Below are 72,089 nucleotides of genomic sequence, written 5' to 3'. Positions count from 1 at the left end.
CAAATATTAACAGTTGTTGTATGTCTGGACATGTTACCTCAATTTTTTTTTTCCACGCGGTGTCTAAACCAAATAATTTCACATTAACACCGCATTTATGTCTCAGTGTAGGCTACTTTAGTGCACTGTCCGTAGAATCAGATTTTAGAATTAATAGACTTTCTGTAAGGAAATATACATTTATGTTTTGTTAGTTAAATTATTTCAGATACAGTGACAAATTGTAATTTAATGAATTATTTGTCATCGTTTGTGAGCTACCTGAAACTCCTTGACTGCTATAAATTACTAACAGCTATATAAAAATTATTTAAACTGATCAGTGGATCCATTCATGATTTGTCTGAAGTTTTTTTTGACAGGCGACTGTATGATTGAATTGACCAATGAAATCGGCTGTGGGGCAGGGTTTGCGCTTAGTTGTTCCCAAATTAAAAATGCAATAGGCTACATGTTGTCTAACATTAGTTTAGCAAATATAGTATATTTTTCTATATCATAGAGTATTTTTATATATCAAACATAGAAAAGTACTAATATAGAATAGCCTGGACTTTGTGTGACCCAGGAGGGGGCATATGAGGTTACTGGACTTTGTGTGACACAGAAGAGAGCATATGAGGTTACTAAAAGTGCTGATGCTGCAAAAAACCTCACAGCGCACTCAGCTGTAACAGAAATAATAATGCTAAACACAGCTGAAGATAAAGATTCAGCTGTGACAGAAATAATGATGCTATGAATCTTGGGAAACACAGCTGAAGATAAAGATGAAAACAACTAGTGGTCAAAGTGACCGTATTATGCTCAGATTGTCATGTTTTTATACTACTTTAATTAAAAATTTTTTTTTTTTTTTTTTTTTTTTAAATAGACCAAAGCCAGGTGTCCACCATTAAAAAGAAATCAAAGGCTTTGTGAGATAATGGTGGCGAACGGTATCCATGACAACCAAAAAATAATGAAGGGGTGTACACATGAGTTAATAACAGACAAGAAACTGTATAAAAGATGAGGGCTGGACCAAGGAATTCAGATCTCAGCTGACATCTTGGGTTTGTTGGTTTTGCTCAATAAACTCTAACCTTTGACACCTGAAACTCCTGACTCCGAGAGCTTTCTTACAGAGAAGGAAAGAAAAGGCATCTTACGCTCTACAACATATTTGGCGCATAACGTGGGGCTGGGAAAGGGGCCGAGAGAGCACTGCTGTGGGTTCGCTGACACGGACTACAAAAAATTACTGGCGCCAAAAAATGTAGGTAAGCGATTTTGCTTAAAAGGTGTTTTGTGTTGTCTGTTGTAAGTTTGACCTTGGCAGTGATAACTCAATGAGCCTCACCAGTCTCTAACTTAATTGAATGATTAATTGGATAAAATAGAGAACTGGGTTCCAGGTTTTAAAACTATGCATGCAAATGTAAATATGACTTGTAAATAAGTTGAAGTGCACCCAAAACTTAGCGGGTACCGCTCTCAGGGGGGCGCCAGCGTAGAAGGGGAGCCTGCATAGGTAGAGGTCCCTGAGCTGGTAAAGAAGTGGTGAGCGCACAATTTGGTGATGGCACTGCTTGCACCCCTGGGAGGGCTGAATGGGCAAGTTTTGAAAATCCTACGGATACTGCATTCTCAATAGGGGAATGGACTGCATTGGTAGGTCTCCCAAGAGGGGAGTATTGAAATCCTACGGATACCGCATTCTCAGTTGGGGAATGGGCTGCACTGGTAGGTCTCCCAAGAGGGGAGTATTAAAATCCTGCAGATACCGCAAGGTGCAGTGACACCAGTAAATGATAAGGAGCCCACAAGGATGGTTAGCCTTTGACCTGGCTGAGACAGGGAGCCCACATTGATGGTTGGCCTTGTTCTCATAATAGCACTGCATTTTGGGCTGAATTGGCAGACACGCAGGAGGCGTGGTCACGCAAGAGGTGTATAGTGATATTTAAGACATCTGATATTTAAAAGTATGTGTTGAATAGTGTAAACATGTATATGTTGAATAAGTTGATGTAAATACATATATTGGTTGTGTGATGTGTTAAGTTGTGTACAAAGTAATTGCATTGCTGTTGTATGTTGGTTGTGTTGGATGAGATGTTTATGTTAATTGTATTGTGCTTGCTTATGCTGACTGCAATATGTTATGTTGTGTGTGTGTGAAATCAGGCTGTGAGTGTGTGGATGAGTGTGCTGATGTATGTCTATATAATTGTTTTTCTCATAAGAACTGTACTGTAAAGCAACAGAGACATGAGGTTTAATATTCAATGGTTCTAAAATGAATGAGGAAATTATGAATAGATGTCAAAAACGTATTTAAAGCACTAAAATGTTTGAGACACTGGCTTTGTTGCTTGTCTGAACACCGTTCAAGCTGTAGTTAGAGTGATTTGGATAAGAAACAAAATTGTTGACAAAGACATAATTAATAATAAGAGAAGCCTCTGTTTCTCTCTCTCTCTCTCTCTCTCACACACACACACACACACACACACACAGTGAGAGTGAAGACCGCAGGGCTGATTGTGTGAGTGCAGGGAACCATGAATGAACAGACAGAGAGAGCGAGAGAGGGAGGGCTGGTGACTGAGAGCAGACGGAGTGAGAAAGGGAGGGCTAGGTGAGCAGGCGGAGAAAAAAGAGAAGCCTTTTCTTTCTCATCTCTGTTTTCCTCCTCAAACAGAAATCCGAATGTGGAGGCAGGCCGTTACTGAATTTGAAAGGAGACTAATCGAAAAAAGAAAAGAAATAGAATTAGAAAGATTATTAATAGAAACATGGGGAATTAGTAATCATTTTTGGAGAGAATCATTAATAAAGAAACAAAATAAAAATAAGAAAAGCACCTGTTTCTCTCTTCCACAGTGGGAGTAAATGAGTACAGGATTGAGAGTGTGTGGCTGAGGGAAGGAGAGCGAAAGGAGGGGCTGAAGTCATAGTTGTGTTTTATAATTTTATTGTATTTTTTGAGAGCTCTGTGTTTATAAAGGCTTTATGTTTGTAAAAAGTGTGAAAGATTCCATGTTTGTGAACATTTTTGTATTTGTGTCTGAAAGTGTGTGTGAAGTGACTGTGAAGTGCTACTGTTTGTAAAAGTGTGAATGAAAGCAGAAAGTTAACTCTTAGCTGGCTGGATAAGATTCAGCCTTGGGCTGTTCTTTTCATGCCATGAAAGAAGCATAATATAAGATTAACTAAACTGAGAAAGAGCAAGTCTGTGCTTAGAGTTAAGGTTCGTATCACATTATCTGGACAAATATTAAAGTTTTGAGTCCAGTGTATTACTTTAAACTAAAGTCAACTAAATAATTGGATTTAAAAAAAGTTGTATTGAAGATAAGTGTAGTTACATTACAATAAGGTATAATTCTGGCAAACACTCCAGTGGAAATACTAACATCTAGAAATCCACTGTGTAAAGAATTGATTGATAAAATCTCAAAGAAATGGGAAAGAGGGTGAAAAAAAAGGTGAAACTAAGAAAAAATTTCCAAAACCAAATTCTATTTTGTAACTTGAGTATGAGAAGCAAACCTTAAATGTGAAAACTTCACATTCATGTGTCTGTTTTACATTCTTACATTTTGAACAATATTAAATTAAACACTTTAAAGTCTTGATATATAACTATAAGAACCCATGAATATATGTTTTGTTTTTGATTTTCTATGTGTTTGAATATGTCTGGAGAACAAATTTACATGTGAGTTGCCGCTTTATCGGTGTAGACTTGATCAACCAACAAAACTAAGATAGGTAGCGTTTATTATTTTGTTAGGGACTGTCTGATGGAGAGATTGAGTGAGCGGGAGTGGTTATACCCCATATTCTGTAAGGATGGCGCGCAAATGATAGTCTGCAGAAAACTCGTCTCTCTTGGTGTCTCCACTCAGACAGGGGCACCCTGAATTTAGAAAAGATAAGATAGCAGATTCTTTTAGTTAAGTTTAGATATTTTTTTAGATAATGAGGAAGAGCTAAGCAACGTTGTAAACAGTTTTGCTCAGATGCTCTAATATCTAATAAAGTAGAAGTTTTCTTCTTTTGAAAGTGCATATAATGGAAAATGTTATTTATGCTAGAAGTTCTGATTTTAAGAATTAAGAAATATCTTTGATGTATTTGATTGTAAAAAATAATTGATAATGCTAAGGAAAAATTGGTAGGTGGTGGCAGGTGAAACCCAAGGAGAGACATTAAGATTAAATTGAACATCATAACTTCCTCAATTATGAATGTTAATAACTTTTCATGAGTCTATTCTGTGTGTGTCTTTGATATTAACTATGTTTTACTCTTTCTTTTGTCATCATTATGTGTATGTTGTTTCACTAACTCATTCTGGAACTAGTCTCTCACCATTGCAGATGGCTGGGCCAGATGATTTATTGAAGATACTAATACTGCAGGTGAAAATCCGTAGAAAAGAAGACTGAAAATGATGTGGGCTATTATCTGATTGGTCTTCCTGCTCTCATTACTGCTGGTAATCATTACTGATTTGCCATTTTTAATATGGACTAAAATTTCTCTGGAGTTGATTTCAGTCTTATATGACTAACCAGATTGCCATCAATGGATTCAATGCCCATGTCTAAATTGATCTGAGGGTCTAAATTTAAATCCAGCATCTAATCACTGATTTATTAATTTGAAGAATAATTATTACAAACTTGATGGCAAAGTCAGAGTTACCTATTGGACTGGTTACTCCCCCAAATTTTCCAGAGAGTATCCTTACTTTAAAAACCAAAAAGGTTAGTGGGTGCTACAAAGAAGGATTGAGTGTCTTTTTCTATTACTACTATTTTTATTTGCCATAGTTAATCCATGAAATTATCACATTAGAGGCATACAGTTTCTGCACTGTGAATTTTGGTTCTGCTATTTAACTGAAAAATTTGTTAAGAAATGCTGATAAGTATAAGAGAGTAATAACTGAAAATTCTTATTGTTAAATGATGCTGAAACATTAAGACATAAAAAATAAGAGACATGAGAAATTAAAAAGGCTAGTGTATTTTGCTGATCAATTATTTCAAGACACAAGAAAAGAGAGTTGTTTGAATTTTCATTGTGCCTCTTTACTACTTCATCCTGTTTAAACTTTTACTTAATTTTCTGTTAGTTTAAAAACTTGTTTAATGTTATTTTATTAAGATAGAATGGAAGTTCCTTCTCCCGAGAGAGTTAGGAAAGGGAGAAAGTAAACATAAGAGAGTTATTATTACTATTTTCACTGTTGAAGTATAACTTAAATATATTATTGTGAGATACTAAAATGAAAAAAGAAGGAATAGTTGTAATGAGATTAGAAACAGCTTGAGGGAGTGGGATGTACCCCTCCTAATTTTTCCACCGCCCATCTCTCACTCTCACTCTCAGGCTAAGTTTGATAAGTGTCTGCTTGAAACAGAAACACAAGAGCAGATTTTAAAGGCACATCTCTAAGTTGTTTTATTTTATTTTGATTTTATTTTATATGGGAAATTATGTGATTTGGCAATAATGTTAGTGTGGCAGTGGGGGCATGGTCAAGCATCTCTCCGGAGAGAGAGAAAGCGGTAAGGGTGCTTGCACCTGAACTAGATTATGTCTAACACCTGTCTCTAATTACAGTGAGCACGGGGAGAGCGGCATAAAAGAGCCACACCGCCAGCAGACAGAGAGAGAGACTGGCACAAGGAAGGCCATGGTGCTACAGAAGCTATTGTGATAATTGTGTTATGAAGTTAAAGTGTTTAAGTAAATATTTGCCTGTGAAGCTGTTGAGTTTGTGAAACTGTAAGCATCAAGGTAGACAAATTAAACGCCTACCTGAACCGGGAAACCTCGCTTCTCGCCTCCTCCTTTCCACTGAAAAGTGTTACACTGGTGCCAAAACCCGGGAAAATTTTGGTTGAAGATGGACGGAAGTCACCCCGTGGAGTCCTCCCAGTTAGCTGAGACCCTCCAAGCCCTTGCTGGCCTACATCGGAACCACCAGCAAACCCTGCTTGAGCTCCGGCAAGATCAAGATCGCCGGTTTGTGGAGCTCCTGCGCGCTCAAGCAGAGGACCGGCAGGCGATCCGGAGCCTCCTCAGCCAGGAGGCGTCCCCAGCCGCGACCCCGGACACTCACACGCCGTTGCCCCCGCCTGCGTTACAGAAGATGGGGATGGTAGACGACCCCGAGGCATTCCTGGATTTGTTTGAGCGTACCGCCGAGATCTGGGGCTGGCCGCTCGGCCAGTGGGCAGCCTGACTTATTCCGCTGTTGTCCGGGGAAGCCCAGCTTAACAACTGCCAGTGACGAGCCTCCTGGCTTACGGTGACTTGAAGAAAGCCATCCTACAACGGGTTGGTCGGAGTCCGGAAGAGAATTGTCAGCTCTTCCGGAGCCTGAAGCTGGAGAACTCTGACCACCCGTTTGCCTTCGCCCAACGACTCCGCGATGCCTGCCGAAGATGGTTGCTAGCAGGGGACAGCGGCGTTGACGGGATCATCGACCAGGTGGTACTGGAGCAATTAATACATCGACTACCAAAAGTGATGACGGAGTGGGTCCAGTGCCACCGTCCGGCATCACTGGAGGAAGCCGTCCGGCTTGCGGAGGACCATATGGCGGCGATCCCGAGGGCGGAAGAGCCCTCCTACTCTCTCTCCCCTCCCCCTGTGTTTTCCCCAGTCTCATCCCCCTCCCCTCTCCCCTCTCGTTCTGCTCTCTCCCCAGGGCCCGTTCCTGCCCCACACAGGTGAAGAGGACTTCAGCCACCGAGACCAGCTCCCCGGGCGTGGGAGGCAACACTCCCCCCTACCCCGATGCCCCGCTGCTCTCCCCCTCAGGTGGGGGCGCCCGCTGATGCAAGTGCGGGCGTAGCGCCTGGGCCAGCCTGCTGGAGGTGCGGGGACCCGGGCCACTTCCGGGATCAGTGCCACCTGATGGAGCTGGGGACGGTGGTGCGGGTCTCCGACCTCCCGCAGGCTGCCCCCGACCAGGCCGGAGCGTACCGGATACCGGTAAGTGTCAAGGGAGGTACTCACCAAGTGTTGGTGGACACCGGGTGTAATCAAACCACTATCCACCAACGCTTGGTTCAACCCGAGGCTTTGGGCACAGCTAAAACGGTAAGGGTGAAGTGTGTACACAGGGATATTCACAAGTATCCGGTGGTGACTCTGACGATTAAATTCCAGGGGAAAAAGCATAGAGTGGAGGCCGTGGTTAGCTCCCGCCTCACCCATCCACTGATTTTGGGGACGGATTGGCCTGACTTTAGAGATTTATTGAAGGGAATTTGTGCAGATGGGTCCTGTACTAAATTAGGGAGATGTGCAATGTGCGATGCTCTGGCAGGGGAGGCAGAGCCGGGGACGTCCTCGACAGCTCCACGTCCTAATGACGAGAGAGAGGGAGAGGCTACAGCCCCTCCCCTTCTCAGGGAATTCCCTGAGGGAGATTTCCCTTTGGAGCAGTTGTGAGACGAAACCCACGGGATGTGACACGGGATGCTCAGACTAAAGAAGATACAACCCAACTTTTGATACCACGGAGCCGTCAGGAAATGGTATTCCAGGCGGCTCATTATAATCCCATGGCAGGTCACTTAGGAGAAAGGAAAACACTGAACCATCTAATAGCCCGCTTCTATTGGCCGGGCATTGGTGGCGATGTCCGCAGGTGGTGTGCGACATGCCGCGAATGTCAGCTGGTTAACCCACCGGCCACACCAAAAGCGCCATTGCTCCCTCTTCCGTTGATCGAGGTCCCCTTTGAAAGAATTGGAATGGACCTCGTCGGGCCATTAGAAAGGTCAGCATGCGGACATTGCTTTGTATTGGTCCTAGTGGACTATGCAACGCGATATCCGGAAGCAGTGCCTCTTCGCAACATCTCAGCATGCAGTGTTGCGGAGGCACTCTTCAAAATAATCTCCCGGGTGGGGATTCCGAAAGAAATCCTCACCGATCAAGGCACAACGTTTATGTCACGGACACTACATGAGCTGTTTGAATTATTGAGCATTAAATCGATTCGCACCAGCGTGTACCATCCTCAAACGGATGGCCTGGTGGAATGATTTAATAAAACCCTCAAAAACATGATTCATAAGTTCGTGCATGACGATGCTAGGAATTGGGATAAATGGCTCGACCCCCTGTTATTCGCAGTACGAGAGGTTCCGCAAGCCTCCACTGGCTTCTCCCCATTTGAGCTGCTGTATGGGCGACGCCCACGTGGTGTGCTTGATGTATTGCGAGAGGCCTTGGTTGGAGGGACCTTCAAACAGTAAGAATGAAATTCAATACGTTCTTGATCTTCGAGCCAAACTCCACACTTTGGGACAACTAACACAGGAGAATTTGCTCAAGAATGACAGCGCCGACTGTATGACAGGGGAACTCAGCTAAGGGAATTTGCACTGGGAGATAAAGTGCTTGTATTACTTCCCACATCGAGCTCTAAATTACTCGCCAAGTGGCAAGGGCCCTTTGAGGTCACACAACGAGTGGGAGATCTCGGTCATGAGGTTAAACGAACCGATAGAGGGGGCACACGTCAAATATACCACCTCAACCCCCTGAAATTGTAGAGGGAGGCGGTCCCGGTGATGTTGGCTTCGGTAGTTCCAGAGAAGGCAGAGCTCGGTCCGGAGGTGAATTCAAAACATAAACAGTTCACCCCGGTCACTTGCGGAGACCACCTCTCACCGAGTCAACTCGCGGAGGTTGCCAGGTTGCAACAGGAATTTGCGGATGTGTTCTCCCCTCTACCGGGTCGTACGAACCTCATTCACCACCACATCGAGACCAAGCCGGGGGTCGTAGTACGTAGCCGCCCCTACCGATTACCAGAACGCAAAAAAAAAAATCGTTCAGGAAGAATTGGACACAATGATCGATATGGGGGTAATAAAAAAATCCCAGAGTGATTGGTCCAGCCCAGTTGTTCTAGTGCCTAAGAGCGACGGGTCTGTACGGTTCTGTGTGGATTATAGGAAAGTCAATGCGGTGTCTAAATTTGATGCGTATCCAATGCCTCGCATTGATGAGTTGCTCGATCGGTTGGGCACTGCTCGATTTTATTCGATATTGGATTTGACGAAGGGTTATTGGAAGATCCCCTTGACACCAATTTCCTATGAAAAAAACGCCTTCTCCACACCATTTGGATTACACCAGTTTGTGACACTTCCGTTCGGTTTGTTTGGGGACCCGCCTATGTTTCAGTGTCTCGTGGACCGAATTCTCAGACCACATTCAGCCTACGCCGCTGCCTATTTAGATGACATCATCATTTACAGCAATGATTGGCAGCAGCACATGCAGCATCTGAGGGCTGTTCTGAGATCGCTGCGCCGAGCGGGACTCACAGCAAACCCAAAGAAGTGCGTGATTGGGCGGGTGGAGGTACGGTATCTGGGGTTTCACTTGGGCCACGGGGCAGGTGCGTCCCCAAATTGATAAGACAGCAGCGATTGTGACCTGCCCGAGGCCCAAGACCAAAAAGGGGGTGAGACAGTTCCTGGGGCTGGCTGGCTATTATAGAAGGTTCGTACCTAACTATTCGGACATCACCAGCCCGCTGACTGATCTCACTAAAAGGGAGCTCCAGACCCAGTCCAGTGGACGGAGCAGTGTCAGCAGGCGTTCATGCAAGTTAAAGCCGCACTTTGCGGGGGGCCGCTTTTACATTCACCTGATTTCTCTCTCCCTTTTGTTTTACAGACAGATGCATCAGACAGAGGGCTGGGGGCCATACTCTCACAGGTGGTGGAGGGGGAGGAGTGCCCAGTGGAAAAGGAGTGTCTTGCCATCAAGTAGGCGGTCCTCACTCTCCGATACTACCTGTTGGGGTGGGCCTTCACCCTCTGTTCCGATCACGCCCCGCTCCAATGTCTCCACCGCATGAAAGACACCAACGCGCGGATCACCCGTTGGTATCTAGCTCTTCAGCCGTTTTAAGTTCAAGGTGGTCCACAGACCGGGAGCGCGGATGGCTGTCGCCGACTTCCTTTCCAGAAATGGGGGGGGGGGGGGAGTGGTAGGCAGGCCGGATGCCTCCCCAGTCTGAGTCGGGCGGTGGGGATATATGGCAGCGGGCGCGTGGTCAAACGTCTCTCCGGAGAGAGAGAAAGCGGTAAGGGCGCTTGCACCTGAACTAGATTATGTCTAACACCTGTCTCTAATTACAGTGAGCATGGGGAGAGCGGCATAAAAGAGCCACACCGCCAGCAGACAGAGGGAGAGACCGGCACAAGGAAGGCCACGGTGCTACAGAAGCTATTGTGATGATAGTGTTATGAAGTTGAAGTGTTTAAGTAAATATTTGCCTGTGAAGCTGTTGAGTTTGTGAAACTGTAAGCATCAAGGTGGACAAATTAAATGCCTACCTGAACCAGGAAACCTCGCTTCTCGCCGCCTCCTTTCCACTGAAAAGTGTTACAGTTAGATACAGTGATATGAAGGAGAGGTTCAAACAGCTTTCCTTATTATGATTAAAGATTTTATATTTTCAGAGGGCAATCTAAAGTTAAGGGTTTATACTAAAGATAAGAGATTCAGTTCAAAGTTGATCTGACACACTTAATGTAGGTTCAAAACAATCTAGAGACTATTATTGAATTAAGGTGATGTTTTTAAATTAAGCTTCCTAGAAGCTTTACAGAGACTACCTTTTGTTTTGTTTGCTAAAGTAGCAGAAATACAACCTGAATGAAAATTAATGATCTGTAAATGAGTTCAATTTTAGCATTCTTTTACCTTTATTTGGACAATTTTAATAGATTGTTGAATTTTGAATAATGCTTTTTGAATTTAACCATGTTTTGAATTGTCTCCATATTTAATCAGTTGTAAATGGTTCCATTGGCTGTGACGGTTCTCTGGTGATACTCCCTGAAACAAAAGAAAATATCTGTTTACTGATACCAAATTATTAAGGATTGGCCAATAGGACTGAGCGGTATGGAGACCAGTGGCAAGAGGTGATGACCCAATGACGGGTAAGACTCTCCAATGCAAAAAAGGGGGGCAACCTAAGGCAGGGCATCACCGCCCTGGAAACTTGACCAAGAAGGTTTGATATGGCTTTAAGTGGATGAATGCTCTTAGGTCTGAAGCATCAGCAGGGAGGCTTAGAAGAGACCTGCTCGAAAATTGTGAGTTCCACTCAGCCTGACTGCATTTTAATAACTGCTTTACTAAAACAACTTATCACAGTGTTAAATACCATGCATTCTGTCACTGTGCCATCAGGGGATCATACCTGTGTAGAAGATTATTTATAGATTGGTTTTGGGGGTAAAGTTTTGAGAGCCGTTGCAGACAAGGGAGTGCCTGACATGTTTGTATGATAATCAATTTAGATTGGAAGATGATTTATTACTTTTACTTATGCTTTTATTGAACTTATGTACATTTTAATAGTAATGAAGGTGAGTAAAGATTAAGATTCCTTGTCATGTTTGTTTATAACAATCTAAATGGAATTGTTTAAGAAATAGCGTACATGGTTGGCTAAAATTGGTATAATGATTGAAACAACAATTTTGGTGTTGATACAATATGTAGACGGTCTGTTGATTTGTTAAACAACATTAGAGCAATGTCGCTAAGATTCTATCAAAGTGCTCACTAAATTAGCTGAAGGGGGCCACAAGGTCTCAAAAGAGAAATTGCAGTACTGCCTACCACAGGTTGAATACTTAGGACAAATCATTGCACATAAAACTAAAGCTATATCACCAAGCCAATTGGAAGGTATAAGCAAAGCACCCCAACCACAAACAGTGGGACAAATTATGATTTTTTTAGGCATGACAGGTTTTAGTGCAGATTGGATAGAAAATCATGCTATTAAAACAGCTCCCTTAAAGAGCACTGATGAAACAGGCAGGGCATCAGAATCTCCGAGCTTGACTGACATGGGATACTGATGCATTGATAGCATTTGAATCATTGAAAAAAGAGCTTCAGACAGCTCCAGCTCTAGCAACCCCAGACTATACTAAACCATTTCATCTGTATGTAGCAAATAGAAGGAATGGATAATCATCAGCAGTTTTAATGCAGGAGACCTGTAGTGGAAGAAAAAAGCAACCAATAGCTTATTATAGCATCAAGTTGGACAATGTAGCACAAGGCTACCCACCATGCTATCAAGGCCTTGCAGCAGTATATTTTGCATAGAACAAAGCTTCCACTGTGACAATGGGCTATCCAGTGATAATTTATACACATCACAAAGTAACAGAGTTATTAGAGCAAGGTAGATTTGTTTTAATGCAAGCCAGGTGTTTGACATATTCAGCACTGTAAACTTCCAGATATTTCCATAAAACGATGTACAACAATAAATCCAGCCAATTTCATTCCTCTAGAAGGAGAGGAACACCTCATGAATGTGTAATAGACTCTCTAGCTTTTACTCATTTAAGACCAGATCTAGAATCAACACCAATAATAGAGGCAGATGCAGATTATTTTGTGGATGGGTCATGTTTCAGAGACCATCTAAGAAATCATGCCAGGTATGCTGTCAAAAAAGATGACAAGAATTTTGTTCCAATTGTGTTGCAGCATTGTGAGAAGCCATGCTCAGCACAATTGGCTGAATTGAAAGCACTGACTGAGGCTTGTCTCTTAATAATAATAAAAATCAAACTGTTAATATTTATACAGATTCCGCATATGCACATGGAGTATGCCATTTATTTGGAGCAGTCTGGAAACAAAGAGGGTTCAAAAGAGACTGATGGGACACCAATTCAGCATGGTGACCAAATAATTAAACTTATCTCAGCCATGATGTATCCAAAGAAATTGGCTATCATCAAATGCCAAGCACACAAAAAAGGGCAATGACTTTGTCATTCAAGGTAATAATGCTGCAGGCTTACATGCTAAAAAGGCCTCAGGATGCCAAGTAGCAATAATGGCAAATGTATCAGTTCTGCTTCAGCCTCAACCCCAATTAGATGACATTGCACGTATGCAACATCAAGCTGGCCCGTATGAACATAGTGTATGGCAACAAAGAGGTGCGAGCAGAGATCTAAATGGTATATGGCAATCTCATGAAGGACTTCTTACTTATTTTAATCTCAGATGCGCATGGTTTTGACCATTGCGCAAGGGGGGCTATAATAAGGAAAATAAAAAGACAGGGATATTGGTCCCCATATCTACAGGCAATGGTAGATGAATTTTTAGTTGAATGTGAAATTTGTTCCAAAAATAATGTCAGAAAGGGTACATCTGCACCAATTGGTCACATACCAGTCCCAGAAGGACCATTTAAACACCTGGTGATGGACTATGTGGAAATGGCAAAATCAATAAGAAGAAAAAGATACATGTTGGTGATAATAGACAGATTCAGTAGATGGGTAGAGAAAGTACCATCAGCAGACCAGGGAGCTCAAACTGTGATAACATTTTTGACCAGAGAGGTCATTCCAAGATTTGGCATTCCATCTCAAATAGAAGCTACAAGATATGTGGGCAAACTCTCTGGAAATTGCCTTACAAATTGTAAGAACCAGACTCTAGTCTCCCCTGTAATAAAAATTTATGCTGAACAAACAGTAGCCATAGCAGACTATTTTTGGGTTTGTGGTGGAAAACGATTGCGGCCTACATTACCAGTAAATTGGAAAGGGATATGCACCAGAGTAAGACTAGTGCAAGAAATAACTATGTTGACATGGGATCCAGAAGAATCTGAAATCCATACTGAACCTAGAAAAACTGTACAAAACAAACGGAGTCTTCTTTACACCTGCTGTTGCACATCCTGTCACCTCAGCCAGCTGGGAGAAAGAGGACTAATAAGATCAGTGCACGTCAAGCCACGGACCACCTAGTAGATTTTCACAAGGTTTGTTATGATTCCATGAATGTGTACGAAGTCTAAGTCACTAAACTGAATATATTATTTTGAACAAGTACTTGAAGACAATCCTTTCTCATATGTTTCTACTAGTCATACTGGAGTCTTGAAGAGCATTTGGATGCAGATGAATGTCGGCAGCCATATCTTCTTGCTTCGGGAACCAGCAGACGAGCTATCAACAGTTTCTACATTGTCATGGATAAAAACTAATCTCATGCCAAGGAAGCACATTGCTTGCAGCTTTTGAGCTTTTCAAGGTCCACTTTGTTTTTAGTTTAAATTATGATGAAGCACTTCGCAGCATGTATACTTTCATCCAGACCACTGTGTTTGGTATTGATGTGGGAGACACCAAAGAGACTCCAAAAGTGAAGGAATTGCGAACCAAGTTAATGATGTTTAGGTGTTACATTTGTAGGACACTTCATTATTCAGGTGGAGTATTGATTCGATATCTCAAATTTTCACATGGTTTATATCCTGGCAAAAATTTCAATTGTTATGTGCGCAGGATGGTGGTTGTTTGGAGTTTAAAAGTTACTGTGGTTTCAGAAGACATCTTAAACTTTTTCACAGTGACATTAGCGATACTGAACCTCTGAGTTGCTCTGATGAGCCAACAACTTCAACTGTGATCACATTTGTAGGTATGCCAGCTCTGCCTATGAATGGACCTAACAATGCATCTTCTTTTGGAACACTGAACTCACAAGATTTTACGGATTATTTAGAATCCAAAGAAATGCGTGCTTCTATAATTGCCACGTTGCAGGGCAGTGGTGTTTCAAACAACGTTATTTTGTCTGTTGTAGAAAGTATGGAAGAATGTTTGAATGATGTTCATACATCTATTAGAAGTCAAATCTTGAAGGTAGTGCCAGAGAGTAACCCAATTAGAATGGCAGTAGAAAATGTGCTTGTCAATTTGCAGAATTCCTTTTCTGATCTAAACACCATTAGCACATGCAAAAAATATTTTTGTGCAAAATGGGGAGTTGTACAACTTGTGGATGTGCATTTAGGAGTAAGATATGATTCCAAGAGAAATAGAAGGTCTGGAATTTACAAACAGGTACCAGTCAATGACACTTATGTACATACCATTGTTTAAAACTCTGGAGTTTATTTTCAAGAATGAAATCATTTGCAGCCTTGTCCAGTCTTCTACATTCAGTGATATATATTCTGACTTCTGCGACAGTGCCTACTTCAAGAGTAATCCATTGTTCTCATCTTTCAAACATGCTCTGCAGATTCAGGTTTATTACGATGATTTTGAAACCGCTAATCCTTTAGGATCTAAGCAGGGTGTGCGTAAGCTTGGATGTTTGTATTTCACATTTAGAAATCTTCCACCTCATCTCACATCTGCTCTCATGAGCATACATCTCATTTCCCTGTTGCACTCACAAGATGCCAGAAAGTATGTCTTGGATAAAATACTTAGCCCTTTTGTAGAAGATGTGAAGAAGCTTGAAATGTGTGGGATGAAAGTGTCATTTTCTGAAGAACCTCTTTATGGAACAGTATCACAGATTGCGGCGACAATTTAAGATTAAATGGTATTCTTGGCTATGTAGAGTCTTTCAGTGCCCACTACTTTTGCAGGTTGTGTATAACAGACAAGGCCACAGCTCAAACATTATTCAGTGAACATGACCCAAGAGATGTTTTGCGGTCTAAAAATGAACAGCATTACCAAAATCTTGAGGATTCTGGGGAAAATTCATGTTATGGTATAAAACACAACAGCATTCTCAATGAGTTAAAATATTTTAACATTGCAGATAATGTGGTAGTAGATGTAATGTATGACATCCTTGAAGGTGTAGCACAATATGAACTAAAGCTACTGTTTGAGTATTTAGCAAAGGATTTAATTTCCAGTGAAAACATCCTATTGAGAATGTATGCATATAGCCATGGCTATTTAGACCGTAAGAACAGACCAACAAAGATTAACATGCAGTGCAATGGACTTGGGCTCAATGCTAGCCAAACAATGTGTCTTACTTGAGAAACATTCCATTTATATTTGGCGATGTTGTTCCAGAGGAAGACAACCATTGGAATCTACTTTTACTTCATGATATTGTAAATATAATCTTCTCTCCTAACATCACTGAGGGCATGATTGTCTATTTGAGGTATCAGAACATCACAAATTATTTAAAGAACTGTACCCTACTCATAATTTGAAACCAAAACATCACTTAATGATCCATCATCTAGGTGTGATTCAAAAAATTGGTCCTTTGGTTCATGTTTGGACTATGAGATATGAAGCAAAGCATTAGTTTTTTAAATCCAGCATTAAAAACTTCAAGAACCTGACGCATCAGTTAGCTATAGCCTATCATTGGGAGTCACTTAATGTCAAAGGTATTGAGTTAGGGCCAGTGAAAACACAAATATTAAGTGAATTGGATTATGATGAATTGGTCTGTGAACATTTTCAGCTTAACAAGTCTGATGTTGTATCTTATACAGCATGGGTAAGATGTGATGGGATTGAGTATCGTTGTGGGTCTGTTGTTTGTGTTGATGTGGAGGATGAAATGCCATTGTTTAGTAAAATTGTTGAAATTATCCTGAGAAAGGAAGAGATGTATTTTGTTTTGATGGAAATGGAGGCAGTTTATGTTGAACACCTGAATGCCTTTCAGGTTGAAGAACTTGATTATTTTTGTATTGTGAAACAAAATGAATTGCAGCACCCCAAACCATTTGAACTTCAGATGTCATATGACTGCGATTCATTCTTGTACATTGTAACTGATTGTTGCATTTTGTAGTGTACCGAAACTGGGGGTGCTATGCCGTTTAATAAATAGATGAAGTACATCTTTTGTATGTGTTTTTTTTTGTTTGTTTTTTTTTCAGACAATTCAATACATTCTAATAGTGTAATGGTGACACCATACCAAATATTTGCTTACTCTTATGGATTGGTACAAGTATTCTCATAGAGTTAAATAAAAGAACCATCACCACTATTAGTGTATTAGAGTAACACTCCTGAAGTTAATATTCAAGTTGGAATTTACAACAGTTTGGATTTTATAATTTATATACTCTATAGCAGTGTTATTATATTACTCTAATAGTGTTACATTTTTAATACCCTATTAGTGTTGGTAATTTTAACATGAAAGTGTTAAGTTGACACTTATGTGGTGGTACCCATATATATACTGTAAAAGTATTAGATTTAACTCCATTATTGTTAAATTTCCAGTTTCATATTTGTAGAATCATTCTCGTAAAAAAAAAATAAATAAAAAAAAAAATCCAAACAAATGCATGAAGTTACAGTCTCCAGTTAATGTTATTACTTTCTGTGGGGCATGGGATTTTAGCTAGTGAAAATGTTGAGTGGCTTGTGACTTTGGAACACCATTAGCCACAGTGGCCAGTGAGCCAAAAAGTTAATATCAAGCCCTGGTAGATCTCCTTGTAAAAACATGCATACTGACCTTACGATCTGTCTGAAAAGTACTGTCTGAACAGATGAATGCTGCTTTATACTTTGCTCTGCATTGTTGCAGTGTAATATCTGGCTTTTATATGTGAATCATATATATATATATATATATATATATATATATATATATATATATATATATATATATATATATATATATATATGAAGCATGGGAATACAAACCCTGTTGGATAAGGCAGGCAATGTTGAAACATGATTAAATAATAATAATAAAATATCTAATCAAATAAAATATCAGTATCCTTATTATTTTTATTAGAGTGATTTACTCTACATCTGAATTTCACATTTATTTTATTTATTTATTTTTTTTAATGGAACATGAAGAAAACAAATTCAGTTTATGGGTGGCAACATACTTTCTCATTTTCGTGAGAGAAAGAAAAATAGCAAAACACAACACAGTTGATCAAATTGTATTTGAACTTTTGTGCCAACACGTATTAAAATGTCTTAATTGCATTTAAGGGAGCAAATTTGCTTTATATGCAGTAAATAAGTGTACAATTCTTGCATTTAACTGGATTCTGACATGTATTTCTATAAAAAAAAAATTACCTTTAAATATAAAGCATAGAAATATCTGTTCTGGTACCTGCACACCAGTAAATGTTGTTATTACCACACAACAACTACTTTTGTTAGACTCTGTATTGTTTTCTGTCTTTAGGTATGTACATACAGATAGGATTTACACTAGTAGGTATACAGTAACAGTATATTAGGCTAGATGTCATACATACTGTTGAATACAGCATTCGATCTCTTTCAAATCTTTTACCTGTTTAAGAATATCTCTGAAAGTCAATATAACTTCTACAATGAATTGACCCAAATAGTACTCAATGCACAGGCGTTTGTCATTCAACTATTGTAAAGCATGAACAAATATAGAAACATAGATTTTATTGTTTAATAAAAGATATGAATGAATCTAATGACATGCATGGCTACGTGTTAGTGTTGTTAGATCCAGTCTCTCACTAGACTGCTCTCTATCTCTCATAAGACAAAACATCAATAGTTTATGTAACTTTTCTACAAGCCCAAGAGCTAGGCATAGGCAGAGTTTATTGAATAATCTTAGTTGCTTCTTTCTCAATGCTCAGTCTGACTTCATCTTATCAGCACAGTTCAACAAGTGTTGTTATACCAAGCAAAGACAATGTCGTTGAAGACCTTAAATTGGAGACAACTCTTTATCTCTAACTTGTGAAGACAATACAGCACCCAATATAAGATAAAGGACAGAAAGAACTGTAAAATAAATATATAAATGTGAAATAATACGTAAAAAATAATATATAAAATGATATATGTATGAATAAGAAAATAATATGAAAGAAATACAAGAAACAAAATAAATGAAATGCAACACAGTTGTATGTTTGCTGTCTTGAAGTCACACACACACAGGATGCCTTTAAAAACTCAGATTGTCCTATAAATATGAAGCATTCTTATTTCTGATCTGTTGTTGAAATCTAATGCTATCTGGACAAATACACTTCCAATTTTGTCAACAATAAAGTTTTAGGGTTTACTCATCTTAGCTAAAACAAGTCAATTTTATTGCTGCATGAATGGTAAAAATACCCAAATTGCACTAGTACTATGTGCTCTATGGACAGGTATTTTTAAGGACATTAACTGAGTTGATATGACCACTATTGTGCATTTAGTGACTTAGGGACAAGAAATAAAAATTGTTGCATTATCACTCACAAAGTCAATGTCTTTCAACAGATAAACAGATAATCAAATAGTGTGCATTTGATTCCAGTTTGTGTCTAACCTGTGCAACGATACGCCAGGTGGATTGTCCCTGTAATAAGTGCACTGTAAGTCGCTTTGGATAAAAACGTCTGCTAAATGCATAAATGTAATGTAAATGTAACTTCCGAGTCCCAATTCCAACATTCCGACAGTCCCAATGTTAAAGAGGAAAAACAAATCAATGTATAAAATGTACTTACATGTCTTTGGATCTTGATGACTTTGAAAACCTGACATATCATTGTTGTTGTACTGGGCCACTGTGAACTCTAACGCTTTCTGAACACTTTCATCTTTTATGTAATCCTCTCCATGGCCTCCAAACTGCGCGTTGCTCTCCACGGCCAAGATCTCTGCGAAAACCGGGACAATCATCTTAAGATACATGTTGAATTTACGCTTGTATTAAATTATTGCAAATGGTTTTGATTTCCTTCTTGTTCTGTCGACAGACCGAGACAGAGTGGAGAGAAAATTGTGGTCTGAGATTACATAAAAAAATATGTGTTGGCAGGATAGTTTGATGTTTTCCAGCTCATAAATAAATTTCCCCATTTTCGACATGTTCTCTGACATTCTTTAACGCTTTGACATTTTGACTTCTATCGCTTAAATTCAAGAGCAACCGGCTCATTTAATGGGATAGTTCACCCAAAAATGTAAATTCTCTCATCATTTACTCACCCTCATGTGTATGACTTTCGTTCTTCTGCTGAACACAAACAAAGATTTTTACAAAAATATCTCAGCTCTGTAGTTCCATACAGTGCTCACCAAGTGAATGGTGACCAGACCTTTGAAGCTCTAAAAATCACATAAAGGCCACATAAAAGTGATCTATAAGACTTCATTGATTAAATCCATATCTTCTGAAGCGATATAAGTGTGGGTGAGAAACAGATCAATATATAAGTCTTCTTTTACTATAAATCTCCACTTTCACATTTTAAACACACCCAAATCATTCCAAACCAGTCCAAATTTTTTCCACCCACCCAAGCACATTTCCCCCCACACAATTCAATAAAAACTAGCCCAATCTGGCAACACTGTAACAATACGTCTTTCGCTAGAGCACCACAAAAGGGGCGGTGTCTTGCGGCTCCACCAATCGCAGTTGTAGGTCGAGGAAATGCTGCAGGCAGAGCTTCAAAAAGGGGTGGGACCTCCAAACTGCCAGCAAAGATATAGGGAGCCCCTAACCTAACCCTCTCCCTAACCGTGTGTGGAAGTGATGCCCCTTTTGGGAGTAACCCCGGCCCATTCTGGAGTAACCACGCCCTCTTTTGGAGATCCCACCCACCATGGCCTGCAGCTATGGTACCTACTTGGAATGCTTTGGAGAAAAACAAATATAAAAAAGAACAGAAGAAAAGAAACTGGATCCAACTAGATTCAACACTGGTTTAATTCATTGTAACTCTGGCAGGATTTGCTTATTCATACAGAATCAGGTTGTTCAGGTAGCTCAAGAAGTAAACAGGACAAAAGCCTTGATGACACTCCCATACATTTCAAGTTATTTCACAAGTAAATGAATCATGTTTATTTGCATAAATCTGTCCCTGCAGTTCACACCCTTCCCAGTAGGTTGTCACTCAGCACGCCCTGGATTCGAACTTGTGACTCCAGGTGTGGTAGTCAGCATCTTTACTCGCTGAGCGCTGCTGAGGATTCACTCTATTAGATGAATTCATACCACTCAGCCCTATAAGAAGGATATTCTGTAAACCCAAGGCTTGTAAAAAGATTGTAGGAAATCTGATTGTATTCCTCAATGAAACAATAAACTGGATAGTTCTGAGAATGGAGCCTTTTTGCCATTGTGGTGACTAGAGCTTTGGCATAGCCCTTCCCACGATGCTCGGGATGTGTGTACAACATTCCTATGGCACAGTAGTCATACAGCAGCACCCAGGACACAGGCTGGTTGTTCTCATCTGTAATGCAGCATGTGGGGAAATGGCTGATGAGATTTAGGATGTTCTTGTAACCTTTCTCATCCCCACCATATTTCCAAGCCTTGTTAACTACATCGACATGTGACACATTGAGAACTGACACTCTGAACAGGTGACTGAGGAAGAAAACAAGCAAAAGATTGCATCAGCAAACTTTTATTTAAATCTGTATTATACAAACACATATTGATACACGACTACATTGGTTCATGACATGACCTTTTAAAACAGATGTTTAAATAACTGAGATTAGCCTCTTACCTGTTCATGAGCTCAGGTAACTGGTTTGGCTCAGGTAATGTCATAAGGTGCACTAAGCTAGAGCCTTTCATAGTGACACCCCGAGAAGCAGCAATTTCCTTCATCAAAGGAGAATGGCTTACATCACATCCTAGAATTAATATAATTCAAATTACCAAAAGTAAAATTAATTAGTATTTTTCTTTATAAAATGAAAACTCATACCTGCTATTAAGAAGTATGTGCTCCAGTCAACTGCATTTTCCACACCCAGCATTCTTTTCAGGACTTCTTCATCTGTAGTGAAAAGAGTCACCGTCTTCTTAAAGTCTTTTGCTCAACCATTCTGTTTTTGCAGACAAACATTTTTGATGTTGACAAACAAGTGGTTCATTTGGACATTGGGAAGATTAAAGCTGAAGTATGTAATTTCTGCAACACTAGTGCCACCAAACGGAATTGCAAAAATAAACGTTTTCAGAACAGCATTCTGAATGCACACCTTGATGGCAGTTGGTCAAACTAAGAGATAGTCCCGCCACCATAACATTGTTGGGGCAGGTCTAAGCAGGTCGCTCAAAACAAACAGAGGAATTTTCAAAGTGCCACAGAGACAGTGCTTACAGTTTTCGAGAAATTAACCAATGATTGGCTTACTAATAGTTACTTTTTGCAAGCTAGGATAGAAGAAAGTATTTCAACACAGCAAAAGTTACATACTTCAGCTTTAAAGGTACACTCAGTAACTTTTTTCTTTGTGGCATCTTGGACTTACACTGACACCTAGCGGCTTGGATGCAGCATCGTTTAAAATCAATAGTTTTCAGTTTCAAATGCCATTGTAGAAATTTAGAATTCAGTCAGCCATGATTACTTTAATCAATGAGTGAAAGTGTCAAATATCAGGATGGTTACTGAGATTCAGCGAGTAGTATTCAGCTGGTCATTTGATTCTAACTTAGCAGCCCCCATGTGTGACCCTCTCCATGTAGAATAAAACAGCTTTTATAAGGTTATTGTTATGATGGGAGTCTTCATTTTAATGTGAGTGGTCAAGATTTCCTATGTATAATGCAAAATTACAATTCATGTCTTTAGGAGTTAAAAAATTACTGAGTGCACCTTTAAGGCTAGTTTTGACTTGAGTGAATATTTCTTAGGGAAGGTTTATTGTTGAAAGTCTGTTTACAGGCACATATGTGCCTATAAACATGTTGTCACACATATATGGGGTAGCTGTCTTGGGGCAGTTATATATTAGATGTGTAAACTGGACGTTTCATCAAGATACGATCTTATATAGATTCTCTTGGCCTGCGAGCCGATATGTGCCGATACTTCAAAGTCTGCCGCAATTTGATTATGATTTGATTCGATTCAGGGCCCTGCGATCGATATTCCGATATTATGTGCCTATTTTACACAATCAATAAAAAAAATGTTGCCCTCAAATGCAACCAAAATATAATTTGAATATTTTATTGAGCTCTCTGAAAAGTGCAAATTTTCTATCCACATTGGGACATCCACAACAAAATAAGGTACTTAGATGTTTAAAAAAAATTATACAATTAATAATATAAAAAAATAACGTCACACACAAGTGATCATCAATCGTTTGATTACAGCTTATTTTTCAGTTTAATCCAATCCAAAGAAGCTTACTTACTTGTTTCCAACTATCCATGTTATCACAGTGTGTTACAGTTAACTGGGATAAATGTTAGTAAGAGTGTTGATGTGTAGATGTGTGAAGTCTTATAACTGATGCTGGAGCTGAGCAGGTGTTTCTCTTTAGTGCTGTTCAGAATGTCAGAATGTTTTATTAATGAATGTAATAAGGTTGCTTCATTGCCTGACGGAAATGCGTACGGACGTGGCTGACATGAGAGTAATAAAATAATGGTACATCTTAAAAAAATGACTATATCGATATATACGTGTTGTATAGATAACAATGGATCGTTGGTTATTGGATCCCTAAATCAAATCACCCCTAATATTACTTTTACCCTTGTGACAACTTCCCCTTGTTACAACTAGTCCTGGACTTCCCTAAAAAGTTTTGGATTGTTAATAAAATGGATCTTATATGTAATCTCACCTTTGGATCTGGTCGAACAATGATTGTGGAAAAGGCTGGCCACGAGTCCACCAATACCTCCAAAGTGTGTGGTTTCCCTCTGTTTATAGTGAAAAGAAATCCATACACCTGAAAACATCAGGGTTTTGATTAAGTGTGTCAAAAAAAAATACAATTTAACAGCATTCAAAGTTACACTGTTTGCACTGACAACACAAAAGTCATACTCACCTTTAAGGATTTAGGCAAGTGCGCATATAAAGTGGTCTCTGCTATCTTTAACTCGTCTGAATTTAGAGTTTTCATATTTCACAGTAAATGTATAAATCCGCTTTATAAAGATTTAATCTGTAAAGTGAAAGAGAAACAAATTTTGCTAGAAAGAGTTGGCAACACTTCAACTCTTCACTATCTTCAGATCTGATCAAATACAGATATACAAAGCGGAAACTTGGTCAAATGTGTTATATTTAACCAGTCCCGGCTCCACGGGGAGGAGCTTGGCACCCAATCAGGACCTTAGCCCAACTTGGCCCCACCCCCCATAAAAACCAATCACTAAACTGGTGTGATGTTCAATTCAGCTCCAGATTTTCTTTTTCTTTTTTTTCTTTTTTTAAGTGTAGGATGTCGAGACAATAGCCTTAGCCTCATTCACCTCGCTACCTTTGCATTAACAAATGTGCTGAATGACAAGGCAATATTAATAACGATACTGTCTTTTTAACAGTCAGTGAACATATTACTAAACATATCATTAAACAAAGCACAACATGCACAGATTTCTTATTCCGAAAGGACAAAATAAAAGCACTTTTGCTCACCAGAACACAGCTACCACCTCCTCCGTTTGCGGCAACGAGGTCGGAGAAATAGTTGGGTCAAGTTCAACGGCATCTTAGGATAGTGTCAAAAAAACAATTACACCTACACAAAAATGCAGTAATTTTGTCCCAAGTGATTTAAACAAGGCAAATCCTCATCAGCCGGCTCTGAAATCATACCCCTGAACTCTTCTCGGAGGGAGGGAGAGATGTTTTTCGGCCGCTTGGTATCAGCCATGACCGTGGCTTGAATATTCTGTAGAGCGCAACGCATGCTTCTGTTTTCCATGTCAAGTATTTGGTGTTGCTTTCTCCGAGAAGGATACTTTCATTTTGACTGGTTTTAGAAACTGGAAAGCAGCATTAGAACGCGACCGTGGTCTTCAGAAACATGCTTGTAGCCAGGCTCATTTACAAGCCTCAATCACGTGGGCAGAATTTCGCTGCCGACAGGAGTCAGGGGAAACCGTAGCATGTTTACTCGGCCCCAACAGATAGAAAAGAATCGATATTACATAAAAAGCATGGCAGGTGTTGTGAAATTTTTAGCAGTCATTGAGCTTCCAATACGTGGAGATCGGGAAACATTTGACAATGAGGAGGATTGCAACTGAAGCTCTAAGGTGACAGATGTTAAACATTGTTGATACAGCTGTATCAGAGATGGAAAACAGGTTTTTCACAAAGAATTTAGAGCTGATGCAAGCCCTCTCACGTTTGATGCCAAAATCCAACATATTTCTTGACATTCAGCTGCTTGAGACTTTCAGTAGTCTTGCAGGGGTTGCAAAAAGTGAGCTGCATAGTGAAATTCGTGTTGCCAGACCAATACTGACCAAAAAGCTTCCAACTGATGCTGACTGTTCAGCTGTTTGCAAACACTTGCAGGAATACAAAGTTGTATTTCCAGGTCTTCATAAACTGTATGTGTCTGCCCTGGTCATGGGCATTTCTACTGCTTCATGTGAGAGCTCATTCTCCACTCTGGCAAGAATTTTTACACCGTTTCGCCACACAATGCTTCACGAGAGGAAAAAAATCTTGTACTTTTAGCTCATGAAAAATCAATAACACATGAACTGGACATGGATGAGTTTGTGACCGAATTTTCTGAAGATAAAAAAAGTTCGTCAAGACAAACATTATGTTGGCTTGAGAAAGCCTGGCCAATATTTTTAAAAGCTTAAAATTTGAAAGTTAATTTTAAGGACGTATGTATGTAGATAGATAGATAGATAGATAGATAGAAAGAAAGAAAGAAAGAAAGAAAGAAAAAGAAAGAAAGAAAGAAGTTGGAGCAGTTGGAGTGTATGGGGTGTAAAGCCACCACCCCAATTTCACATGGCCAACCTTACTACAAATTGCTGGAGCCGGGCCTGTATTTAACCGTAACTTAAGAGCGCATTGAACATTTAATCGAATACCGTGATTCTATTGTGACACGTTCATTTTTTTACCCTACCCGTTTTATGAGAAATCCCGCCCTTGACCTCAGTACAATCTATACAAACGACTTCTCAATTCTCCAATCGCAGACCGCCTTCAAGCGGCAGAATTTGTCAGCATACTGTTGGGTAAAACAAGTGTAGAAAAAAGCAAAAAAAAAAAAAAAAACACATGCAGTCAGAGAGTAATGACTTTACACTAAAAGATGAATACTGCTATATGTTTTGCTATGCTTTTCTGCAGTGTAATGCCTGGCCTTTTTGTGTGAATTTGTGCAAGAATGGGAAAACATTGACACACATGATTACGTTTTAATCATAAAATATATAATAAAATAAAATATCTGTCTCTATAATGTTTTTACTGGAGTAATTTACTCTCCAACTTAATTTCAAATGATATTTTGTTTTTATTTTACCATATTACAAGAACAAGACATAAGAAAAATTCCCAGTTTACTTCATTTTTGTTAAAAAAAAAAAAAAAAAAAAGGCAAAACATGATACAGTAAATCATACTGTGTTTGAACATTACTGCCAACACTTCTATTAAAATGTCTTACAACTACAATCAAGGCAGCAATTTTGCAAAGGTTTATTTTATAGGCAGAGGAAAAGTATACTTGTGTTTAGCTGTATTCTGACATATATTTCTATTTTAAATGTTAACATTAAATTAAAAACATACAAATATATCTGTACTGGTACCTGCACCCCTATAACTGCTATGAAAACAGGCTACTTTTGTTCGACTCTATATTGTTTTTTGACTTTCGGTATATACATATAAAAAAATAAAAGTAGGATTTACGCTAATAGTAGGTATACATTATGATTACAGCAAGCTGTCTCTTACAATTTTTTTCACCTGTTTAAGAATATCTCTGAAAGTCAATATAACTTCTACAATGAAATTAAACAAATAAACTCAAAGCACAGACATTTTTCAATCAACCATGTTTTAATAGTAAAGAATGAACAAATATATAAAAGTGCCATTTATTATTTAGAAATTCATCAAAACTGTAGCTTTTTCATTTGAAAGAGTCTAATGAAATGCATGGTTACATGTTAGTGTGAAGCATTCTTATTTCATGATTTGTTGTTGACATCAAAGGTTATCAGGAAAAATCAGGAAAGATTTTCCAATATTAGCAAAAGCAAGTCAATTTTATTGCTGCATGAATGATGAAAATCCCCAAACTGCACTAGTAGCATGTCCTCTATGGACAGGTATTTTCAAGGACCTTAATTGAGTTCATCCATGGCTGGCTCCAGACCACTATTTTGCATTTAGTGACCTGGGGGGGGAAGTTACATTATCACACACAAGGTCAACCTCTTTAATTTGGAAAGCAAGAAACGTAAACAGATGGCCAAATATTGTAAACTGGATTCCAGTTTGTGTCTAACCTGTGCAATAGCAGGGTTCTTATGAACTGTGCAAAGGGTCTCGACTCCACCCTTTCTGCAGCTGGTTCTGGCCATTTTCACAGTGAAGATGTACTTCATGCCTGAGACAACCTAGAGTGTGAACAAGAAACATTTTTAGATATACTTGGCTCAATGTTGACATGATGTACCACTAAGAGCTCCTTCATTGACGATCTGCTTATAGGGAGAGAGCCACTTAAATGATGTCACATATGGAAGTAAGGTGGACTTTAAGTAGCTTTTTTATTTTTACCTTAAAATATTAGTACTGCTGAAGACTGCAGAAGTTGGCAACACTTTCTGAACATGTGTACTACATATCATACTTGAACCCTTACAAATATTTTGTTCTCTTATGTAGGCTACTGTAGCTTATAATATTATAAAGTGTTTTGTTGCTCTCTTTTGACATTTCTTTGAGGGAATGTATTAAGATGGAAAGTAGGAACAAATGAATGGTTACTGTAATATTATTTAACAGCCAATTTAACTATAACAACACCTCATTAAATGCCAGAGAAACGTATCATGTCCAAAACAGGCCCGTAAAACCAGCTATATCACCTATAGCCTACTTAAACTATCATGACAGTCATTCCGTTAAGGACGCTATTTGTTTTTTAGTAGGGTACATGTTTAACACTGGCCTGTGATTTACTGTCGTTCAAATGTTAAAGAGGAAAAACGAGTAAACGTAGGAAAAATGTACTTACTTGTGTTTGGACCTTGATGACTTCGGAAACCTGACGCACATACGCATCATTGGTTTTTCTGTTGTACTGGACCACTGCGAACTTTAACGCATTCTGAACGTCTTCATCATTCATGTCTGCATCAACAAGGCCTCCAACCAGCATGGAGCTCGCCACGGCCAAGATCACCGCGAAAACCGGGACAATCATCTTAAGATACATGTTGAATTTATGTCTGTATTAAATGATTCCAAACTGTTTGATTCTCTTGGTCTGTCGATGGACAGAGACAGCGAAGTGAAAACTGCGGTCTGAGATTTTATATAAACAATACGTAATTCGCTACAGGGCTGCAAAGGAGGCGGTGTCTGCGGCTCTACCAATCGCAGTTGTAGGCTGGTTAAGTGCTTTGGAAAAATTTCTAAAATTTTGACCGAGCTCCTTGATTTTGACATTGTCAGTAAAATAATATTTTGTTTTGTTTTTTTACGCTTTACGAAATTCACATAACAAATGTAAGAAAGAATAGAAGAAAAAAAAAAGAGAAAACATTAACAGAAATAAACTAATATAGCCTAGCCTATGGTTGTTTCTTCAACTTCATGTCCCATGTGATTTTTTTTTATTTTATTTTTTTTAAACTAACAGATTTCCACTTTTATTTTTTGTTATATGAAGGTCACATTAAAACTGACTTTTTACCATGCCTTTTTCATTTATTTTTGGTACTTTTTAAATGTCTTTTATTTTATTGTTTTAGCCTTGTCCAAGACTTTCAACATTAAACTATGAAAATCCATTTTATAACGTGTGTAAAACTACAATACTCTAAACAAAAAGTTAAATAAACATAATCAGTTTTAATATTTCTTGTTTAAAAAAGACTTTTTCAAAAGGTTAAAAAAAAAAAAAAAAGGCTTTTTCAAAAAGTAAGAAGTTGTGGAGCAAACAATTTCACCCCTAATAAAGTTTTTTCAAAAGTCATTGTTTTTTAAAAAAATAATACAAATAAAATAAATAAATAAATAAAAAACTGAGACATGTGATGTGTGTAGAAAACAAAGATCAAAGTAAATATCACTTGTGAGCAGAATATTTTTTATAGTGCGTCATTTCCAATCAAGCTGTAATTTTGTCAAAATATGCCAAAAGTGTGAAAATTTTATTTATTTAAGTGTATTACAGGATGCATACAATGTTAGCTATAAAATTAGCCTTAGCAAGACAAAGAAGTCTGTTGTTTTATTTTTAAAATGTTACAGTGCATCCGGAAAGTATTCACAGCGCTTCACTTTTTCCACATTTTGTTATGTTACAGCCTTATTCCAAAATGGATTAAATTAATTATTTTCCTCAAAATTCTACAAACAATACCCCATAATGACAACGTGAAAGAAGTTTGTTTGAAATCTTTGCAAATTTATTAAAAAGAAAAAACGAAAAGAAAAAAAAATCACATGTACATAAGTATTCACAGCCTTTGCCATGACACTCAGAATTGAGCTCAGGTGCATCCCGTTTCCACTGATCATCCTTGAGATGTTTCTACAACTTGATTGGAGTCCACCTGTGGTAAATTCAGTTGATTGGACATGATTTGGAAAGGCACACACCTGTCTATATAAGGTCCCACAGTTAACAGTGCATGTTAGAGCACAAACCAAGCCATGAAGTCCAAGGAATTGTCTGTAGACCTCCGAGACAGGATTGTATCGAGGCACAGATCTGGGGAAGGGTACAGAAACATTTCTGCAGCATTGAAGGTCCCAATGAGCACAGTGGCCTCCATCATCCGTAAATGGAAGAAGTTTGGAACCACCAGGACTCTTCCTAGAGCTGGCCGCCCGGCCAAACTGAGTGATCGGGGGAGAAGGGCCTTAGTCAGGGAGGTGACCAAGAACCCGATGGTCACTCTGACAGAGCTCCAGCATTTCTCTGTAGAGACAGGAGAACCTTCCAGAAGAACAACCATCTCTGCAGCACTCCACCAATCAGGCCTGTATGGTAGAGTGGCCAGACGGAAGCCACTCCTCAGTATAAGGCACATGACAGCCTGCCTGGAGTTTGCAAAAGGCACCTGAATGACTCTCAGACCATGAGAAACAAAGATTGAACTCTTTGGCCTGAATGGCAAGCATCATGTCTGGAGGAAACCAGGCACCGCTCATCACCTGGCCAATACCATCCCTACAGTGAAGCATGGTGGTGGCAGCATCATGCTGTGGGGATGTTTTTCAATGGCAGGAACTGGGAGACTAGTCAGGATCGAGGGAAAGATGAATGCAGCAATGTACAGAGACATTCTTGATGAAAACCTGCTCCAGAGCGCTCTGGACCTCAGACTTTGGCGAAGGTTCATCTTCCAACAGGACAACGACCCTAAGCACACAGCAAAGATGACAAAAGAGTGGCTACGGGACAACTCTGTGAATGTCCTTGAGTGGCCCAGCCAGAGCCCAGACTTGAACCTGATTGAACATCTCTGGAGAGGTCTGAAAATGGCTGTGCACCAATGCTCCCCATCCAACCTGATGGATCTTGAGAGGTCCTGCAAAGAAGAATGGGAGAAACTGCCCAAAAATAGGTGTGCCAAGCTTGAAGCATCATACTCAAAAGACTTGAGGCTGTAATTGATGCCAAAGGTGCTTCAACAAAGTATTGAGCAAAGGTTGAGAATACTTATGTACATGTTTTTTTTTTAATAAATTTGCGAAGATTTCAAACAAACTTCTTTCACGTTGTCATTATGGGGTATTGTTTGTAGAACTGAAGAAAATAATGAATTTAATCCATTTTGGAATAAGGCTGTAACATAACAAAATGTGGAAAAAGTGAAGCGCTGTGAATACTTTCTGGATGCACTGTAAAAATTTTATTTCTAGCTATAAAACACAATAATTAATTCCAAAAGCCACGACCACAAAAGCAGATACTGTTTCGAGATACTGATCAAGTTAACATTTTGACTGTTCAAAATGTTGTTGCTCCTTTGACCATCTACATTTATGAATGCAACATTAACCTAAAATAATAAATCAATTGAGCAGCATTGTCATGATATTTTGTCAGCTGGAGAGGTTTTTGTGGTATCTGGTTTCGCTGAGATCTCAGCACAGGAGTGGTAAAATGACTCACCAGTATATGCATAGCAAGGACAGATTTATTAAACCACAGACAACAGGCCATAGAGACCTGCAATTATCTAATTGGGAGGGTGACTTTAAAAACAGAATTGGACCTGCTGCTTTTGCATGATTCAGAATCAACTCAGACAAAATGTTCTTTGTTTTTGTTTGTAATTCAGCAATTGCAACAGAAGCTCTTTTGTTCTGCATTTCCAATTTTCAAATGTCTCAGACGGGACCGGATTGCAAAATTGATAATCTCTTAATGTTGAATACGCTGCCAATATCTTGCTGTTACTGCAATTTTGTAGATTTGGCTTGAACAATCCCCCCTGGAATCTACACCCCTGGATTCATTAATCAAAACTTGCATTCATGGTAACTCTGACAGGAATTGCTCATTCATATAGAATCAGGATGCAGGATATTTTAGCTCACTGAGTAAACAGGATTGATACTGATCCAATTTATTGACAAGTATCAGATGTATGTCTTCTTTTTCCAACAAATGTACAAAAACTTTATGTACATAAATTATACACGCTATAACATATACAATAATACATTTTTTAATTTTGTATGGTTTGGAAATGATAGTAGGCTGCTATATCCCCCCTTCATATTATCATCAGTTGACTCCACGTGTGAAGTCACCTGATACAGCCTTTTCCAAACCACATAACTTTAATATTATGATAATGGTACTATGGAAGTATACTAACCTACTAATAATTCAGAGGCAACTGCAAATGAATGACCGACATGTAAGAGTCATGAACTCAAGGACTCCTACTGCTCACCACCATAGGTCCCTCTCGCCTGAGTCTGAGGGCACCTTGAACTACACTTCCCAGAATGCCAAGCTGGACTGATTACTCTCACACCTGTCCCCTATTTAATAGACTATTTAAGCGCTGTTCAAACAGTAATCATTGCGAAGTCTTGTTTTGCTCCTGCTAATATTTCTGAGCGTTTACCTCTGTTTATACTGCCTGCCTGTCTGTGTTTGACTTCTGCCTGTTTCCCACCGTTTGATACTCTGCTGCCTGCCTTATTTACCCATTGTTTACCTGGACTCTTATTGTGATTGTTTGCTGCCTGCCCTAACCATTGCCTGTTTATTACTACGTCTCTCATCTGCCTATGCTGTTCCATTACTGGTGATTTACCCTGCCTGTCTGTTTATGAGTTGCACATTTACTATTAAACCGCATATGGATCTGAACCTCTGTTCTTGACTCTGTGTTACAGTAAAGTTAATGTCGAATAGCATGCATTTTAAAAACAGGCTACTAGATTATCTAAGCTAATCTTTTTTTTTTTATTTTTTTCTCAGTTGACTGTTGTGTGATAACTTCTTCACTGGACTGGAGGACTTTGGAATGTTGCACAAAACACCCATGTTATTTCCCAAGTCCAACACAGCTTTGTCGGGAAAAGGCACTTTACATTTTACGTTCATTATGCATTTTGAGGACACTGTTATGCAGAAAACTGAAAGTATCAAGTGAGTAATACTACAGAGAACTAAATGTAGAGTTCAGAAATGCTAACAGTCTCATAGCCTACTATTTGAGGCATTGCTGTTGTGAAATTTGTCTTAGTGTCACGACACACACAGACACAGATGACAGGTTTAACCCAGATGCGGGAGCTTTATTGGAAACATTGAAATGGTAAGTAAACAGAAATGCGAGGAGTTGGGAACTTATCTTGGTGATAACTGAGTTTGTGATCACTGGGAGCACACAGGCGGGTCGCTACTCCAGGAAGATGAAGGACGATGATGGCATTTGGGAATATCATGGACGCGGGATTCACGGATGAGCAGGTTAGCTTCACTTGGGAAGTCCGAGGAGCGGGTGAGTCTGAGTTCCTTGCGGAGACTAGACGTGGATGAAGTGGCGGGGTGAGGATTTATAGAGGTGATGATTGAGTGCAGGACTGGGCTCAGGTGTGAGTGATTAGTGCTTCAGGGAGAGAGACCAGAGTGTGGAGTGAGAAAGGGAGTCCAGTGTGGATGATTAGTGCTTCAGGGACAGAGAGCGGAGCATGGAGTGAGAGAGGGACTGTGTCTTGTTTGGAAGGCTGCATGCTAAGTAGGACGCATCCTTTGAAGGTTGCAGTATACCAAGTGTCCTCCTTTAAACAAGCCTCGTTTAAACGGGACGGCCTTCGTAGGACAAAAGGAAAAGGAACATAACATGGTTGATATGACAGCACGCCACTCTTTAACAAGCGCCAGCGTTTTGAGTGAGAAGGGAACAAAGTCCCTTTAGAAGGGAATGTATGAGGTACATTTTAGGAGTTTTAGGAGTTATAATGATGTAAAGAGAAAAGAAAATAGATTTTACAGGTGTACTTTTAGTCTAATACTTTATTTTAATTATATATTAATATAATTATACATATTATATACTCTGCATCCATCTACTGAGATACTTCAACTTGGGAATTAACATTCCTTGCATTTGAACATCATATTTACGGGCAAATTGGTGTAATATTTTTTAGACAGTTCCGTTGAAGCAAAGTATTGTGGGTTATGAGTGCCCACGAAGGATACACCTCCCCCCCCCCCCCCACACTAAAGGGTGACTCTTGGTGCCCAAAGATGGATGAGGAGGGCAGGAAGAAACAGATGATAGGGAAGGATCCAGGAGGCTATTATGAGGCCAAGGAGGAATTGGCGGATGATCCAGTGGCCAGGGAGGAGTCTGTGGATGTTCAGGAAGCAAGGGTGGTGTCCGTAGGAGCCTGGGAGGCGACTGCAGGGCAGGGACTGGGTCAGGAGGCCTGGGAGGCGGCCACAGGGGAGAGACTGAGTCAGGAGACCTGGGAGGTGGCCACAGGGCAGGGACTGGGTCAGGAAGCCTGGGAGGTGGCCACAGAGCAGGGACTGGGTCAAGAGGCTTGGGAGGTGATTCGGTCACAGGAGGTGGAGACTTTGGAGGCGGGGTCATAGGGAGATCCAGAAGCAGAGCAACTGGAGTAGGGGTTGGAAGGTTGGAGACTGTGGTGAAGCAGGCTGTATAGTAGGAGGTGGAGTTCCAGGGATTGAGGGCAGAGCCGTGGAAGACAAACCATAGAAGGCGGAGCCGTGTGAGGCGCGAGGGGCAAAGCCATGGAAGGCAGAGTCACGGGAGGCGGAGCCATGGGATGTGGAATCACGGGAGGTGGAGCCATGGGAGGCTAAAGGGGCGGAGCTGTGGAAATCGGAGCCAGGGAAGGCAGAGCCACGGAAGGCTCGAGGGATGAAGCCATGGGAGGCTCGAGGGACGGAGCCAGGGCAGGCAGAGCCACAGGAGGCTTGAGGGGTGAAGCCATGGAAGGCAGAGTCATGGGAGGTGGAGCCTGGGAAGGCAGAGCCAGGGAAGGCAGAGCTGTGAGAGTTTCGAGGGGCGAAACCGTAGCAGGCGGAGCCGTGAGAGGCTCGAGGGGCGAAGCCATGGAAGGCGGAGCCATGAGAGGCTGAGCCAGGGAAGGCGGAGCCATGGAAGCTCGAGGGGCAGAGTCATGGAAGGCAGAGCCATGGAAGGTGGAGCCGTGGGAGGCTCGAGGGGTGAAGCCATGGAAGGCGGAGCCATGGAAGGTGGAGCTGTGGGAGGCTCGAGGGGTGAAGCCATGGAAGGTGGAGCCGTGAGAGGCTGAGCTAGGGAAGGCGAGCCATGGAAGGATCGAGGGGCGGAGTCATGGAAGGCGGAGTCACGGGAGGCGGAGCCATGGGAGGCTTAAGGGATGAAGCCATGGGAGGCGGAGTCACAGGAGGTGGAGCCAGGAAAGGCGGAGCCATGGGAGGCTCAAGGGGTGAGGCAGTGGAAGACGGAGCCATGGGAGGCTCGAGGGATGAAGCCATGGGAGGCTCAAGGGGTGAAGCCATGGAAGGTGGAGCCAAGGGAGTTGGAGCCGTGGAAGGCTTGGAGCAAGGAGCCATGGATGACTGGGAACTAACTTCCGTGGTCGAGAGCACAGGCAGAGACTGGGGAATGACCACGTGGTTGTAAGCACTGGCGGTGACTGGAGAATGACCCCCGTAGATGCAAGTGCCTGCATCGACTGAGGGGCAGGAGTCCCTTTCCTTCTCCTCCTCTTCCAGACAGCTGAGAGCATTGTTGTGGGGATGGTCGAGGCTACAGGCATTGGCTCTGGGACGGTCGAGGCTACAGGCATTGGCGCTGGCTCGTTTACCGTGGCAGGCATTGGTGCTGGCTCGTTTACCATGGCTGGTATTGGCGCTGGCTCGTTTACCGTGGCAGGCATGGGTGCTGGCTTGTTTACCATGGCAGGCATGGGCACCGGCTCGTTTACTGTGACAATACTTTTACAGCATTTATTAAAGGATTAGTTCACCCAAATTTGAAAATACTTTCATGATTTACGTACCTTTAAGCCATCCCAGATGTGTATGACTTTCCTTCTTCAGCAGAACCGAAGTGAAGATTTTTATAAGCACATTTCAACTCTTTTTGTTAGGGAGATGCGGATCGATCCTAAAGTATCGATATTTTATTATTTGTTACCATGAACATGAACAATAATCATAAGCTTCAAAGTGAAATAAAAAGGATTAGGCTATGTTAACAAATACTTGTGCAGGATGGGAACTATTTCTTCTGCCGTTCATCTTAACATGCATGCTGAAAGACACAAGCAGACAAGTGCTTGAGCCGTCACAAGATTTGTTCAAACAAGAGGGATCAGTGCCTTGTAGAGGTAATGACAGAAAATCAGAGAAACAACTTCTGTAGTAAATTCACACTAAATAACAACATATGAGTTTGTGTGACCTTTGTTACAAGTGTATTATTGTTAAGTTAAAAGTTATTAGAACATTGATAATGTTCTGTAATTGTTGTTAATAATTATAAATAAAAATAGTTAACCATGGTTTTACTAAAGTAATATTTTAGCAGTAACCATGGATAATTGTGTGGTAACTATGGTTTAACTAAATACCATGGTTAAACTATAGTTACTGTAGTAAACCATGGTTCATTTTTTGTAAGGGTAAACAAAACAGAAGTCAAATAATTTTCTGTTTAGGCTCATAAATGTAAAAAAAAAGAATGACTTGAATTATGATTAAACATAATATTTTAAATACCCATTTTATCCCAAAAAGATCTACACAACACAAAAAAATCAATTTAATAGAGGTATCGGTATCGACGATATGGGACTTGAAATTATTGGTATCGGATCGAAAAGAAAATAAGTGGTATCGCCAATCCCTACTTTTTGTCCATACAATGCAAGTATACAGGTGCAATCAGGCTGCTGGCTATTTGACGGTCCAAAGGGCATATTTAGGCAGCATAACAGTAATCCACATGACTCCAGTCGATCAATTAATGTCTTCTGAAGCAATTCGATAGGGTTGTGTAAGATACAAATAGATAATTAAAACATTTTTAACTTTAATTCGTTGCTTCTGGTCAGCGCTGGGTTTCTGTTTGAAATGACCTAATCACATGATGGTTGTTCCTCTGTTGTATACAAAGTGCGCGCTTCCGACTTCTCGTGAAAATGCGCCATTGCACTTACATCACTGATGCATTGACTGCTGGCAGGAAGCAATATTTTAAAGTTAATAAAGTTTTAATTATCGATTTATTTTTTACACAAACATATTGATTTGCTTCAGAAGACATTGATTGATTGACTGGAGTCATGTTGATTACTTTTATGCTGCCTAAATATGCCATTTAGACTGTCAAACAGCCAGCAACCTGATAGTTATGTGTCACATATGCAAAGTAAAGGAATTAAAATCTTGAAAGATCCCACACATCCTGCTAAGTGCCTGTTAACTCCTCTACCTTCAGGTAGACGCCTCAGTGCAATTAAAGCTAAGTCCACACACTTCCTAAATAGTACTTACTGTAGGATTGTTCATGTTTTAATTCCTCCAGGACTCACACATCTGTACCTTATACCATACAATGAATGGCTGTCTTCTTATGTTGTACCCAGTGGTGCGTGATGTTGATTTGCTATTGCACTTATGATGATATTCTCTGTTTTTTTGTTTGTTTGTTTTTTCTCTTTATTGTATGTCATTATTGTTGTGAGCTCACCGGTAAAAATCGCAGACAACTATGTTGTTTGGCAACAAAGTATTGATTGATTGATTAATACTTGCATTGTATCAAATCAAATCAATCAAATCCCTTTATTGTCACTCAACCATATACACAAGTGCAACAGTGGGTGAAAGTCTTGGGTGCGGTTCCAAGCAACATAGCAGTATGACAATTACAATAAACATCTGATTTACACATAACACAGTTTACACATCTGTTACACAACACAATATACACCTAATATACAATATACAGTATACACAAAATAAGAAGACTGTAATCAGTGGAAATGCACAAAAAGAGCTGAAATGTGCTTCACTTCGGTTCTGCTGAAGAAGGAAAGTCATGCACATCTGGGATGGCTTGAAGGTGAGTAAATCATGAGAGGATTTTAATTTTTGAGTGAACTAACCCTTTAATCTTGGTTATAGTTAATTTCTACATATTCTAGTAAAAAAAAATTTACATTAAAAGTTGTACAGTATATGTTAACATCTGTTAATGCTTTATGAACTAACATGAACAAACAATGAAAAATAGTATTCTGATAAATCAACAGAAGATTGATAAAAACTGTAAAATGTCATCGTTCATTAATTCATAGTACCTAATGCAATAACTTATGTTAAAGAATGGAATCTTATTGTAAAGTGTAACCTTCTTATGTTATAACTGATAACTGATGAAAGTTGATTTTATAAATTTAAGCTGAAGCTAGAAATTTTACATGCTTTGCATTTTACAAGTGATTCTTCAGCCATCATTATAGTCTACAGTAGAAAAGGCAGATAACTGTTTTGTACTTTTAAAACCTTGCAGAGAAAAAGAGTGAATTGTAAGTCCTGATGTGGACTCTGGCCTAATCAGACCAATGCAGATAATAATAATATATATATATATAAAAAAATGCTTATAATCTCTGAAACCAGTTTTGAAATTTGTTACTTTGACTTTTTGACCTCTAGTGTCTGTATTACGTCCTCTCAGGAATAGATGTGCATTTCATTCACGTGAGGCCTGTTCAGACACCTGGACAGAAAGTTGCCCCTCTTGTGATGGTTCATGGCTGGCCTGGTTCTTCTACGAGTTTTACAGGATCCTGCCTTTGCTCACTGAGACCGATTCAAATGTGGTCTTTGAGGTCATCTGCCCCTCCATTCCAGGCTATGGCTACTCTGAAGCTCCACATAAAAAAGGATACTGTAAAAGCGCAGACATAACTTTTCACAGAAAACTAATGGCGTGATGGCATAGAGATAATCTATAGTTTCAACATCGTAAAAATGTTCCACTAGATGATCTTTCATATGGAAACTGGAGAGTATATTAGAGTTATAAGAGAGTTATTTCTGTTATTGAACTTGAAGGCTTTAACTCTTTGGACGCTGCCAGGATCTTCCATAAGCTCATGGAAAGATTGGGATTCACTCATTATTACGTGCAAGGGGGAGACTGGGGAGCCCTCATTACAAGCAACATGGCCCAGATGAAGACTGAGTAAGATTCCAAGATTCTAATCACTATCCTTTTCAGTTAATTCTAATCCCATGTCACTTCCCTAATGCAGATAAATGGATTTTATAAGTTGTAATTGTCAGTTAAAAAGGCTCTTTGTTTTTCTTTGATGAATAAGGTGTGTTTGTGGTCTTCACTTGTACATGATCAATGTTAGGACAAATGGCCACTTGTTGGTTGTTACAAAACATTTATACAGTATATGCAGATAAAATGACATAAATATTGTCATTTGATACATTTTAGAGATTAATAAAATACATGTTACTCAATAACTGTACTTGGATGCACAACAAAGTAGCACATGCACACACACACACACACACTGCAAAACCTGAAAGATATGTTCAGTTCAATTATAATTGAGTGGCTTTGTCACTTTTTTGTTCCATTACAGAAAGTTCAATCTAGATGATTTCCTAACAAATGTCATGATCTACTGGACTACATGTTCCATCATTCCCTCAATGCGTTTCTACAAAGAGAACCTGAAGACAAATCCCAGTATAAGGGCGGACAATGAGTAAGTCAAAACAAGTTACGAATCCTTTAATCATATTGCGATGGTCTACATTTTTATTTAAACTTTTTTGAGTTATTTCTTTTATTCTGAATCTGACATTTAAATTTAAATATATATGATACAGATTTGGATGGTGTAAACTTTTAAATCAGGACCAGGGAAATTCAGACAAAAATCTTTGCTCTTGCAAAAAAATAATAATAATAAATAAATTATGGCTCTTCTAAATTTATGGTAAAATGGTCTGCACTTACATAGCACTTTTTTTAACCTTAGCAGTTTTCATGTGCTTTACACTGTGACTCATTCACCCATTCACACACACGCACGCACACCAATGACGGTAGAGCTGCCATGCAAGGTGCTAGCCTGCAATTGGGAGCAACTTGGGGTTCAGTGTCTTGCCCAAAGACACTTTGGCATGTGGATTCATGTTGGCTGGGAATCAAACCACCAATCCTGCAATTAGTGGGAACCTGCTCTACCACCTGAGCCACAGCCGCCCCATGAATCACCTTGGCACACTTAATCCTTTGCAGCCGTTTCATAACAGATTAGATTTTTATTCCTTAACTTCTTTCCCTTTAAGAACAAAGGTGTTTGTGCCCACTGGCCTGGCTGCCTCATGAGCTAGTCCACTGTCCTAGGTCTTGGACTGGAATGCAGTTTAGGGATGTCCGCTCTTACACCTACATACCTCGAGGGGGACATTTTGCTGCCTTTGAGGAACCCCAGCTTCTGGCTCAAGACATCATGCAGTTTGTGGAGAAGGTGGAGAGTAAAAGGCACAAATAATAGCTGTCAGAGAAACAATTCATTTATTGATTATGGTTCTAATTACATTGCATTTATGGTATTAATGTTTAGATGTTAAGTTGAATATTAATCCCTTAAGATGTTAAAGTAACATTTAGTAGTAGAGTTAGAAATGATGTTTACGGTTCTGCTGATGTGTGTATAGGCCTTGAGAAGAGAACTCAGAGAGCTTTCTCTGAGGTGCCAAGTTTCTAAACATAGCATAAGGATTTGTGGTGCATTCACACACATTATCAGAATCATAAGGGTCAATATGTCCTGTTTCCATCCTAGGCATGTTGTTTTTTTAAAGAAATGTATTGAAAAGAATGAATTGCAGCCAGTAAATTAGCTGGTTATTGCATGCGCTGTCTGCACTGGTTTAGCGCCTGATTCGCTGAAGGAGTTATGCAGATCAAATAATGGCGCAAGTGTGCCCACAAAATCTGTGACGAATGCAATTTGCACATGAAATTCTGATGTTGCGAGCCAGTTCTGAGCACTTTATAGCAAAGAATGCATCAGACCACCATTATCTGAAACACTCTGCCAGGACTGTACAGCATTACTCCACTACTGTGGTCCAGACACCTGAATTATCTCTTTAACATGCCAAAAGTGTGCTTCACTACACCGCGCATCTGGATATATGGCAGGTTATAATGTCGTTTTCATTTGATCATTATTTGATGAATATGCTGATATGATCGGTAGAAAATGTACACAAACATCTCTTTTAAATAAAAATAATTTTACCGCCTGCTTTCATATGGCAATATTAGCACGATGTACATTTTTGTGAATAAAGCGCAGTCTATAATAAGCCTTATTTACAGAGAAAACAGGCGTGGTTGCGTTGAAATAAATGACAATGACTTAATTTGATTGCACCTGCTTAAACTTGATTGGGAGTGGTTGATCATGAATAAGACACAGGTTTTTGCGCTGAAATACCACTCGCAAAAGTGGCGCAACTATTTAGTTTATTAGCTTCAGAGTCTCTTCGGCGCTACAAAAAATCCTATTTGCTTTGAGTGGCCCGTCCAGCCAGACATGGCAACATTGGCTCGACCAGTGGCATAAGTTTGGGGTGGGACTATCTGTTTGTTCATTCAATGGTAGACAGAGGGAGTGTTCGAAAAAGCCATCCAACAATGTATATTTTGCTATTCCCTTTGGTTGCTATATTGGCACAGAAAATCTTAAGTTAATTCTTTGAAAAGCAAGGTTTACTATTTAGGAATGATGTGGTTTTAAATGAACTGGTTGAAAATACAAGAAGTTCTGAATCAATAATTTTGCAGATTTGTTGCATGTTGCTTTCGAAAACAATTATAAGGAGTTTAACTGTAAGGACACTTTGAAGGGCAAGAACATATTTGTGAAGTTTCAGAAAGTAACATCTTCAGTTTTTAAGAAAAATATTTGATGGTACATTGTTCATTTGGATATCCATGCTACAGTCATCAGTTTGTATCATTTCATCAAGATTTAATGAACCCTGGCAAGATTGAATGTTCTTTTATATGTCAATTGAAATAAAATGATAACAAAACAAGATACTAAAGAAGTACAAAGATGTAGCACCAAATGGAAGGTGAAAAGCTAAATTGCATTAATTTCATTTAAAAAAAATATACAGTACTGATTTACTTAATGTAAAAACACAATTCATTAATTTCTCAATGGGTAAAAACTAACATATACATTCATCAGTTTAAAGAAGCTGCCTTTCAGCAGATAGTTTTAATTCATAATGACTTGAGTTTGTTGTCCTAACCTTGCTCAATGGTGCAAATGGTAAAAGAGCAGCATAATCATCACAGTAACATTTCAGGTCCTGGGTCACTTCTACTTGAAGTAAACCTGCAACTCATTAGGTTGTTAAACATTAGAAAAGCACTGTAAAATAGAGCTGGTTAAAGGTGGATCATATGATGATAATGTAAATGTAAACTTTGCATAAATAATCTGAGGTTTTTAAAACACAAAAATTCACACAGAATTCTGGAATTAAGCATAATAATAATAATAATAATAATAATGAAACAGCCCATATCCTTTTGGGGCAGTAATACAGCGATCCCTGAGAATGGAGTGAATTGTATTACAACATTCCCTGAAAACTGTCACCCTTTATTCCCTCTCTTTGACATTTAATTTTCTGGTCAGTTTATTATTTACAGAAACCTTTGACAGTGACAGGGGCCTGAAACCAAATATAGTCCTCCAGGTCTCCGTTACATTTGTGTGCCTCTCCAGTGAGGGACAAATTACTGCCTAAGTAGATGACCTTCCTTTTCACCTTTGTGGGAACCCTAAAATCTATTTTGGGTTTAAACCCAGTCACGCCACAATCCCGGTGACCCAGAGCCATGACTGTGGTGCTCAGGAGACGAACAGACTTTGCATCTGACAGCAGGTCGGCCACAATTAGCGTGCGGAAAAGCTGTCTTAGACAAGATGAAGTCCTTACACTGTTTTCCCCAGCCCCAACAACCAATGCTTCCAAGTTGACCTCATACAGCTCATTGGGGAGGATGGTAGATCCCCCCAGCATAAAGAGCACACGGGGAACATGGCTAAGAGAGAACAGTGTCTCCAGGTGGGCCAGCACCTCGTCCAGCTCCTGCAACGTCCGCTGGAACCGGCGCCAATCCAAGCCCCCTGATGTCTTCACAGGCCGATGGTTCACCATGTCTTCTGTCTGAGAGAAAGGAACCAAAATGTCACACCAAGGAAAGTCATTCCAGACACAAATGATATCAGTACTGAACAAAATATAAAAGAATATAAGCAAATAATAAAGGTGTTGTTAAAGGGATAGTTCACCCAAAAATGAATATTCTCTCATCATTTACTCACACTCAAGCCATCCCAGATGTGTATGAGTTTCTTTCTTCTGCAGAACACGAAGATTTTTGAAGAATATTTCAGCTCTGTAGGCCAATACAATGCAAGTGAATGGTGACCAGACCTTTCAAGCGCCAAAAATCACATATAAGGCATCATTAATCCATAAGACTCCAGTGGTTAAATCTATGTCTTCTGAAGTGATATAATCACTTTGGGTGAGAAACAGATCAATATTGTAATCCGTTTTTATATATAAATCTCTACTTTGACATCCAGAATGTGAAAGAAAAAGTGGAGATTTATTGTAAAAAAAGAACTTAAATATTGATCCGTTTCTTACCCACACCTATATCACTTCTGAAGACATAGATTTAACCACTGGAGTCATATGAATTACTTTTATGCTGCCTTATATATTATTTTTTGAGCTTGAAAGGTCTGGTCACCATTCACTTGCATTGTAGGGACCTAGAGAGCTGAAATATTCTTCAAAAATCTACATTTGTGTTCTGCAGAATTAAGTAAGCTATACACATCTGGGATGGCACGAGGGTGAGTAAATGATGAGAGAATTTTCATTTTTGGGTAAACTTTCCCTTTAAAGACACAAAAGTACAATAAAAGTAGTCCTTGTGTCTTTAAAGTTTAAATGTTTTGGTGTGTGATAAATATATCTCTCAGAGGCCCAGCGTAGCAGAATTGCAACGTTTGTTTAAAGCAATTAAAAAGTCCCTAATTTTGTTATTATTAAAATTGTAAAATAAATAAACAAATAAAAGCACTACACATAACCGTAGCTGACACTCTGAACTGGATCACAACATGAGGGTAACTTACAGAATTTTCATTTTTGGGCGAATTACTCATTAAATTGGATCTTATTTCACAAAATGTTACTGGGACAACAGTGAAAAACAGTCTGCTCTTTGTGAACACATATGAGGCCTTCAGTCCTACCTGTGTGGAATTATGCTGTTGTTTCTGGAGGAACACCATTTGGTCATACGTCATAGGCAGCTGTTGCCTCTGGTAAAGGACACACTTAAGAAGCTCACAAACAAGTCTACAGCAACCATCCTGTGTGATACGCCCTGGGAAGACAACAGTCACTTGTCCCTCCTCTCTTGCTCTCCTGAATATTTCCTCATCATCAATATGGTGTGCAGCCACAGCAAACGATTCACATTCCCTCTGTGAGCCAGAAGCAGAGGCCAAAGTGTCTGTCTGCTGGCAACCTTGAAATAAAAATATAAGCCACTTACATGCCATTCAGTACATGCCAAACAACAAAATCAACATTTCAGAGATTTTCAGTCACTGGTGACTAGTTTAGACAGACGTATTATACATTGAGATTCAGATGGCTGGTGTTAAACTATTACATTTAGTTAAGATAAGCATGAAATACAACCATTTGGCAAGACTACTTACTTAGATCATGATGATCACCTCTATATCCTGTTCTTGAATCTGTAGGGCAATTTCTATTTTCTTTTTCATCTGACGTGTTAAAAGATTCCATCTTACTAAAGCTATCCAACAGACACACATTTTCCACCTTAGACTCGGGATCATCGACATGGCACAAAATGTTCCTTGCCATCTCTCCATCTGATGGAAACTTGAACTCATCTTCCTGAGTTGTGCATTGATTGATCTGATTAAGTCTGTTATTGGAACTTTCTGCGGTGCTGCTGTATTTGATGACAGTCATGTTTGCACTCTCAGACTCTCCCTTCCTCGATCCCTCTTCCATTTTTCACTGTTTGAATTTACCTAACAGTACTGCATCATGGGAAACACGGGAACCGGAAATATAGAAAAGTATAATAAAAGTCCACATCTTGCTCTGATTTCTTATTGGTTTCTCTGTTAAATTTATTTGACTATAGAACAAGACATAATCATTTAATTTATACTTGTATTGATAAAAACATACAAAAGTATTCTCTAGTTTAATTATGTATATTTTTGTTTCCTTATTTGGATTTTACACAAACCGGCCCAATGACGCCCTCTACAGTTACTTTTCATATAATCTCGTTAGGTAACTGGTTTTTTTATTCAGTAAATGTCAATTTATTAGATTATAGACATTAAACATTATATAATAAGGTAGGATACAACACTGGGGCTAAAGACACCCCTTAATGAAGATGTGCTTTATTTCTGGTTGCATCAAGTGTATCAAGATTGAAAAAATAATGTTTTTTTTATTTTTTTGAATATTTTTTGAGCAATATAATTTGAGTGAAAATAATAATAGGAATGTTGTTTTGATTAAAATGTATTTTTTAAAAGAGGTGGCGAGGCTGATCATAGTGATAAAGTATAGATATGGGATCAAATGTTTTTTTTTTTATTTGTATTATTATTATTTTTTTATATGGGGTCAAATGTATAGGGAAACATTTCGAGACAGCAATATGCTTTTTTTGAGTAACTAATTAACATAATGCTTATTTAAAATAACCACTTTAGAATAGGGTGCACCATTTCCTGGTAATTTCAATCTCAATCTCATCTGGCAATTGATAACATCTTAAGTATTCTATAAACAAATGACCATCCATTGTGATTGGATCAGTCAATTTGAGACCTTTGAATAATTTTCAAGACAAATATATTTTCTAAGACTAAGCAAAGTCTTCTTTGCCCTATCTTAGAAGATGGGCAAGCAAAGGCAGCACCATAGTGACCATAGACTTTGAGAAGGACACGTCCCCGAATATTTAGATTAGTGTTCAATCAATGTGGGTTTTTGCATGTGGTGCCCCCAGTCTTAAATATTTGGTGTCATCCTAAAGGAAAAGCATTGCACATATACTGTACAACATTGAATTTGAACAAAGTCACTGTGTTTAAGTGGTTTACAAGCTCAACTCATTTAGGAAATGCTTGCTTATAAATCTTTAGATTAGACCTGGGTCTTTTTTTTTTCATATTAGTTTATCAAATAGAATCCTGAAAAATCAGGGATTTTGTGTCTCGGGCCAGTACATTTATTTTATTTATTTTTATCTATGTTTTTAGGGTCTTTAAAGCGCTATAACTCCAGCTGTCACGAGCCTTTTAGTCTGGAGGGTTACTTTTGTCCTGGCACACTTACTATAGAGACCTGATTGATGGGAGTGCTGCAGAGGTGACTAACTATCCTTAGGCATCATTTATGGGTGGGACTGGTGGGACATGACCCTACCACTTTTTACCTTTGCCAATTTTGTCCCACTACTTTTTGAAATAGCTCTCGTCAGGTAAGTGTTTAATGCAGGAGAAACATCTCCACTTCTTGAGCAGGAGTTTCATTTGTGTGTTTTATAATATGTGCAGATTCTGCACTGGAGTTTGTTATCTTTAATGTTATAATGAGTGTTCGTTGCAGCTGTCATCAGTGACGCTTGAGAACGCACACATTTCCAGTTAAATCGCGAAACAAAATGCGAACAGATATGTCTCTGCTCATGACACTCACTGAGCACTTTATTAGGAACACTATGGTCCTCTGCTGATACAGTTCTACACAGCAATCATTGAGTTTGTCCTCTTCACTTCAGTAACTGTCTGGTCTGGTTCAGCTACGAAATCGGACATCAGAAGACTACAAAGGACAGTTCGCAGTGCTGAGCGGATTATTGGTTGCCCCCTGCCCTCCCTTCAAGAACTGTACACTTCCAGAGTGAGGAAAAGGGCTGGAAAAATCACTCTGGACCCCACTCACCCAGCCCACTACCTCTTTGAACTATTGCCTTCTGGCCGGCACTACAGAGCTCTGAGCACCAGAACAGTTTTTTCCCTCAGGCTATCCATCTCATGAACAGTTAAAACTGCCCCATTGAGCAATAATTATACGCAATTCGCAGTTTAGTCTATTTATATTTATCCAATATATCCTACCTCTTCTGCCATTACATTCCCTTGCACAACCTGTATATAACAGATATGTATTTGTACATACATACGTACATAGTCTTATTGTGTATTTCTATACATATATTTTCGATTCGCTTTTTATTTTTATTCAATTTTTTTTTATCTCTGTCTTGTTGTTGTGTTGTTTGTGCACTGGAAGCTTCTGTCAACAAGACAAATTCCTTGTATATGTAAGCATAGTTGGCAATAAATCTCATTCTGATTTGGATAAGGTGCCTGACGTGGTCTTCTGCTGTTGTAGCCCTTGCCTCAAGGTTCAACGTGTTGTGAATTCTGAGATAATATTCTTATCACTACAATTGTACAGAGGGGTTATCTGAGTTACCGTAGCATTTTGTCAGCTGGAACCAGTCTGGCCATTCTCCGCTGTCCTCTCTCATCAACAAGGCGTTTCCATCCACAGAACTGCCACTCACTAGATGTTTTTTGTTTATGGCACCATTTTGAATAAACTCTAGAGATTGTTGTGCGTAAAAGTCCCAGGAGATCAGCAGTTACAGAAATACTCAAACCAGCCCACCTGGCACCAACAATCATGCCATGGTCAAAATCACTGAGATCACATTTTTTCCCCATTCTGATGGTGGATGTGAACATTAACTGAAGCTCCTGACCCATATCTGAATGATTTTATGTACTGCACTGCTGCCACAAGATTGGCTGATTAGATAATCGCATGAATAAGCAGGTGTACAAGTGTTCCTAATAAAGTGCTGAGTGAGTGTATATCCACTGATATACAGATGCAATCTTCGTTTATTAAATTAAAAAGTTGTAGTAGAGCAGAGAAAAACCCAGAACTCCTTGTATATGAGGTGAAAACTTTACCATGAGTCCAATCAGTAAATCTGACTTATCCATATGTATTTATCCACTGACTAAATAAAACCCAGTACTGACAGTGTTAGAGGTATGGTACAAGTTGTCAAATTAATTACGAGAAATATTCACTGGATCACTTAAATTGGTCATCAAGAATGACTATTTATCAAAACAGTGAAAGATTAGATGACATTATCTGCATATACCTCATTTATATTTATGAGTTTCACCACTTCGTTTACAGAGTCCAAAAATAACTTATTTAAACTAATTATAATTTTTTATAATAAAAATATGTTTTAATAATTATTATTACTAATTATTACTATCCATGAAACTGAATTTTGAATTATTTTTATTCAAATGTATTTGTCCTATGACACTGGAATTATATAGCTGTTTTTTCCTTGCATATCAAACAACACAGGTTATTCACTATGTCAGAGTAACTACACCTCTCAGAAAAAAATAAAATACATTGTCATGATTTTGTTCCTCACATATTATTTTGGTGGCTTAATGTAAGTAGTATTTCGCATGCATCTCATTGAGTTCTGGAGAAACAAATTAATGGGCCAATTATAGGGGGACTCCCCATTTTTAGAAATGGAAAACAGTGACTTATTATGTTTTATTCCTAACAAAAGCATGTTATTACTATTATAATATCACTGAATATCAATATAGCCTTTCTGTGGTCCCCCATCCAGCGAAGACCCCTAGTACTCAGGTCCAGCCTAACCCGGTCCAACAACTCTGGTCAACACCACTTTATTTTTTTAGATTTTTTTAAAGTGATGCCCAAGTGACTAACTGTCCTGATGGTTCATCTGGTCTACACAGCAGCTATGGATCTTTGTTAGAGTGACCACTGGGTTTTTGGCCATTCTTGCCCAAATGCCCAGTTTTTTTTTTTTCTTTGTTGCCAGATTGACAGTAATTTGACAATAACAGAAGCCTTCAATGTCTCCAGAAGATGGGCTGCTAAGAGGTCCTTGAATTTAACAGCTTATTTTTCAATTTTAGCATTTGTAAAGAAGTTTATTTGGATTTCAAAACACTTTCAAAATGTGCAATGTGCATTTTTTTAGAACAGGCTCATTTTGGTATGATTCAATTCATCATTAAAGTGTCAAGTCAGTGTCTTAAAGCAAGAGATTCTGAATATTTTCAGAAAGGCTGTTATTTATTTATGTGGTCATGCTCCTTTCTGAGACCAGAGGCAGACCATTCAACGTGGCTTTGTGTATGCATTTGGTAAAATCTGGGTTAAAACACCTCCCCAGGCACAAAGAGGACGTATTTGTGCACATAATACAGTAAACCTGTTGCTGAGCGTTGCTTTTACCATGTCATCACCAGTATCATCAGATTCATCCTATAGACCTATACAATATCAGTACAGTAAACCTATTTTAGGGGAGGAAAATGATGTATAGTAGCAAAAAACAAAAAAAAAAACAAATACTGAGTATAACAACTTTGTAGCATTAAATAACAGATAATAGCATGATGATAGATAGATATATAGATAGACGGATAGACAGTTGAATAGATAGATTAAAATCTGTTTGAGACTAAACAAATGAGACACATCTGTGCTCCATTCCCGCATTCCCCTACCACGAACGGGACTCCAGGGTTTTCCAGCGGTGAGCAACACGCCGTTGCTACCCTACCAACCTTACAACGCTCTGACGCTCAACCTACCGCACGTCACGTCAAGTGTGCACGCCTATGATCTGACTGCCGCATCAAGCCGTCCAATCGCAACACCACTTCCTCGTACGAGCCAACCAACCACAGCACGTCATTACCCACACAGTCTCCACGGTTACCATCAGGTTCGGTTGCGTCAGCTCACAGTCTCCCCACCAACTACAATTTGACAGTTTCTCAGGCGTTACGCTACCGGAGCGCTTTCACTTTCTCTTGACTTCCAGAGCGCATATCACTGTGAGCCTGGGGTTGTTTAACTCAAAACCCAGTTACCAGAAGCCCTCACACCACGGCACCATGAGCAAAAAGAAAAAGGAGTGGAGAGCGGAGAAAGGTATGGCTCTTTTGGATTCTGCTCGTGTCTCTTCAGGATTCATTAATATTATGCCAGTCTGTGGTTTGACATGCACTGGGTGCATGCTGATTTCACACGCCACCCATAGCGCGTGAAGCATGTTTATGTCGATGTACTGTCAGCAGCATCAATAGCATGGACAGATGCACACCTTAAGTAGCAGGTAGAGCATATGTACACGATGCTGTGATCCAGGCCCTGATTGTGTCCATCATGTGCACCTGTTTGAATGAAAAATAACAGCTATTGTTATTGATGTATTCCGGATGGAGTTGAGTAAGCCTTGTCTTTTAAAACGAGTTGGCACATGCATGTGTTTGCTTGATGCAGCCAGTGATACATTGTAACAAACAGACCCACGTGGTGCTTTCCACGGACTGTGATCATTGTGTACTTGGTCAAAACTCAAAACCCCATGTAACTCTATGGGCACTGGATCTGTAACAGGTGTGTAAGCCTGTTGGGATAAAAGTGTTATTTTAATTCCAAATTAGTAGGGCTGTTAATAAAGTAAATCTATTACATAAACCATTATAGTACAGGCATGCACTTTTAATGTTCTTGAATATCCACCTTCGTACAGAGTTTAGTGCCAACCCTGTTTTGAAACACCTGCCTGTCATTTTCAATGGTATACTACCATACTACTCTTACTATTTCTGCCATATCTACTGTATATATGGCAGAAATGGTAAGGGTAGTATGCCATTCTGAACTCAGCCAAGTATCCCAAAAGACTTTGATTAGTTGGTCCAGGTGTATTTGATTGGAGTTTAAGCTAAACTCTGCAGGAAGTCTGAGTTCTAGGATTAGGCTGGAGCACAGCTGGGGAAGTGAAACTATGGTTGTATATTTGGAAGTTTTGTATGGTCACAGTCGTCAGCTGATCTCTACATTTACATTTATTCATTTGGCAGATGCTTTTATCCAAAGCAACTTACAAAAGAGGAGTTTGTTTGATCTCTGTTTGATGTGATCATATTTTCACTCAATTAGTGTTGTGAGCTGAAAACAAAGTAAGCTTAATGAACCTGTGCAACAACAGTGATGCTTTATCATTAAAATAAGATGAATTTTTGATTAAATGAAAATTATTTTGAGTGCATCTTCAGGGATTTGTAGCACATAACTGGCACCTGTTCTTAACATAAATATTACAAGATGTTTTTCATGAGTGTGACCTGAATGTTCAAGGCATCATATTTTTTGACGAACACAATTAGGACTATAGTGAAGTCTGTATTTGATATGTGTCCAATAAAGTTGTAGGAATGTAAACCGTTAGGTTGACAGTGACCGTACTCTACACACCATACATTTACATATATTCACTAGTGGACGCTTTTATCCAAAGCGACTTACAAATGAGGAATACCACAAAAAAAGCGACTCCTGTTACTGTCTTGTTAGGATGAAAAGTGCCACAATACAAAGTTCTAGAATTGCTCAGAAAATGACGAGCTAATACAGAGATGTACTGTGTGTGAGACCCTGTGAAATAACATTTTTTTTTTTTTTTTTTTTAATACAATGGTCCAATACTGTAAATCTCTTGCACATGATCATCAATGTAATATGATAAATACAATCTTAAACTGGCTGTACACTAGCTGATTTTTCCAATGATTTTCAGGTGTTAGCTTCATTAACATAATCACCGGCCAGTCAGTGGGAGACAGAGCTCCCATTAGCACCTCTCAGCAGGATGTGTTAATCACTTGACCGTTGGGACTCCCTGCCTAGTTAATGGCTTCAAGCACTGAAAAAACACACATTTTGTTTGAAAAGATCATTCTGTCACTCAAAAGAACTGATAAGATGACAAGCTGATCTGAACTTTTTTTTTTTTTTTATCACACTCTGCTGCATATCATCACAAACGCTGATTAAAATCCATAGTGATTCTGTAATTCTGCAGAAATAATGCAAAAGCAACTAATGACGGATAAAAATAATCTTGGCAGAAATTTTACAGTTTTGGTGCATTTTAAAATATAATCTTGTGAAAGCCAACCAAACCATTTTACCCCCTGTTTCGGAACAATCAAGCAAGCTACTGGTCTGAAAACGCAGGAAATCACTTTATTGCAATCGCAGTTTTACTTCTGTTGTTATTTTGGCGAGCTCCACGTGAAAGGGATCAGAGATAGTTGCGGTGAGTCGTTTTGTGTGTCACCCCTCCACTATTTTTAATCGGCAAGTGTTTTCATACCTCTGACCGAGAAGAGCGAGATCTCAGCAAAACAGTCTCCATGTGTGACACCCTTGGTCAAAATGAGTTGTTTTGAGTCTACTAGTGTAGAGCCAGCTTTATAAGAACTGTTGGCCTATCAGATTTACGAATGGTATAGTATAATACAGTGTAGTATAGTATAAAGAAGTACCGATAATATCTTTATAATGTGTTTTGATGGTGATTTCATTAAATGGATCTGTGCGAAAGAGTGTAGCATGCTGTTTTAAAATCATGAAGAAACTATTGTGCTTCTAAAGGAGCACTTGTGAACAATCTTCATTTGTCTAACAATAGGGAGTACAGGAGGATAAAAGCAGAAAATAAATACATTAATAAAGATGGTATAAGGCAGACGCAGAGGCAGTCAGCATGAAAGGCACTGGAGCTTGGAGCTTGTTTTATCAAAAAGATCTGAAGATGAAATTTCAATTCTTCTTGAGTGAGACAGAAATAATGTGAAAAACATTTCTTTAGTTTTAAGAGTTAGGAGGGTCTTCAAGCTTGTGTAATATTGTGGAGTGGAGTTTGTTAAACGTGGATTTTAAGGAGGGCTGCATGATTATGACATCGTAATAGTCGATTATTTCCTTTGATACTGTAATCACGATTATTGATTTTGATTAATAGAATTTACATTTAAAAATACTTATTTTGTGTAGGGTAAATGCAAGCCGCATTCTTTATGAAGGCTACACTTAAACAAGCTGAGAACTTTGTTCTTTAATAATGTCTTTGCTGTTATATTGTTATATTATAACGAGAGCTTTCTAGTTTTGTGATGCCATTACTGATAGGCTTATGTACTCCACGGACATTTCTGTGATGGTTTCAATGCTCAGCCACTGAAAAAAAAAAAAAAAAATTGTTAAGACCATACAAAATATTGATGAAATTGGAGTAGATTCCCAAAGCTATTATGCCAGACTGTTAAACAGGCCAACTGAGTGAGTTGGGAAGCATGCAAATTAGGCTCCTAATTTAAATGTCGGCTAATTTGAATATATCGATGCCTCAAAAATATATCGATTAAATAATATGCCGATTAATAATCTATATTTTATGACATCCATACTGACCACATAACAACTACTGATGACATTACATATCACTTTATAGGACAAATTTCATGAAATACCAGATGTTGCGAGTTACTAATTTCCAGTTATATCTCTGCTATGCTCTGTATAAATCACTTTATTTCTGATTTGGTTTGCTTGAAGCCCAGAGGCACTGGTGATGCAGTAATTTAATAGACATAAAGAATTAAGGAAAGTAAATTCACTGAAAAAGTTGCTTTTGCTTGCCTCTTACTAGTACTGGTTTTATGCTATTCAGTAGCAACAGAGGCAATAAATGGCAGAAACAAAAGTGAAACTAAAACAATAGAAACAAGTTGTCAGTGTGGACGGAGAATGAAAAGAGAAAGTAGGAAATGTATTGTACATTTAAGCCACCTGTGTAAAGCCACTTTACCGCAGCCTAAATAAGTGTATGAAACTAACTTAAGGCCTCAAATTTTGATCATGCCTCAAAGTAAACAAATAAATCTATGATCGGAAACCAGTCATTGATACTGAATGATATTTTCACTGTTTACTAGATAGAACTGGTTTACTTGTGTGGTTCCATGTCAAGTATACAACTTGGGCCTGCAGCTGTATACTGAACAGTGTACCCTCATTAGCTTGTCACTTCTTTCTCACGCATACCTGCACGGCTGCCACAATTACCACACCAAAGAGCACCACTCTGACAGTGATGCACAAAGAAAGTCACAGATGTTCCTTTATGAGCCCCTCTGATTCTGTATAAACTGATTAACTTTGCTTCATGATATATTCTCTTGTCTGTATTATTGTCTGTATCTGAAGTAACATAACACAATGAAATGGAATTAAATTATGACATCATCTGTTCTATAACTTCATTTCTTCTATTGCACAGATCGCTTGCTTAGCCTTGGACTAGAAGAGAGACGCAAAGAATATCGGGGCAGCTATTTGGCATTGGACAAGATTCACACTTGGGCAAATCATGACAACAATACAGGTACATCTTAAGACTTGGCACACACAGTATAAAAAAGTAAATAGCCATGAGGGTCTATGCTTTACAGTGAATTTACTACAGTTAAAGTGGTAATTTTGATTCTCCTTTACCAACAGATTTGAGTGGATTAATGCTTTTATAAAACTGTGGCAACAGCAATATGATAAAAGACACACATAAAGACACAATAAACAGTTACATTTATTATTAATAATGATTGGAACGAACATTTTTTTTTTGCCAAGTAGTGTACTTCTTTATTCTAATTTTAGGCTGTTTGCAATTGCCAAGCAATGTAACAACTTGACACGGTAACATATAATGTGTTCACAGGTGTGCGTTTATAGTCATTTTACAAGGGCTTGGAATGAGGCCCATCCAGTTAGAATTTTAAGTAAGATTATTTGCTTTTAAAGACCTATTTTCCAGTTGCTGCAACACTGGGGTAGATACTCCTGAATTTGGCATGTGACATGTGCCTGCCATGTGAGACAAACCTGTCACTTGCAAATTTATATTGGTTTGTCTTATGTTGGTGAATAGTTTTAGAACTCTTCCTGTTATAGTGAAGTGTCATGGCTTATTTATGGATGAAGCTGCCATCGTTTTGAAAAGGGTGTCAGCCACTGTCCCTTTTGTAGAACTTTTGTTTGTGCCACATTGATATGTCTGATGGTTGAGCTTCTTGTACTAGTTATCCTAGCTTATTTTTATAAGAATGATAGTTTATGATGTATATGCAGTACAGAGAGGCATAAATGGTCTTAGAAACAGACACAGAGTTCTTCACAGTAGCCTTTAGGTGGTCAGAAACATATAAAATATGTTTTATACACTCACTGAGCACTTTATTAGGGACACTATGGTCCTAATAAAGTGCCTGATGTGGTCTTCTGCTGTTGTAGCCCATCTGCCTCAAGGTTCGACGTGTTCTGCATGCTGAGATGCTATTCTGCTCACTACAATTGTACAGAGTGGTTATTCGAGTTATGTAGACTTTCTGTCAGCTCGAACCTGTCTGGCCATTCTCCGTTGACCTCTCTCATCAACAAGGTGTTTCCGTCGGGGCTGGGTAGCTCAGCGAGTATTGATGTTGAGGACCACCCCTGGAGTCACGAGTTCGAATCCAGGGTGCGCTGAGTGACTCCAGCCAGGTCTCCTAAGCAACCAAATTGGCCCGGTTGCTAGGGAGGGTAGAGTCAAATGGGGTAACCTTCACGTGGTCACGATTAGTGGTTCTCGCTCTCAATGGGGTGCGTGGTAAGTTGAGCGTGGATCGCGGAGAGTAGCATGAGCCTCCACATGTGGAGTCTCCGCGATGTCATGCACAATGAGCCATGTGATAAAATGCGCGGATTGACTGTCTCAGAAGCGGAGGCAACTACTAAACGAAGTCACCATGAGGACTTACTAAGTAGTGGGAATTGGGCATACCAAATTGGGAGAAAAGGGGATTAAAAAAAAAAAACAAAAAAAAAAACAAGGTGTTTCCATCTGCAGAACTTCCACTCACTGGATGTTTTTTGTTTTTGGCACCATTCTGAGTAAACTCTAGAGACTGTTGTGTGTGAAATTCCCAGGAGATCAGCAGTTACAGAAATACTCAAACCAGCCCATCTGGCACCAACAATCATGCCATGGCTGAAATCACTGAGATCACATTTTTCCCCATTCTGATGATTGATGTGCACATTAACTGAAGCTCCTGACCCATCTCTGCATGTTTTTATGTATAGCACTGCTGCCATACGATTGGTTGATTAGATAATCGCACTAATATGTAGGTGTACAGGTGTACCTAATAAAGTGCTTAGTAGGTGTAAGTCCTTTTTTCTTAAGATGAGGAGCGCACTCTGAATTCAATGAAAGGACGTCTCTCTTAAAGGAATAATTCAACCAAAAATGACAATTCTCTCATTATTTACTCACCCTTATGTCTTCTCAAACTTGTATGACTTTATATTTTCCATGAAACACTGTAGGTGAATGGTGACCAAATTTTCAAGCTCCAAAAAGGCTGTGTCGATACAATCAAATATCGATATATCACAATACTTTTTCGTGATATTTTCAGTGCAGTCAGAGATGCTTCTATGAGGCATGAAAGAGACTGAAACTGATCCTGCCAGGGCCTGATCTAGGGCCCCCCAAGTGCATGTGAAGCACTTAGCATCATGGCACTAACCATAACCCTAACGAGATTGCTCTGGAGAAACACTCGCGCAGCAACATCAAAAACACTTGCGTGCACAGAAGAGACACTCGCGGAACCACAGCTACATATTCTACAAAAAATGTCTGTGATTAGCCACTAGCTGGTACATTTTTTTTAGATTTCACTCACCAGTGTTTGAGTGGTGTAGTTGCGAAGAAGTTCAGCACAGAGATCTTTTCACTGCCTGCTGAGAGTAAAAGTTTTGACTCTTTCTGTGTGATGTGAGTTCGAAGACTAGATCCAAGCAAATCATTTGTTGTTTAATAATGTCTCTTTTAAATTCCTTTCTGTTCTCTACAGTCAGTTATTTATCAAAAACAACAAAAGAAACATTTAATTCTAATCTCACACAGCATGAATGCTGTAAAGAAGCCATTCGACCAAACAAACACTACTGTCAAAGTCCCTGCCACAGGTCTTAAAGAGATGGTACCGTTTTAGCACTTGTTCTACATGTCTATAAATATTGTAAATAGTACAAATTAGGCATATAAACAACAAATATGTAATAGTATACTACATTGTATGCAATTTCAATACATCATATTTAATGATAAAATACATGGACTACTATATTTAAAAAAAAAAAGAAAATAAAAAAAGCTAAAATGTCACCAAAATGATGAAAATTATAAAAAAAATTTTTTTTCAATTGATATGTCTGCAATTTAACAAGTTAGAAGGTTCCCTGTATAATGAATAACAGCATTAGCTGAAAGATAATTTCTTTCATACTGTATGTAAGCAAAATGTACATTATAACTGAAATACACCCAAATTAATTGAAAATAAAAGCGAAATCGAAATATAATCATGATATCGTGATGTATATCGAATCATGATGTGTATCGCAATGTGTATCGTATTGTGAGGTGGCTGGCGATACCCAGCCCTAAAAAGCAGCATAAAGGTAATCCGTAAAACTCCTGTGGTTTAATCCATGTCTTTTGAAGCTATTCAAGTGATTTTGGGTGAGAACAGACCAAATTATAACACTGTAAATCTTGACATGAGCAGTCTCCATGTCCATGGACATGGATTAATGCACTGGAGTCTTATGGATTACTACCTTTATGCTGTTTTTTTTTGTCCTTTTTTGAGCTTGAATTGCATCCACTTGCATTGTATGGACAAACAGACATCATATCTCCATTAAAATAGCTTTGTTTGTGTTCCGCAGAAGCAAAAAAGTCATACGAGTTTGAGATGACATAGGGAAATGTACTATAATTTTTGGGTAAACGATTCCTTTAAAAAACTCTGTTATGGATCCACACACTTGTAACTTTTTGTTCAACTTTATAGTGACTCTTTGAGGCAGTATGTGTTTATACTCTTAAAATGCTTGACCAAATAGTAATATTTCAATATTTTGGTTAATTTGATCATGTTTTAAGATATCAGTAAGAGAGTTGTACTCTCAGCTCTGTTTAACACATTTTACTTTGTTTCACTCCATTTGGCAGAGCTCTACAGATTTAAACCTACCCCAAAATCAGTTCCGAAAATGCAGTAAAAATTAACAGATTTCATTTAGGCTTGAATATAGGTCATTCTTATTTATCGGTAACTTGTTTTTTACTTTAAGGGCTAGTTCCCCACTGCCCAACCAAACATCACATTTCAACAATTGTTGGGTTTTGTTGGGTCAGTGTGTTAAACATGTTGGTATTTGTTGGGGCAGTGTGAAAATGACATGTTATGTTTCCCAACATTCTAAATCCCACTGCCAACTTTACCCACCTTATTTTGCAATGCGAAAGTAAGCAGCGGCTGCATTTCCAACGAATGTGAAAAAGTTCTGCTGTCATTGACCGCAGTGTAAATAACTAGAAGGTTATAATACCAGAATTTAGTGATATGGGCTTATAAACTGTCACACAACCACAGGATGTACAGCAGAATTATGTGCCAATGTCGGATAATTTTCTAACGTCAGCATTTATAGTAAAAGAGTAAGTAAATAATTTGCTTGTTGCTGTGTGTTGTTGTATTGAAGAGATGATAATGAGATCTGCTTCTTTCTTTACCGAGATCATGTCTCCATGTAAACCTCCATTCATATGTACCTGCATAACCTCCGATGATGCCTTTATTTATTTATTTCCAAAGGCAATGTTTCATAAGCCATGCTGAATGCCAGATCTGTGTGTCTGTTTACTGTACACCGCTAAGAAAGAGAGAATGCTCTCTGACAAGAATGGAGAGTAAAATGCCTTTATTATTTTGCCAAAATGAAACAAGATGCAGTTTTGGTGCAAAGAAAGTTGAAGCAGCATTTTCCCAGCATCTTTCTTCTCTCTGCTGGTTGTTTAAAGTTTGTGGAGGTGTGTCAGACAGCACGAAGAACTGTCCTGTCAGCGCCTGATTTCATTCATTCTGCCTCTGCAACAGTGAGTGATAAACGATGGCAAAATGTGATAAACGGTAAAACTATATGCGTTAAAAACCAATGAGTTTATGAAAACCGTAATTAATTATAATAATATGTCGACATTTAATGCCAGCCTGTAATATAAAACAGCCTAATGTAGTATTTTTGTATAGATAAAATAGCTGAAAGTGGCTTATACCGGAAGTGGTCCACATTCAAGGTTGATAATGGCGGCGCCCTAGTTTCGCTGAAAAATAAGGTGGATAATGTTTGAAATGCTAGTGTTTGTTAGGGAAGTGCGAGAGTCTCATTTGATACATTTTGGACATTTTCAATATTTTGTGTAAATGAGGTTTTATTGAAAGTATTTGACAGGTGATTTTAGATGTTTATGAGTTTTGTGTAGTCAAAGGCCAGACAACTTTTGTTTTCGACTGTTTTTTTTTTTTATGATATGAATTTAATTCTGTGTATGTTAGTGTATGTCAAAACTGCTAAATGGGACATTTTCACTGTCTTGGATGAGGTCTGTTCCTAGCCCATCCTGTTTGTGCTCCACCAAATGGCTTTGTCCTGTGCCAGATGAACTGACAGGAGCTGAACTGGTTAGTTCACATTAGATATTTTCTCCAGCACTGCTAATCTAAGAGGACAGTCTGTAGGATGTGTTATAAGCAATTATGCAAATAAGCACAGTGAAAACAGCTTATAAATGATTGATCATTCTTTGCATACTCTTGCAGCTTATGACATCTAATTGGGCTGACCGACTGGCCAATGGTTACAGTTTGTGGCTTGATGGTTTGGATGTTCTCACAGTTGGACCACAACAGTATCTTTTCTGCTAACCCATATGTACAGTGTTACATGCCAGTGCTTTAACCAGCCAGATTTGATTTCATTGGTTCCCACTCTCTCAGGGTTCTGGTATATGGTACAAAGTTATGAGCATCCAGTAGGTGACTTTACTATTGTAGAGCTATACCTAACACTCCTGTTCCACTATAGAGAACCTGAGCAGGTCAGAATGTGTAAATACTAATGTTGTTAGGTTTGACATTTGATCATTTGTCTATTTAAGTTCACGACAAATCCCTTCTCATCCAATTTCATCCAGTCTAGTTCCCTCTTCAAAATCCAGTGTTTGCCCTTTATATGAGAGTGTTTACAGGGTGGATATGTGTCAGTGGACTGTTGTAAGACCTCTGAACCTGACATGTTTGTTCCAAACAAAGACGAGTCAACATGCAACTTGACATTTAGTAGTACAAACTTTGTAATAATCTTATATAAGTTAATCTTTTCTCTCTGCTTCTTACAGCTACAGAGGAAGAAGAACCACCATCTTTCTCTTTAGCCAGAAAAGTGTCTCTGCACAGAGGTGACATCACTACCCTTGAGGTGGATGCCATTGTGAATGCTGGTGAGTTTGCGGATTCTGATCAATTTTAGTGTCACAGGCTCAATATAAATTCCACAAGAAAATAAGTGCAAAGTGAAAATGTTGTAATTGTGTCAAGTTCAGTTTAGGGATTGCATCGATCAGGGTCAGATTCTTTTTTTATTATGAGGCATTTTGTACCATTATGAGGATATTTTTTATACCATATAAAAACACTGTGTGTCATCCTTTTATGTAAAATAATTTGAAATGAATTAAAATTCCAAATGAATTACCTATGAAATGAAATCAGCATAAACTCTATTTTATGTGATATGGATGAGGCCTAGAACAAGAATATTAGTAAATATATCTGATTTTCAAATTAAAAATAGGAAATTCATTACAAGTGTATTTTTTGCCCCTAAATTTTGAATTTCAGAGGCATTTTTGTCACTTTTGGTGGTGTTTTTCCCCAAGCATTAATTTCTGACCCTGGCACCAGTCTTTAATTTTAACCAATCACAAGCTTTTGATTTTGCACATGCTACAGTCCACTTTGCATTTGTTGAGCTGGCCTACCCTCTAGTGTCAGTAATTGGCAAGACTATTGTTTTTTCTTTTTGGTGCTGATGTTGATTTTACAGGAGGGGTGAGCTTTCTGCATGTACAGGTGCATCTCAATAAATTAGAATGTCGTGGAAAAGTTCATTTATTTCAGTAATTCAACTCAAATTGTGAAACTCGTGTATTAAATAAATTCAATGCACACAGACTGAAGTAGTTTAAGTCTTTGGTTCTTTTAATTGTGATGATTTTGGCTCACATTTAACAAAAACCCACCAATTCACTATCTCAAAAAATTAGAATATGGTGACATGCCAATCAGCTAATCAACTCAAAACACCTGCAAAGATTTCCTGAGCCTTCAAAATGGTCTCTCAGTTTGGTTCACTAGGCTACACAATCATGGGGAAGACTGCTGATCTGACAGTTGTTCAGAAGACAATCATTGACACCCTTCACAAGGAGGGTAAGCCTCAAACATTCATTGCCAAAGAAGCTGGCTGTTCACAGAGTGCTGTATCCAAGCATGTTAACAGAAAGTTGAGTGGAAGGAAAAAATGTGGAAGAAAAAGATGCACAACCAACCGAGAGAACCGCAGCCTTATGAGGATTGTCAAGCAAAATCGATTCAAGAATTTGGGTGAACTTCACAAGGAATGGACTGAGGCTGGGGTCAAGGCATCAAGAGCCACCACACACAGACTTGTCAAGGAATTTGGCTACAGTTGTCGTATTCCTCTTGTTAAGCCACTCCTGAACCACAGACAACGTCAGAGGCATCTTACCTGGGCTAAGGAGAAGAAGAACTGGACTGTTGCCCAGTGGTCCAAAGTCCTCTTTTCAGATGAGAGCAAGTTTTGTATTTCATTTGGAAACCAAGGTCCTAGAGTCTGGAGGAAGGGTGGAGAAGCTCATAGCCCAAGCTGCTTGAAGTCCAGTGTTAAGTTTCCACAGTCTGTGATGATTTGGGGTGCAATGTCATCTGCTGGTGTTGGTCCATTGTGTTTTTTGAAAACCAAAGTCACTGCACCCGTTTACCAAGAAAGTTTGGAGCACTTTATGCTTCCTTTGCTGACCAGCTTTTTAAAGATGCTGATTTCATTTTCCAGCAGGATTTGGCACCTGCCCACACTGCCAAAAGCACCAAAAGTTGGTTAAATGACCATGGTGTTGGTGTGCTTGACTGGCCAGCAAACTCACCAGACCTGAACCCCATAGAGAATCTATGGGGTATTGTCAAGAGGAAAATGAGAAACAAGAGACCAAAAAATGCAGATGAGCTGAAGGCCACTGTCAAAGAAACCTGGGTTTCCATACCACCTCAGCAGTGCCACGAACTGATCACCTCCATGCCACGCCGAATTGAGGCAGTAATTAAAGCAAAAGGAGCCCCTACCAAGTATTGAGTACATATACAGTAAATGAACATACTTTCCAGAAGGCCAACAATTCACTAAAAATGTTTTTTTTATTGGTCTTATGATGTATTCTAATTTTTTGAGATAGTGAATTGGTGGGTTTTTGTTAAATGTGAGCCAAAATCATCACAATTAAAAGAACCAAAGACTTAAACTACTTCAGTCTGTGTGCACTGAATTTATTTAATACACGAGTTTCACAATTTGAGTTGAATTACTGAAATAAATGAACTTTTCCACAACATTCTAATTTATTGAGATGCACCTGTATATTCATATAAATCTGTGTGTTTTTCTACAACAGTGCATTTTGAAATTTATGTTTTCTTCATAAAAATAGTCTGTATTGTTTTGTATTGATGTTATTTCCAAAGGATGATGTGTGTGTGCAAACCCAAAGACATCCAGACATGATGCATTTCCTCTGTAAAAGGAAACCTCTTGTCTGGTTGAGGAAGCCAGGGATCAAACTTGTACAATAATTATTTGAATTTGTTTGCTGAGTAAGATGGGCTTTTTTTTTTTTGTCTCTTCATTATCTTGTTCTTATGTTGCTGTGAGGTTGTATAAAATCAGTTTACTTTGTGCCTTTTAAAATCTTGATGACTGTTTAATTTGGAGGCTTGTTTCAAATCTGTCTGTTGTTTCTGAAAGGAAAAAGAGCTGTTTAAATGGAGGCATTCTGCAGAAACAGACAAGAGTTTAACGGTTTTCCGCTGTGGTGAGCAGAAAAAATTGTTATGGTTTACCTTGAGTCATGTACAGTAGAAGTCAGACGTTAACATACACCTTAGCCAAATACATTTAAACTCAGTTTTTCACAAGTCCTCAAATTTAATTGTAGAAAACATTACCTGTCTTGGGTCAGTTAGGATCACTATTTTAGAATGTAAAATGTCAGGATAATAGTAGAGAGAATTATATATTTCAGCTTTTATTTCTTTCATCACATTCCCAGTGGGTCAAAAGTTTACATGCACTTTGTTAGTATTTGGTAGCATTGCCTTTAAACTGTTTAACTTCGGTCAAACGTTTTGGGTAGCCTTCCACAAGCTTCTCACAATAAGTTGCTGGAATTTTGCCCCATTCCTCCAGACAGAACTGGTGTAACCGAGTCAGGTTTGTAGTCCTCCTTGCTCGCACATGCTTTTTCAGTTCTGCCCACAAATTTTCTATCGGATTGAGGACATGGTTTTGTGATGGCCACTCCAATACCTTCACTTTGTTGTCCTTAAGCCATTTTGCCACAACTTTGGAGGTATGCTTGGGGTCTTTGTCCATTTGGAAGACGCATTTGCGACCGAGCTTTAAATTCCTGGCTCATGTCTTGAGATGTTGCTTCAATATATCCACATCATTTCCTTCCTCATGATGCCATCTATTTTGTGAAGTGCACCAGTCCCTCCTGCAGCAAATTACCCCCACAACATGATCCTGCCACCCCCATGCTTCACGGTTGGGATGGTGTTCTTCAGCTTCATCCTTTTTCCTCCAAACATAACGATGGTCATTATGGCCAGACAGTTCAATTTTTGTTTTATCAGACCAGAGGACATTTCTCCAAAAAGTAACATCTTTGTCCCCATGTGCACTTGCAAACTGTAGTCTGGCTTTTTTATGGTGGTTTTGGAGCAGTGGCTTCTTCCTTGCTGAGTAGCCTTTCAGGTTATGTCAATATAGGACTAGTTTTACTGTGGATATTAGAGCCTGACCGTTATGGGATTTTTGAGACCGATACCGATTTTAGAGAGGGAAAATTCACCGATTACCGATATGGTGGCTGATATATTTAATTTTTGAGCTGGAATGAAAACACCTTTTCTATGTGGATTTTTCACCGATTTTGCACAGCTATGACTATGCAAAGGTACTCAGAAGCCTGCTTTCTCAAATATTTTTATCAAAGAATATTTGACATTTTTATTATACATTGTCAACAAATTCTAGAAATGAACACTGAGAAAATAAAGAATAAATAAAAATACAATAAATAGCTTAATAAACATCAGAACTGTATGTTTAGTATAAGTCAATTGCTGACCATTTAAATAAAAAATAAATAAAAATAAAACAAATAGCTAAATAAACATCAGTATTGTTTAGTATCAGTCAAATGCTGACCATTAAAATAAAGAATAAAAAAATAATAAAATAAATAGCTAAATAAACATCAGTACTGTTTAGTATCGGTCAAATGCTGACTATATTAATACCGCCGAGTCAAGATAAACAGATAAGCAGCAGTGTTACACTGTATTCTGCTTTACAAGTTCAGGGGAAACTTTCAACGGTGGAAAACCAGACTTTTAAATATTACATTTTATACATGCAATGATTGAAATTGTTCGGGTGAAGGGGGTACCAAACTGTGAATCCTGAACAAAACAGTTTGGTGAATACATGTTTACTCATTAGCTTCCACTCAGCTGACAAGCAATGAAAGTAGCTACATGGTTAGCTAGTTAGCTATAAGCTCGTTGTCACGGAGAGTAAAAGACGGACGTTGTTTATTTTAGTTTCCATCTTTGTGTCTCACCAACTAGGTAACAACATAGCATGAAATCAACACTCATCAGACACAATCCACCACCGCACCGTTGTCTGTTGAGCTGCAAAAAGATGCCCTGATGTTTACCTTTCAATCTGCTACATTACTTACTGCACTGACAAACTATAGTTGGCTAATGGCAAACAGACATGAGTGACATGGTTGTCGAGGGACAAGGTTAATGTTATATTAGTTATATTGAAAAGGGAAAATTATTTTTATTAAGTTTCCAGTATGTATTTCACAAACTAGTTAATTACCGAGACACTGCTCAACTCCGCCCTGTCTGCAGTGCCACCGTCAGTTCAGCTCTGTAAACAGTGGAGTCGGAGCACGCTCTGCTGGACAAACTATGCTATGACACCAATTCTAAAGCATTGTTTTCTGCATTATATGTTCTGAAAACAGTTTTCATATCGGTGCATATCGGTAGAATATACGCCGATACCGATATATCGGTCGGCCGATATATCGGTTGGGCACTAGTGGATATAGATACTTGTCAGCCTGTTTCCTCCAACATCTTCACAAGGTCCTTTGCTGTTGTTCTGGGATTGATTTGCACATTTCGCATGAAACTATGTTCATCTCTAGGAGACAGAATGCATCCCTTCCTGAGCGGTATGATGGCTGCGTGGTCCCATGGTGTTTATACTTGTGCACTATTGTTTGTACAGATGAATGTGGTACCTTCACGTGTTTGGAAATTTTGATTTTCCTATGATGTCGAGCAAAGAGACACTGAGTTTGAAGGTAGGCTTTAAAATACATCCACAGGTACACCTCCAATTAATGCAAATTAGCCTATGAGAAGCTAATTGGCTAATTGCCTAAAGGCTTGACAATTTTCTGGAATTTTCCAAGCTGCTTTAAGGCACATTTAACTTAGTAAATGTAAATTTCTGACCCACTAGAATTGTGATATAGTCAATTAAAAGTGAGACAATCTGTCTGTAAACAATTGTTGGAAATATTACTTGTGTCATGCACAAAGTTGATGTCCTAAAAAACTTGCCAAAACTATAGTTTGCTAATATGAAATCTGTGGAGTGGTTAAAAAATGAGTTTTAATGACTTCAACCTAAGTGTATGTAAACTTCTGACTTCAAATGTATGTGCTGACAGCTAAGAGTATTTAGTGTCTATTGTCTGTGACAGTATAGAAAGGACCTGTTATCCACTCAAACTGTTTATCTTCATGTCAGTCATTGAGGGAGAGTGTTTAACAAGTCCGCCACAGAGGTTGATTGGAAATAGCTGGACGTGTTTCTTTTCAAGTCTGAATCTTCTGTCTGTTTGACAGGAGCATCTGTGAAATGTGATTTTTACTGGACCGTTGAATCTGCAACAGCAGGCAGATCGGCCCGTAACAGCTGTGCTGTGCTCTTTGCTAACAACATGTACAAAGATAATGTGTTGGCGAATGATTAAGAGTCTGCGTGTTTTTTTTTTTGTTTATCTCGATGTAGTTCAAGCATGAAGCATTGAGGTAATCAAGGTAACAATTCATTTGAGATTTGTGAATTTAAATGAATCTAAACATCTGTTGCCCTCCCTGCCATTCTGTAAGCTCTGGAAACATGCACATTGGTATTCTGATCATCATTGAAGCTTATTTTGTTTGAATAATGCCTTTCGCTGTCAGAGATATTCAGCCCAGGATATCTCTTCTGTTGTCTTGAAAGTGGAATAATAAAAACCTGTTAATTTCTATATTTGTCAGGAAAATGTCTGGAATTAAAGCTGAAGTGCGTAATTTCTGCTCCACTATTGTCTAACCTCGTGCAGCCCTGCAGACAAATGGGTGGAGATTATATTATGGCTTCGCTATACGCAATGCATAATTTAATTTCATTAAAACTCTGAGACTCTTTGCTGTCAGTAAAGGGTTAAACCTTCGACGTACGGAGTCATGTGACAAAACAACATGGCGGCGATCACAGCAGAAACAAAACTACATCTGGTAAGAAAGCTAATTAAGTTTTTACATTGAAACCTGTTTGAGTCAAAAGATTAGAGTCTCTTGTTTCATCCAGTATGCCATTTTAAAAATGTTAGCTATTTATCGCGAAACACAATGCTGCTAAACACAATGTACACTATAGTGTACAATAGCACAAGGTTTTCATTAGAAATTCTATATTTACTCTGCATTTTCTCGAAAAAAGAAAATGTTGCTTTCAGAGGCTTTATATGGAGTTGGGATGAAAATAAGGTGCATTTCGAAATTTTCTGAGACCAGTGCAGACAGACAGCATATTGGAGGTTAAGTCAGTCACTAAATAGGGAGCAAGGGAGCATCCTATAGCTTTCCTACAAAGCCAAGTGCATTTATTCTAAACTTCCGAACAAAAGTTCAGTTTTAGGCTGCAGATGATGTTTGGACCACTCAACTTGTTTAGCAGACGTGGGACAATGGTAATCAGTACTTTGATTTAGAATTTCTAATTAATAATTTTAATTTAACATGGTTGGCAGTGATTGGACAATGCTGGCCATTCCTTGTATCAGAAATATTTATTTATAATTTCTGATTGGAAAATTTCTTCAGCACTGACTATCACTTGTTTGTTTTACAGTGCAAAGAGAGAACATTGTTACAATGGTTTTTTTCTTTCTACTTTGGCAACAAAATTTTAGTCAAATCAAGTCAAATAATTTTTATTTGTGCTTTTCCCAATACACATTGTTTCAAAGCAGCTTTACAGAAAATCAGCTGTAATGTCTGTAATGTCTCAAAAACATTAATAGCCAACACGTCTGGAAACATAAACAATTTGATTAAAAAAAAAAAAAAAAAAAAAAAAACTGACTCTCAATAGCTTGGCTGCCCACTAGGCATGTAACGATACACAAATTTCACAGTACGATATGATGCATAGCCTCACGATACGATACAATATGATACGAGCACCCACAAATGTTTCGCACAAACTTATTCAAGGATTCCACATAAATGTCTTTTAAATCATAAATGCCACAAAAGTGTCTGACATTGACAACAAAAAGCAGAGCTCTAAGTATCTTAAACAACAGCACGGCATTTATTTAGTTTGATTATTGAGAAAAACTAATATGAACTCACAATTTTCATGTTTTACCTGAGAAAATAAGTTTGTCTACACTAGTCATTTAAATTTGTATAACACTTTTCACAATACACATTTCAAAGCAGCTTTATAGAAAATCATGACTTGTTGTTTGAAAGCCCCCTGTGAACAAGCTGAAGTGACTGTTGCAAGGAAAAAACTCCTTTCAATGTTTAGTGGTGAAAAAAATAAAAGGAACCTGACATCTGGTTTTTTGATATATGTACATAATCCAATATTATTTAGCGGCTTGAGCAAAAAACGATCGGCACACGTAATTTTTTTTTTTTTTTTTTTTTGACTTCTTCCATCTTTTTCACTTTGCATGTAAACTTTACCGGCGTTATTACTGGCTTATAACATGTGCGCAAGTATTGTTTTCAAAGCTGTGTACATTTCAAAGTTATCTGTCTCATGTAATCGTGGGTTTCTTACGTTGTCGTTTTTTTTGAATAAGCTGTTTTTTGATAGGCATGACTCATAACTTATGAGCATCTAGCTGTGCATGTCATGCTCAGTGTCGGCTGGGAGAGGCAGCTGTTAAACTTACTGCTGCTGTCTCTGCTTCACAAATCCACCTTTTTTTACGGTGATGTCGGCATAAATAAAATTACACGTTTGATGTACTGTTGCACCAGGACATGACACCGTTGTTTGACAATTCAGCAAGCTGTACCGCTACAGTACAATCTACTTGGCATTTGCCATCGATCTTCTCGCATACTGTAAGTGTGTTGCTCTGTTTTTCTGTGAGCGCCCAGCGACGCCTCTCCGAGGAGGAGACTGCTCCGCAGCTCTCAATGTTGCACTGCTTGGTTTTAATTACACTATAAGGCTGTGTGTCCACCAAAGCATTTTTTGCAGCTGAAAATGCCAGGCGCTTTTCTGAAAACGCCCAGCTGGGAGTGCTTGAGAGCGCTTTGGAGGCGCAGCGTTTTTTGAGCTGAGACGCTTTGGTTGCTATGATATGGAATATCCATGGAAGTAATGTGTTGCAAGTACCTAATTTCGCAGATAGTTTGTGTTATCAACAAGTACTGAATGTAAAAATGTCGGCACAAGGAAGAGTACTTGCTCTGGCCCTTGCTCTGGATGAGGGGAAGGCTGAAGCATTATTTTTCATATTAATATTGTGGTAGTCTGGGAATGTCATCTGGTACAGACATGAATACTCAGAGAGCGGCAAACTTCTCTATTGTTGTTCAGTCATTGTACAAGTAGGATGTGATTGTTGGTTGGTGTGGTATTTGTCCCGCCCCTCCTCCACTGTGATTGGACGGCTGGGTAAAAAGTGACTGTGACGAGTGCTGCGTTTTACCCAAAGTTGAACATTTTTCAACTCTCGGCGACCAGAAAAAAACGCAGAGCATGCAGTGCTCAGCGTGGAATAGACACTCAGAGCCTCATCACGCTACTGGCTTTTTTAAATACGCGGCACTCTCATTGCAAACAATTGAAAAAATATGCTGGCCTCAGGAAAAAACGTTTTGGTGGACACACGGCCTAATGTGTTTTATGTATCGCATGATACATATGGTATTGTATTGTGAGTGTCGTATCATACTATATAATATGATACGATATTTTTTTACACGCCTACTATCCACATATGTGGACATCAATTTTTTAGCAAAACAATTTTTTTTGTATGTTTATTAGGTGCTACTAGTTTCAAATCAAAAAGGGAAATGGAAAATGCATGCAACAGATGCGCTTGGGCCAAACAAAATTGCTAAAATAATTGTTTTCAGGTTTCCCAGATACTCCCGCTGTCTTCCATTGGTCGACAAACAAATAGTCCCACCCTAAACTCATGCCATTGGTTAAGGCAGTGTTTTGCAAGCGTCACAGTTTATGGGTTTACGTTTCTGTGAAATCAACCTAGGAATGGGTTACTTCTAGTTTTCTCTGCAGATTAAGCTTGGATAAGAGAAAATATTTTAAATTAAAAATACACATTTCAGATTCAAACAAATATTAGGCATTTTGTATTGAACAAAATATGTAATGAATCACCTCAAAAAATAAGAAATAATTAGGTCAAATGTCTTTCAGTTACATTGATAATCTGTTTACCAACACATGATGAATTTTACAGTATTCAAAACATCATAGCTGTTTAATTCGCATAATTATCCAGGACGGTGTCTAACCTTGACTTTAATGGCATTATAACTGCTCATCATTCAGGCTGTATGTTACAGGTAAGATGTGTCAAAATCACATTAGCAGAAACAGGCAGAGGCATGTCCAGAATTTCTTGACTGGGGTGGCCCATGTGGGGCACAGACTCATTCAAGGATGGCAAGAAGCGTAACTCAACATCCCTGACTTTAATTAGAATAATACTAATAAGATGCACATTTTTGAGGAATTTTTAATAGTCTAATGTTAATTAGCAAAATAATTGATTCATTGTTAATACTGCAAAACATTACATATTTTTTTTTATTTATTTTTTTAGTATAATTTATGTATATTGTTTTTTTTAAACTGCATAAATGTTATGGACACTGCTAATATGAACACGGTAGTTCTATACAATTTTGTGGAGTTTTGGAGTTGGAGAGATGATGCTACCGAGGCGTGACTTAATACTATCAAGTAGGCTATTGTTTTATTTTTAGTAAATAAAGAATATATTGAAGATATTTCTTAATCGTATCATAGGCCTACACAAAGAATGTGCATGGATTTCAGTTTTGTGTAGGGAACTCAATTAGCCATATACACTACATAGCCAAAAGTTTGTGGACACCATATGTGCTTGATGAACATTTAATTTCAAAACATTAGGCATCGATATCCCCCTTTGCTGTAATAATTCTTTTGGGAAGGCTTTCCTCTATACTGTATGTAGTAACATGGCTGCAGGTTTTTTGCTCTCATTCAGACACAAGGCTATCAGTGAGGTCAGGAACTGATGTTGGTCGATGGGGCCCGACTCACAGTTGCTGTTCCAGTTCACCCCAAAAGTGATCAGGGGGGTCAGGTCTGGGCTTTGAGCAGGCCAGTCAATTTCTTCCACGCCAGACACTGTAAACCATTTCTTTATGGACCTCACTTTGTTCACAGGGGCATTGTCATGCTGGAACAGAAAAGCGCTATCCCCAAACAGTTGCCACAAATTTGGAAGCACACAAAGCCCAAGCCATTACTTAAAGAAACATTAAGATTTTTCTTTACTGGATTTAATGGAGTAACCAAATTTGTTAATTAGAAGGGGGTGTCCATATAGTGTATTTGGACTGCCAAAGGTAATTTGATTATTTAATTAAACAGTGCTTTAAAAATAACTTAATTTGATATTAAAACTTTTCCTGATCTCCAAAAAAAAACTTTTTTTGCATCTTTTCATAAGAGACATACTATGTATTAAGACTGAATGCATTACATTATGAAAGGAAATGAATATTGGCTATATGAAGTCTCAAATTTCTGCTAATTAAACAATTAATAGGTGTATTAATTTAATTTGAACTCCCAACACATGATTATGATAAATAAAAATGAAAGTTTACAATTTTCGTGGCAATGTATCTTTATCTTTTTTAAAAGATTTTTAAAAACTTTAATGCAGATAGTAAGTAAGTAAACTATATATGCACACATCGATGTTATACACGCCCCAAAACAGCACGTGGGAAAGTAGTCAGACATTTCATATCTGAATGAATGAAGGGTTCTTGGCTAGAATAAGATGATGAAATATGCAGAAGATTACAGCATTACAGTTTTTGTCTAGTTTGGATAGAAGAGAGTACTTGTTCACTTCATGCACTGGTGACGGGACATAGAGGTGTATTCCTGCGGAGCTCCCACAGGTTGTTTGTTGCGGTGTGGGATTACATTTCCAAATTGAAGGTGGGAGCGGATGGTGATTCCATGAGATGTAGATGCGATGGGATGGGAGCGGGCGGTCAGAAAATATCCTGAGGGCACTGTGGCATCAAAGGATGTGTACCTCGGACAAGAACATGGTCAATTTAGTGTTAAAAACCAACCTCTGGCAAGTCAGATGTGCATCATGTCACGTGTCATCTGATAATAGAAATACCAGAATTTTTGTGTACACTTGTTGTCTATTTGTATGCCTTTCGCCCTATGTGGGAAAACAAATGCAGGGTTGAGGGAACGGGAGTGGTCGGGAAGAAAATCACTGCGGGCATAGAACGGGAGAACATGCTGTAAAATTCTTCGGAAGAGTTCAGGTGCGGGACAGAAACGTGCGGTAGCGGGATGGAAAAAACTGTCCCGTGCTGACCTCTAACAGGACGGATGATCATTGTGCTTTTTGTCATGTTGTACAGTGTTTGCAATGAATGTAACCATTGTTTATAGTGAAATGGTCCCTCACCTGATTTCCTCAAGACCTCTTCATGGGTGCACTTCAGTGTCACAGTCTCAAAGATCATGTGACACGCAGCGCGATCTACAGTGCACGTTCAAGCCATATTTCATTTCGGATGACTGTATGCAGTGTTTCCCCCCGAGTCCACTCAAATAACTATAATTTCCTTACACTGCTTTCTGCTCCGATTTAAACCAACGAGGTGTAGCAACCCAGCTGAATAAAACAATTTTGCTCTCTTTCACTGATGTTTGTAATTGTTTTCCTTTTATTCCTTTCACATATTTTGACTCCACAAC

At 38.8% G+C, this 72,089-nt stretch overlaps 4 protein-coding genes and 1 pseudogene across 7 annotated transcripts in view; 2 read left to right on the top strand and 3 right to left on the bottom strand.

Moving 5' to 3' along the window:
* Positions 1–20,559: 20,559 nt before the first annotated feature.
* LOC127412392 (glycine N-acyltransferase-like protein 3) lies at positions 20,560–25,719 on the bottom strand. 3 transcript variants are annotated; one of them, XM_051648707.1, is made up of 5 exons: positions 23,676–23,694; positions 23,466–23,573; positions 21,587–21,658; positions 21,383–21,512; positions 20,560–21,237 (listed from the first exon to the last, which is right to left on the bottom strand). In XM_051648707.1, exons 3-5 carry the CDS (start codon positions 21,636–21,638, stop codon positions 20,844–20,846), a joined length of 576 nt encoding a protein of 191 aa, XP_051504667.1. In that variant the 5' UTR covers positions 21,639–21,658; positions 23,466–23,573; positions 23,676–23,694; the 3' UTR covers positions 20,560–20,843. The 3 variants fall into 3 exon arrangements, with proteins under 3 accessions (XP_051504667.1, XP_051504665.1, XP_051504666.1); XM_051648705.1 differs by having other exon boundaries at positions 23,466–25,719; XM_051648706.1 differs by lacking the exon at positions 23,676–23,694 and having other exon boundaries at positions 21,587–21,707; positions 23,466–23,586.
* Positions 25,720–26,655: 936 nt separating this feature from the next.
* LOC127412394 (cystatin-like) lies at positions 26,656–28,196 on the bottom strand. The gene is made up of 3 exons (XM_051648710.1): positions 27,861–28,196; positions 27,127–27,237; positions 26,656–27,014 (listed from the first exon to the last, which is right to left on the bottom strand). The coding sequence occupies exons 1-3, from the start codon at positions 28,059–28,061 to the stop codon at positions 26,937–26,939; spliced, it is 390 nt and encodes a 129-aa protein (XP_051504670.1). The 5' UTR covers positions 28,062–28,196; the 3' UTR covers positions 26,656–26,936.
* Positions 28,197–33,578: 5,382 nt separating this feature from the next.
* Positions 33,579–39,880, top strand: LOC127411694 (epoxide hydrolase 1-like; annotated as a pseudogene).
* A 22-nt stretch (positions 39,881–39,902) lies between these two features.
* LOC127412389 (MAD2L1-binding protein-like) lies at positions 39,903–44,516 on the bottom strand. Its single transcript, XM_051648703.1, has 3 exons — positions 44,168–44,516; positions 43,694–43,971; positions 39,903–42,587 (listed from the first exon to the last, which is right to left on the bottom strand). Exons 1-3 carry the CDS (start codon positions 44,490–44,492, stop codon positions 42,057–42,059), a joined length of 1,134 nt encoding a protein of 377 aa, XP_051504663.1. The 5' UTR covers positions 44,493–44,516; the 3' UTR covers positions 39,903–42,056.
* Positions 44,517–49,331: 4,815 nt separating this feature from the next.
* The window catches only part of LOC127412386 (ADP-ribose glycohydrolase MACROD1-like), an 817,662-nt gene continuing 794,904 nt past the window's right edge, over positions 49,332–72,089 (top strand). Inside the window, exons 1-3 of one of the 2 annotated variants that reach the window (XM_051648695.1) lie at positions 49,332–49,541; positions 53,743–53,847; positions 59,758–59,859. In XM_051648695.1, the coding sequence (XP_051504655.1) occupies positions 49,505–49,541; positions 53,743–53,847; positions 59,758–59,859 (244 nt within the window). In that variant the 5' untranslated portion in view covers positions 49,332–49,504. The remainder of the gene's footprint in view (positions 49,542–53,742; positions 53,848–59,757; positions 59,860–72,089) is intronic. The other variant, XM_051648696.1, reaches the window with a different exon arrangement.

The sequence above is a fragment of the Myxocyprinus asiaticus genome, chromosome 21 (assembly GCF_019703515.2).
Source record: "Myxocyprinus asiaticus isolate MX2 ecotype Aquarium Trade chromosome 21, UBuf_Myxa_2, whole genome shotgun sequence".
Lineage (NCBI taxonomy): Eukaryota > Metazoa > Chordata > Actinopteri > Cypriniformes > Catostomidae > Myxocyprinus > Myxocyprinus asiaticus.
Note: the sequence above shows the minus strand (reverse complement) of the source record. Positions and strands in the feature narration are given on the sequence as shown.

What these genes read in the sequence shown, in the direction of transcription:
- LOC127412392 (XM_051648705.1), bottom strand. Translation starts at nt 23,583, where the DNA reads ATGTTTTCAGGTGTATGGATTTCTTTTCACTATAAACAGAGGGAAACC. An exon ending in CACATACTTCTTAATAGCAG is followed by an intron (nt 21,513 to 21,586) that starts GTATGAGTTTTC and finishes TATTAATTCTAG; the next exon opens with GATGTGATGTAAGCCATTCT. An exon ending in TTACCTGAGCTCATGAACAG is followed by an intron (nt 21,238 to 21,382) that starts GTAAGAGGCTAA and finishes TTTCTTCCTCAG; the next exon opens with TCACCTGTTCAGAGTGTCAG.
- LOC127412394 (XM_051648710.1), bottom strand. Translation starts at nt 28,061, where the DNA reads ATGTATCTTAAGATGATTGTCCCGGTTTTCGCGGTGATCTTGGCCGTG. An exon ending in TCATCAAGGTCCAAACACAA is followed by an intron (nt 27,238 to 27,860) that starts GTAAGTACATTT and finishes TTCACACTCTAG; the next exon opens with GTTGTCTCAGGCATGAAGTA. An exon ending in AGAACCCTGCTATTGCACAG is followed by an intron (nt 27,015 to 27,126) that starts GTTAGACACAAA and finishes TTCCCCCCCCAG; the next exon opens with GTCACTAAATGCAAAATAGT.
- LOC127412389 (XM_051648703.1), bottom strand. Translation starts at nt 44,492, where the DNA reads ATGGAAGAGGGATCGAGGAAGGGAGAGTCTGAGAGTGCAAACATGACT. An exon ending in AGGTGATCATCATGATCTAA is followed by an intron (nt 43,972 to 44,167) that starts GTAAGTAGTCTT and finishes TTTTATTTCAAG; the next exon opens with GTTGCCAGCAGACAGACACT. An exon ending in AACAGCATAATTCCACACAG is followed by an intron (nt 42,588 to 43,693) that starts GTAGGACTGAAG and finishes CCTTTCTCTCAG; the next exon opens with ACAGAAGACATGGTGAACCA.